Genomic DNA, 52290 nt, shown 5'->3' with positions numbered 1-52290 from the left:
ATATATTCAGTGACTTGGCTTCCACAGCCTTCTGTGGTGGAGAATTTCACTGAGTGAGTATGTCATCTCACCTCAGTCCTAAATAACCTACCCTGTATCCTGAGATTGTGACCCCTTGTCCTAGAGACCCCCAGCCAGAGGAAACATCATCTCTGCATCCAGTCTGTCCAGCCCTGTCAGAACTTTATAAGTTTCAGTGAGATCCCCTCTCATTCTTCTAAACTCCAGTGAATACAGGCCTAGTTGACCCAATCTCTCCTCATACAACAATTCTGCCATCCAGGAATCAGTCTGGTGAACCTTCACCAGAACCCTCTATGGCAAGTATATCCTTTCTTAGGTAAGGAGACCAAAACTGCACACAATACTTCAGGTGTGATCTCACCAAGGCCCTGTATAGTGGCAGTAAGACATTCTTGCTCCTGTACTCAAGTCCTCTTGCAATGAAGGCCAACATACCATTTGCCTTCTTAACTGCTTGCTGCACCTGCATACTTGCTTTCAGCGATTGGTGTGCAAGGACGCCCATATCCCTTTGTACATCAACATTTCCCAATCTATCACCATTTAAATAATATTCTGCATTCTGTTTTTCCTACCAAAGTGAATAACTTCACACTTATCCACGTTATACTGCATCTGCCATGTATTTGCCCACTCACTCAGCTTATCTAAATCACCTTGAAGCCTTTTAACATCCTCCTCACCACTCACATTCCCATCTAGTTTTGCGTCATCAGCAAATTTGGAAATATTACATTTGATTCTCTCATCCAAATCATTGATATATTTTGTGAATAACTGGAGCCCAAGCACTGATCCCTGCAGCACCCCACTAGTCACTGCCTGCCATTCTGATAAAGACCCATTTATTTCTACTCTGTTTCCTGGGTGCTAATCAATTCTCAATCCATGCCAATATATTGCCCCCAATCCCATGTGTCTTAATTTTGCACACTAACCTATTATGTGAGACTATCAAAAGCTTTCTGAAAATCCAAATACACCACATCCACTGGTTCTCCTTTATCTTTTCTGCTAGTTACATCCTCAAAAAACTCCAATAGGTTTGTCAAACATGATTTCCCTTTCATAAATCCATGTTGACTCTGTCTAATCCCGTTGATATTTTATAAGTGTCCTGTTATCACATCCTTTATAATAAATTCTAGCATTTTCCCTACCACTGATGTTAGGCTAACTGGTCTGTAATTCCCTATTTTTTTTTCCCTCCCTCTTTTTTTAAATAGGTGGGGTTACATTTGCCACCCTCCAATTTGACGGGACTATTCCAGAATCTACAGAATTTTGGAAGATGAAAACCAACGTGTCCACTATTTCCATGGCCACTTCCTTTAGTACCCTGGGATGTAGATTATCAGGCCCTGGGGATTTATCGGCTTTCAGTCCCATTAATTTCTCCAGCATTTTTGTTTAGTAATACTAATTCCTTCAGTTCCTCCTACTCATTATGGTTCCCTAGTATTTCTGGGAAGTTATTTGTGTCTTCCTCTGTGAAGACAGAACTAAAGTAGTTGTTTAACTGCTCTGCCATATCCTTGTTCTCTATAATAAATTCTCCTGTTTCGGACTTTACACTTCACTAATCTTTTTCTTCTTACATACTTTTAGAAGCTTTTACAGTCCTCTTTTATGTTCATTGCAAATTTACTCTCATACTCTATTTTTCCCCTCTTAATCAATCTCTTGGATCTCCTTTGCTGAATTCTAAACTGGCCCCAATTCTCAGGCTTGCTACCTTTTCTAGCAACTTTATATGACTCCTCTTTAGATCTAATACTATCCTCAATTTCTTTTGTTAGCCATGGTTGGGACACTTTTCCTGTTGTGTTTATGCGCCGGAAAGGAATATATAACTGTTGCAATGCATACATTAGTTCCTTAATTATTAGCCATTGTCTATCCACTATGATGCCTTTTAATGATGTTCCCCAATCTATCTTAGCCAACTCAGACCTTCGTTGTTTCCTTTGTTTAGATTTAGGACCATAGTTTCGGATTGGACTATTTCACTTTCCATCCTAATGAAGAATTTTATCATGTTGTGGTCACTGTTCCCTAAAGGACCCCACACAACAAGATTATTAATTAACCCTTTCTCATTGCACAAAACCAAATCTAGGATAGCCTGTCCTCTAGTTGGCTCCTTGATGTACTGGTCTAAAAAACCATCTCATACGCACTCTGGGAATTCATCCGCCACAAGAATTATTGTTAATTTGGTTTGGTATCTAATTCTGGAGTCCACAACCACAATCAGCTATTATCATGAACTTTTTAAAAAAAACTTTTATACAACTCACGTACACAAAGTCCCTTATCTATTCTTTCTCACTCTGTTTTGATTTGTCTGTATCTCTGTGGTTTGTTTCACAATTCTTCCACTGAATGTTCTGAATGGTGACAGAGGTGATTTTGAAGGACAAGTGGCCTTCTCCAGCTCTGTGTCACTACCAGCCATTGCCTTGGATAGTTTTCATGAGTCTCAGGCTTTGCCTGGTTATCTGTTGCTTCACCAGTGCATTCTGGTTTTTGAGCTACAGCTACACTTTCTGGTTCAGAACAGGGATGCGTTTCATTTGTTTTCCGTAAGAATTTCTGGTTTCTCCTGTACTGTTGTCCGTTTGGAGTCTGCACTATGTAAGACCTTGGTTCGCCTGTGATTCCGGTGACAACAGCAGGATTCCAGATCCCTTCATGCTGAATCCTCACTGTCTCTCCCATGTACAGGTCAGGCAGAGGTCGGGCACCTCGATCAAAGTACTATTTCTGCTTCTGCTGTCTCAGTTTGAGCAGGTCCTTCGTGCTGTAGCTCACTGGCTGTGGAAGTAACACTTGGAGTGCAGTTGGAAGTTTAGCCCCTAGTCTTCTGCCCATCAGGAGCTGTGCTGAGGATGATCCAATGCCCTCTAATGGAGTATTCCTGAAATCCAGCAGAGCCAGGTAGGTGTCTCTTCCATCCGCCTTTACCTTCTTCAGCATTCCACTATTCCATTGGATTGTGGATATTTGGGACTTAACGTAATGTGGCAAAACTCCCAGTTCTGTGCAAATTTGCAAAACTCAATGTCTGAGAATTGTGGACCGTTATCAGGTATACCATGGCAAGCAAAAATTTATTTTAAATAATTTATTACAGTGACGCACTGACTATCATTTCTCAGCAGCACAGACTCAAAAAACTTTGAGCAATAATTTACTGCTAGTAAATTATTACTGCTAGAAAACTCACTGTTGTCAAATGTGAAGTAGTCCACACCAGTTTTCTGCCAGGGCCTCTCTGGAACACTGTGTGGCTGAAGTGATTCTTTTTGTTGCGATTTACTGTACTTTTGGCACACTGCACACGCATTCACCATTTCCCCGATTTGTGCTCCCATTCTAGGCCAATACACTACATCTTGCGCTCTTCTCCTGCATGTTTCTATGCCGAGGTGACTTTCATGTATGCGCTGCAGCATTTCTTTCCTCTGTGTTGTAGGAATTATGATCTTTTCTCCCTTGAAAAGTATTCCTTGAAAACTTCTGTTCCATGAAGTTCCTCACAAAAGTTCCAGTACTCTTGTATAGCCGAAGAGGCTCCGCTCCAATGTGTGGGCCAGCCAGTTCACACAATCTGCTGCAGTTTTCTCAGGGTAGCGTCGTTCTTGGGCACCTCCCTGATATCATCCAGTTTTGTTACAGCCACAGTTAAGTTCTTTGTCAGCATGTAAACCTATGCTTCCGTTTTTCCTCTTCTCCCCATGATGGGTGGGTATGCACGTGACAGAGTGTCTGCGAAGTACATTTCCTTGCCCGGTTTGTATTTAACTCTGACCTGGTACTTCTGCAAACACATTAGTAATCTTTGGATTCTTGGTGGCACACAGTTCAGGGGCTTTTTAAGCGTAGCTTCCAAAGGCTTATGATCAGACTCTACCTCCACGTCTTTGCCATTGGCCTAGAACGCTTTCACCAGTTTGCCTAACACAATTTCCAGAATTTCCTTCTCAATTTGGGCATACCGCTGCTGTGCTTCAGTCATTGCCTTTGAAGCATATGCCACTGGTGCCTCATTTTGCAAGAGGACAGCTCCTAGACCAGTCTTTGAAGTGTCAACTGAGATCTTGACAGGCTGACTAACATCGTAATACTTTGACACTGGTGCCTGGGTCAATGTTCTCTTCAGAATGGTCAAAGCTTCCTGGTGACTTTGTTCCCAGTGCCAGTCCACATCATTTTGTACAAGTTTTCTGAGAGGTGCTGTGAGGTTTGACATGTTCTAATGAATTTCCCAAGATAGGTCACCATTCCCAAAAACCTGTCCAAGTCTTTCTTACATTCTGAGGGTGGCATGTTCATGACTGCTTTGATTTCACTCTGGTCCGGCATCAGTCCCTCACTTGTTAGCACATGTCCCAAGTACTTGATATCATGAAGACCTATTTTGCACTTTTCCTTTTTCAACTTGAGGTTCCTATCAGGAAGATATAATAATTTTCATAATGTTATTGGAATTTATTGTAGACTTATACTGGGGTCTGTGTCTGTGGGTCTGTGTGTGTGCATGTGTGTGGGAATTAATTGATTTAAGGCAGCTGGTCTGAAGGCTTTGAAGAATCAAGAGATAAGCTAAGTTTGAAATGTAAGGAGGTAAACATGGGGGAAGTTTTAGAATGAGGTGTAAAGGGAACATTTGCATTTTTAAATAAACCAGACTAGCTTGAATTCAAAAGAGGGAGTGAAATGTTTCACGTAGCCAGGAGAGGTTAAGAAACAGTGTGTTTATTTTTTCCAAAGATTACTTGTAAAATTGGTACTATGATAGATTTTTATTACTAGAAAGGTAAAGTACAAATACACAGTGAAAAATGGGAATTTGCATTCAAAGGAGAAATATATATGAAGGAGAGAAGGCTGTGTTCAAGGAAAGACATTCCAAGATCTAACAAGTGTGAAAAGCCTACAGATTCTAAGCCTCAAGCTGCTGTCTACAAGGAACTGAAGCTGAGAAAATCTCACCTTTGAATTCAACTGTCCAGGGCGTGTACTTTTTTTTAACTTACACATCCTCGTGAAGTGATTTAGTTTATAACATTCTTACACTGCTTTCTGTAGGTTGGACAACTGGTAAATGCTCTGTTCTGCATAGACTGCATTTAAATGTTTTAATAGCAGTTTTGTTCTTTTTACCTTCAGGCTGTCTATTAGTTCTTTCCCAGGGATGTTTCTGTCTAACTGCATCTAACTGCTTGACCATGTGTGGCTTATCATCTTTCATCTGTTTAATCTAGCATTTCATTGTCTCTGCAATATTTATTGCTTTCTCCAGCCTGAGATCAACCTCTCTCAAAAGCCGTTCTCTCAGAGAGTCATTTACGATCTTGCAAATGATTCAATCTAGGGTACAGCTTGAATTGCTGCCAGAACCTCCTCCAGTTTTTGGCGAGATTGCCCTCCAAACTGAGCTCTGTCGGTGATTTCAGTGCCTCCATTGTTGCATTTAGTTTACTTCTGAAACCATGTCTTGTTTCTTGTTTTTTTTTAATGATGCACTCAGGCTGTTGACATTGTAACTGAGCTAACTTTATTGATAACACATTTTCTTAACATGAACACATATCCACAGTGTCTGAACTCTGTCAAGACAGGCTCCAACATGTGCCACTGATCTCCAACCCCCTGGTCAGTATATATACAACAGAGTACCGTATAGTATCTAAGACTGGAGTCCACAAACACAATCAGCTATTATCATGACGTTATACACTAGAGCTGACCAGGAAATTCTCCTGTTCTTATTGCCTGTCATCAGGCATATTGGAAGGATCTACAGGATGATAATCAGCTTGTTTGGCCACATTATGAATGCACCTTCCATGGACATCAAGTTCTGAAGCGGGATTTGAACCTGACACTTCTGGCTCAGAAGTAGGAATGCTACTGTTGCACCACAAGACTTGCACATGTAGCTTATTATGACATTAATGCATAGCATGGTAGCTAATTTGTGTGCAGCAAGGCCCTGCAAATAGCAGTGTGACAGTGACCAGAAAATCTGTTTTTGTGATGGCTAACCAGCATAAAAGGCGTGCTGAAATGCTCAGCGCTGTCAGGGCGGGGGCAGGAGGAGGGTGGGTGCTGACATAAGCACAGGCATGGAGGAGCGCTGAATGAAAGCTGTCTGAAGACAGAGAGCTGTCTCAGGGACCTGAAGAATTTAAAAGCAATGAATGAAGATTTTAAAACCCAGAAAAAAATGTCCATGCATCAGAATCAGTCACCTGAACATATAGATGATGATCAATTCTGTCCAAACATTTTTGGTTTTTTTTTAAATTAACAATGAAAACCTCATCCTGCCCTTGGATGAGGTTTCATCAAAAATGCAAAGTCCGTCTGACCGAATTGCCCGTCCGCCAACTGTAAAGTTGGTCGCACCACGAAAAAATCGAAGTCAATTGGAGCTTTACTGGGCTTAATTTCCCTCTTAATTGTCAGGGGGCACGCTTCCAACTTTTGCGCGCGCCCGCCGACCGAAATATCACGCGCTATTTTACGCTCAAGCAGGTCGGGCGCGCGCCCACACCCCGAGCTAAAAATTCTGAGTTTAGTGTGACAAGGTTGAACCCCATCACAGTGAGTTTGTTGACATTGTTGTCTTATGGCACCCCAGGGAGTGGGCTGCACAAAGCAACCTGAACTGATCTGGGGGCATGGGAAGTCCCTGCAATCCCTGAAGATCAGATGCTCTTCTTGCTAAAACCAATAATTCAATACTGAAGATATGTTAACCGAAAGTAAAAAGTAAATTCTTTATATTTAAAGCAGGTCTGATGTTCTGCTGAGTAAGCACAAGTGAATCTAAAATCAATTTAGTGGCCAAACAATGTATCAGTTGGACATACAATTACAGCTGCAAACATTTTAATACTACTTAGCTGTGTGTACATTAAAAAAAGAGCAAAACACTTGCATTTATATAACATCTTTCACAACTTCAGGATGTACCAAAGCAGTCTTTTTTTTATTTATTCTCAGATGTGGGCAACACTGGCAAGGCATTTATTGTCCATCTCTAATTGCCTGAGAAGATGGTGGTGAACCACCTTCTGGCAATAGTATTGAACAATTGTGCTCCAGAACTTGCTGTGCCCCTAGTCAAGCTGTTCCAGTACAGCTACAACACTGGCATCTACTTGACAATGTGGAAAATTGCCCAGGTATGTCCTGTGCACAAAAAGCAGGACAAATCCAACCCAACCAATTACAGCCCCATCAGTCTACTCTCGATCATCAGTAAAGTGATGGAAGGAGTCATCAACAGTGCTACCAAGCGGCAACAACCCCCTCACTGACGCTTAGTTCAGGTTCCGCCAGGGTCACTCAGCTCCTGACCTCACTACAGCCTTGGTTCAAACGTGGACAAAAGAGCTCAACTCCAGAGGTGAGTTGAGTGTGACTGCCCTTGACATCAAGACAGAACTTGATAGAGTGTGGCATCAGGGAGCCCAAGGAAAACTGGAGTCAATGACAATCAGGGGGAAAACTCTCCGCTGGCTGGAGTCATACCAAGCACAAAGGAAGATGGCTGTGGTTATTGGGGGTCAATCATCTCAGTTCCAGGACATCACTGCAGGAGTTCCTCAGGGTAGTGTTCTCGGCCCAGCTGTCTTCAGCTGCTTCATCAATGAGTTTTTTCTGACATAAGGTTAGAAGTTGGGATGTTTGCTGATGATTGCACAATGTTCAGCACCATTCGTGACTCCTCAGATACTGAAGCAGTCCATGTCCAAATGTAGCCAGACCTGGACAATATCCAGGCCTGGGCTGACAAGTGGCAAGTAACATTTGCGTCATACAAGTGTCAGGAAATGTCTATCTCCAACAAGAGAGAATCTAACCATCGCCCCTTGACATTCAATGGCATTATCATCACTGAATCTCCCAAAATCAACATCCTGGGGGTCAGCATTGACCAGAAATTGAACTGGACTAGACCTATAAATACTGTGGCTACAAGAGCAGGTCAGAGGCTAGTAAACCTGCAGCAAGTAATTTACCTCCTGACTCCCCAAAGCCTGTCCACTATCTACAAGTCACAAGTCAGGAGTGTGATGGAATACTTGCTGCTTGCCTGGATAAGTGCAGCTCCAACAACACTCAAGAAGCTTGACACCATCCAGGACAAAGTAGCCGGCTTGATTGGCACCGCATCCACAAACATTCACTCCCTTCACCACCGAAGCATAGTGGCAGCAGTGTGTATCATCTACAAGATGCACTGCAGGAATTCACCAAGCCTCCTTAGGCAGTACCTTCCAAACCCATGACCGTTACCATCTAGAAGCACAAGGGAACAGCACCGCCTGGAAGTTCGCCTCCAAGCTACTCAACATCCTGGCTTGGAACTTTATCACCCTTCCTTCACTGTCGCTGGGTCAAAATCCTGGAATTCCCTACCTAACATCACTGTGGGTGTACCTACACCACATGGAATGCAGCGGCTCAAGAAGGCAGCTCACTGTCATCCTCTCAAGGGCAATTTGGGATGTGCTATAATTGCTGGCCTAGCCATGAGTGAATAAAAAAAAATGAAGGACATAATTCCTCTAGAGAGAGAGAAAGGAGGAGATTTACAAAAATATTGTCAGGGCTGGAAAATTGCAGCTATGAGGAAGGACTTGTTGGGCTAGGGTGGTTTTCCTTAGAACAGAGGAGCTGAGGGGTGACCTAATTGAGATGTATGAGGTGTGGAAATAGGGTAGACAGGAAAGACCTGTTTTCCCCTAGCTGAGGAGTCAATTACCTGGGGGCATAGATTTAAGATGTTTTGGTAGAAGTATCAGAGGGAACATGAGGAAAAACCTTTTTACCCAGATGGTGGCAGGCATAAGACCATAAGACAAAGGAGCAGAAATTAGGTCATTCGGCCCGAGTCTGCTCCGCCATTCAATCATGGCTGATAAGTTTCTCAACCCCATTCTCCCGCCTTCTCCCCGTAACCTTTGATCCCCTTACCAATCAAGAACCTATCTATCTCGGTCTTAAATACACTGATTGACCTGGACTCCACAGCCTTCTGTGGCAATGAATTCCATAGATTCACCACTCTGTCTAAAGAAGCTTCTCCTCATCTCTGTTCTAAAAGGTCTTCCCTTTACTCTGAGGCTGTGCCCTCAGGTCCTACTAATGGAAACATCTTCCCCACGTCCACTCTATCCAGGCCTTTCAGTATTCTGTAAGTTTCAATCAGATCCCCCCTCATCCTTCTAAACTCCATCGAGTGTAGACCCAGAGTCCTCAAATGTTCCTCATATGCTAAGCATTTCATTCCTGGGATCGTTCTCGTGAACCTCCTCTGAACCCTCTCCAGGGCCTGAACATCCTTCCTGAGATACGGGGCCCAAAATTGCTCACAATATTCTAAATGTGGTCTGACCAGAGCCTTATAAAGCCTCAGCAGCATATCCCTGCTTTTATATTCTAGTCCTCTCGAAATAAATGCCAACATTGCATTTGCCTTCCTAACTACCGACTCAACCTGCAAGTTAACCTTAAGAGAATCCTGGACTAGGACTCCCAAGTCCCTTTGCACTCCAGATTTCTGAATTCTCTCCCCATTTAGAAAATAGTCTATGCCTCTATTCTTCCTACCAAAGTGCATGACCTCACACTTCCCCACGTTGTATTCCATCTGCCACTTCTTTGCCCATTCTCCTAACCTGTCCAAATCCTTCTGCAGCCTCCCCGCCTCCTCAATACTACCTGTCCCTCCACCTATCTTTGGATCATCTGCAAACTTAGCCAGGATGCCCTCAGTTCCTTCATCTAGATCATTAATGTATAAAGTGAAAAGTTGTGGTCCCAACACTGACCCCTGCGGAATTCCACTAGTCACCGGCCGCCATCCTGAGAAGGACCCCCTTATCCCCACTCTCTGCCTCCTGCCAGACAGCCAATCTTCTATCCATGCTAGTACTTTGCCTCTAACACCATGGGCTCTTATTTTACTGAGCAGCCTCCTGTGCGGCACCTTGTCAAAGGCCTTCTGGAAGTCCAAGTAGATAACATCCATTGGCTCTCCTTTGTCTAACCTACTCGTTACCTCCTCAATGAATTCTAACAGATTTGTCAGGCATGACCTCCCCTTGATGAAACCATGCTGACTTTGCCCTATTTTACCATGCACTTCCAAGTATTCTGAAATCTCATCCTTAATAATGGACTCTAAAATCTTACCAACGACCGAGGTCAGGCTAATCGGCCTGTAATTTCCTGTCTTTTGCCTCACTCCCTTCTTAAACAGGGGGGTTACATTAGCAATTTTCCAGTCCTCTGGGACCCTCCCTGACTTGAGTGATTCTTGAAAGATCACCACTAACGCCTCCACTATCTCTTCAGCTATCTCCATCAGAACTCTGGGGTGTAATCCATCTGGTCCAGGTGATTTATCCACCTTCAGACCTTTCAGTTTTCCTAGCACCTTCTCCTTGGTAATGGCCACTATACTCACCTCTGCCCCCCCGACTCTCTTGAACTTTGGGGATGTTACTTGTGTCTTCCATCGTGAAGACTGATGCAAAGTACCTATTCAATTCCTCCGCCATTTCTTTGTTCCCCACTACTACTTTTCCAGCGTCATTTTCCAGCGGCCCAATGTCCACTTTTGCCTCTCTCTTACCCTTTATATATCTAAAAAAACTCTTGCAATCTTCTTTTAGATTACTGGCTAGTTTACCCTCATATTTAATCTTCTCCCTCCTTATTTCTTTTTTAGTTGTCCTCTGTTGGTCTTTTGTAGGCTTCCCAATCCCCTGGTTTCCCACTGCTCTTCGCCGCATTGTATGCTTTCTCTTAAGCTTTTATGATGTCCCTGAATTCCCTTGTCAGCCATGGTTGCCTCGTCCTCTCTTTAGTATGCTTCTTCTTCCTAGGGATGAATTTTTGCTGTGTCTCCCAAATTACTCCCAGAAACTCCTGCCATTGCTGTTCCACTGTCTTTCCTGCTAGGCTCATCTCCCAGTCAATTCTGTCCAGCTCCTCCCTCATGCTTCTGTAGTTGCCTTTATTCAACTGTAATACCATTACATCTGATTCCAGCTTTTTCCTCTCAAATTGCAGGGTAAATTCTATCATATTATGGTCACTTCCTCCTAAGGGTTCCTTCACCTTAAGCTCCCTTATCAAATCTGCCTCATTACACATCACTAAACCTAGAATTGCCTGTTCCCTTGTGGGCTCCACCACAAGCTGCTCCAAAAAGCCATCTCGTAGACATTCTACAAATTCCTTTTCTTGGGATCCACTACCAACCTGATTTTCCCAGTCTACCTGCATATTGAAATCCCCCATGATCACTGTAACCTTGCCTTTCTTACACCCCTTTTCTATCTCCTAGTGTATCTTGTGCCCCACATCCTGACTACTGTTCGGAGGCCTGTACATAACTCCCATTATGGTTTTTTCACCCTTGCGGTACCTCAACTCTACCCACACAGATTCTACATCATCTGACCCTATGTCATTTCTTGCTATTGATTTAATTTCATTTCTTACTAACAAAGCAACCCCACCCCCTCTACCAACCTGCCTATCTTCTCGATAGGATGTATATCCTTGGATATTTAGCTCCCAGTCTTGATCCCCTTGCAGCCATGTCTCCGTGATGCCCACCACATCATACCTGCCAATTTCAATCTGCGCCACAAGCTCATTTACCTTATTTCGTATACTGTGTGCATTCAGATACAACACCTTCAGTCCTGTATTTCCCGTCCCCTTTCTCATTGTCGTCCTTTTATCTGATGTGCTTGAAGTTAGATTCCTAGCCCTTTCCAAACACTCTGTCCTATTTTGCGTTCTGGGGACTTTAATAGCCTCTTCTGGGTTCTCCTTTCTTTTGTTTTTTCATAATTTTCCATGAAGTTGAATCCACCCCCCGACATGCTAACCTGCTGCTTTGTTTCCCATTAGTCATACTTGTTTCCCATTAGTCACTGCCAGAATTGGTGGTTGAGGCTGAAATGCCCAACTCATTTAAAAGGTACCTGGATCTGGACCTGAAGTGCTGTAACCTGCAAGACTATGGACCAGGTGCTGGAATTTGGGATTAAAATGAGCAGCTAGTTTCTTTCGTTTCCCTTTTTGGGCCAGCGCAGACATGATGGGCTGAATGGCCTCTTTCTGTGCCATCCCTTTTTTCTATGGTTTAACTAAATTGTTCATGCATGGAAGACTGAGCTCATTAGTTCCAACAACCTCATTAGTCTTCCTTTTGGGGCTTGTATCCAAACAGACTTGTTTCCAACAAAAGCCTTCCAATTGTTTCCAATTTCTAACTGAGAATCTTTTGTAACCTTGTAAACATTCAGAATCCCCTTTTTCCATATATTTGACCAATGACTGACCAAGCTGACCCATTTGGTCACAAGGATTCACTTTAAATGTCATTCACCCCTGGCCAGGTAGTTGTCAGGAATCTCATGGGGCCACAGTACAAATAGTTGGCAGAGGCTGTTGGGGACATAATCACTCCTTTTTTTATTTCTAGCTGAGTTACAGTCTGAACTTTCTCAGAAGTCTGGATGAACCCTTTCTGATTTTCCAGCATTTGGCTAAATGGTTCGAAAGATCGCTTTATAGGGCCATCTAAAAGATCACGTTTCAAGTGATTTTTCATGTAACATGGGAGTTTTGCCAGTGATATATTAAAAGAATGTGTCAACACATGTCAGACATCACACTGCAGACATATACCCCAGACGCCACACTCCAGACATCACACTTTGTTATGGTTGCATAACAAGTTTCGAGAAAGAAGAAAAAGCCCATTGTTTAGTGGTTGTCTGCCTGTGATCGAGAGATGAACTTGACAAGAATATACCAATTCCAAAACTCCTCACACCAAGCAATGACTAAAGCACTGAGTGACATCAGGTTATAGCCATTCAACTCTCTGGGCTTAAAGCGTCAGGTCAACTTAAATGTCTAAGGCAGCAGAATAATATTTGTGCAACATATATATAAAATACTATATAACAGAGAGAACTTGCATTTATTTATCATCTTTCATAATCTCAGCCTTTCCAAAATACTTAAAAGCTAACAAAACACTTTTGAAGTGCAGTTACTTGTTAGCTGGAGCAGCCAAATTGCACAAATCAAGGTCCCGCAAGCAACAAAGAGATAATGATCTGATCTTTTTTAGTGATGTTTACTGAAGGATAAATATTAGTCCAGGAAACTGAGGTGAACTTTACTGTTGTTCTTCAAACTAGTGCCATGAGATCTTTTATGTTCACCTGAGGGCAAACAGGGCCTCAGTTTAAAGTCAGTACATTGTTCCCACAGAACAGCACTGGGAGTGTCAGCCCAGATGACTCAAGACTCTTGAATGGAAGTTGAACCCACAATCTTCTGATTTAGAGCTGAGGGTGCTACCGAATAAACAATACTGAACTCCAATTTACAGTAAGCATCTAGACGAGTTAAAAAGCTAGCATCCATGTTGGTGACCATACTACCGAATTGTCTAAAAACTCATTGGTTCATTAGTGACTTCCAGAGAATAAAACTTGCCGTTCTTACTTGCCACAGCAATGTGTCTGACTCTTAAGTTGCCAGGCCTCTGGAATGGTCTGGCAAGACCTGCTGAGTTTTTCCAGGTAATTCTGTTTTTGTTTTGGATTTCCAGCATTCGCAGTAGTTTTTTGTTTTTAGGCAAGCCATTCAGTTGTGAGAAAGACAAATAGAATGTTGTTGTTTATCGCAAGAGGAATGTAAGAGTAGGGATGCTATACTACAGTTGTGCAGGGTATTGGTGAGACCACATCTAGAGTACTGTGTACAGTTTTGGTCTCCTTATTTAAGAAAGGATATAAATGCATCAGAAGCAGTTCAGAGAAGGTTCACTTAACTGAGACCTGGGATGGAGTGGAGGGGTGCGTTATCTTATGAGGAAAGCTTGGACAGGCTAGGCCTGTAACCATTGGATTTTAGAAGATTGAGAGGTGATCTTATTGAAACATATAAGATCCTGAGGGGACTTGACAGAATGGATACTGAAAGGATGTTTCCCCGTGTGGCAAAGACTAGAACTAGAGGACACAGTTTCAAAATAAGAGGTCTTCCATTTAAGATGGAGATGAGAAGAAATGTCTTCTCTCAGAAGGTTGTGAACCTTTGGAACTCTCTTCCCCACAGAGCAGTGGAGGCAGGGTCTATGATTACTTTTAAGGCAGAGGTAGATAGATTCTTGACTAAGGGAGTCAAAGGCCAACAGGGATGGACGGTATGCGGAGTTGAGGCCATAATCAGATCAGCCATGACCTTATTAATGGCTGAGCTAATGACCTAGTCCTGCTCCTAACTCGCATGTTTGTATATACATATGCTCACCACCTCCATCTCAAGGGCAATTAGGGATGGACAATAAATGCTGGCCTAGCCAACAAGGAAACCCTGCAAGGAAAGTGCCAACCTCATGGTTTTCTTCTTTTTCTGCCCATCATTAAATCCTTCAGTCCTTAAGTGTATGATACCAGTTTGGTTGAGAAATACCCCCACCCGCCCCCCAACATGCCACCAAGCATGACAATCAATTTCTACCCACATCTGATTACCGCCTGACTAAATAGTGTCATTTTCTTCTTTCTCTACTTCTTTTGTTTTGGTACTGAACTAGTTTGTGCTTTGGCATGTGAAGTTAGGGTATATGATTTATGAATGTGAAAGCTTTGAATTGATCCAGCATTTGGAGAAGAGTTTATACATCTGTTTATCAAACTCTATTCAATGCAGATGAAGTGGCAAATGAACATTTTATGCTAGGTCCTGGGGGTCGGTTAGCTCAGTTGGCTGGACAGCTGGTTTGTGATGCAGAGTGATACCCGCTGCGCGGTTTCAATTCCTGTACTGGCTGATGTCATCTATTCCTGCCTTCTCAACCTCACTCCTCACCTAAGGTGTGGTGATCCTCAGGTTAAATTTACCACCAGTTGTCCGTCTCTCTGATGAGAGAGCAGTCTATGGTCCTCTGGGGCTACAGTAACTTGATTTCATGTCATGTGGCTTTAGCATCCATGATGCATTATCTTCAATTACTGCAATGAATTTATATGCTGAATAAGTGTTTGAAAATTTTAATTTCTAAATTAAAAGGCTCAACTGCAACTGAGAATTCCTCATTTGACCTAGCTGTGATGTTCCCATGGTTGAATTTCACACCAAACTTGGCTAGCAGACCTCTACTTATACCACCAGTTCAGAGGGCACATACAGAATGGGCTAATGATTCCCATCATCTCACATTCTATTAAGAGAAATCTATGACTGACTTGGTGCTATTCTCATTTCTCAGTCATAAGTTTGAGTTTCAAAGATCCACTTGAGCACCTTGAACACAAAATATAGGCTTGCAGAGGGAGCACAGTGCTATCTTTACGTTCTGTCTTTTGGCTGAGATTTTAAACTATGTACAAAATCCCTCGGCATTGTTCTGAAGAACAGCAGAGCTCTTTCTCTGTTGTCATATGTATTCCGCAACCAATATCACTAAATTATCACATTGCTTTTTGTTTTTGTTTTTCTCAAGTTGTTTGCCAGGTTTCCCTTCAAAAGTACTTAATTGATTGCAAAGTGTATTGGGATGTCCCCATGTAAGGCACATATATTGTTTTGCTGGTTTGTCACTACTCCTGGTGTGTACTGCTTAGACACCATTAACCAGTCTTGTGGAACTCACCAAGAAATCTTTATTAACATTGCTGAATTACGTGCATATATACAGTAGTGGGTACAGGCATGGATAGGGCTCCATGGTATATCCTTATTTGTTGCTACCCAGCTATACACTGGTGACCTAAGCTCGAGATCAGTTTCTTCTTACATCAGTGGGCAGTACTATACTCAGTCCCAGGTTAACCCTTAATGTACCGGACCCTTCTGCTGCATACATAAGTGTAAGTTATTTGTTTTTACCTTTTCATTTGTCTTTTTCCGATTGGCAGGCAGTGACTAGTGGGGTACCGCAGGGATCGGTGCTGGGAACCCAGCTATTCACAATATATATTAATGATTTAGATGAGGGAATTAAATGTAATATCTCCAAATTTGCAGATGACACAAGGCTGAGTGGGAGGGTGAGCTGTGAGGAGGATGCAGAGATGCTTCATTGTGGTTTGGACAAGCTGAGTGGGCAAATGCATAGCAGATGCAGTATAATGTGGATAAATGTGAGGTTATCCATTTTGGTAGCAAAAACAGGAAGGCAGATTATTATCTGAAAGGCTATAAATTGAGAGAGGGGGAACGTACAACAAGACCTGGATGTCCTCGTACACCAGCCGCTGAAGGTAAGCATGCAGGTGCAGGAGGCAGTAAAGGAGGCAAATAGTATGTTGGCCTTCATTGCGAAAGGATTCAAGTACAGGAGCAGGGATGTCTTGCTGCAATTATACAGGGCCTTGGTGAGACCACACCTGGAATATTGTGTTCAGTTTTAGTCTCCTTATCTGAGGAAGGATGTACTTGCTATAGAGGGAGTGCAGCGAAGGTTTACCCAACTGATTCCTGGGATGGCAGGACTGACATATGAGGAGAGATTGAGTCGATTAGGATTATATTCGCTGGAGTTCAGAAGAATGAGGGGGGATTTCATGGAAACCTATAAAATTCTAACAGGACTAGACAGCGTAGATGCAGGAAGGATGTTCCCGATGGTGGGGGAGTCCAGAACCAGGGGTCACAGTCTGAGGATATGGGGTAAACCATTTAGGACTGAGATGACGAGAAATTTCTTCGCCCAGAGAGTGGTGGGCCTGTGGAATTCGCTACCACAGAAAGTAGTTGAGGCCAAAACATTGTATGTTTTCAAGGAGGAGTTAGATATAGCTCTTGGGGTGAAAGGGATCAAAGGATATGGGGAGAAAGCGGGAGCAGGCTATTGAGTTGGATGATCAGCCATGATCATGATGAATGGCGGAGCAGGCTCGAAGGGCCGAATGGCCTACTCCTCTTATTTTCTATGTTTCTATGTGAAGAGGATGTGCATTCCTCATCAGAAAATATCTCATTATATGAATTGACTTGGTTGAGAGGGACTCAGATTAATTCCCAACCATTTGGAGCATACACGTCTATCAGTGGTTTGTTTTACAATAAAACGTACTTTCATATGGAAAATACAGGCAATGTAATCACAACAAATAAAATACGTGTTTATTCATTTGCAGAGAGAGAGAGACATGAATTGCTTAACCTTGGAAACTGGGCACACAAGCAAAGCAATTATTGTGTTATTTGTCACTCTGTAAATTTGTCAATGTTTGAGATGTGGGTCACACCCATGGCCTGGGGCTTAGGCTTGTTTTCATTGCAGGCAGAGGTTAAGGTTAAGAAAATATCTCTTCTCTTCTCTTCAGTTTTTGTGGTTCCTCTGCTCCCTCTCACAACTCCATGTTCCTTTCTTTCATGTTTACAATTGAAAGTTTGCTCAATTGTTGAGTGTCAGATAGTGAGAGATGTGATTTTGAGATTAATCGAGTTAAAGAGGCTTCTGTTCACAGGAAGGGAACACTGAAAGCGCATGAACCCTGCTGAGTGGCTTTAAGCTAAGGTAAGAATCCGTTTGAACAGAGCGGAAACACTGACTGTAAAGCATGAGAATTTATTTTAATGATGTCTTTTATGAGGTCTATGGGCAGGTTACTTCAGGATGACCAGTCTTGAACTGAATTTGAGGACATATAGGTTAGCAGGTGCAGCAAAGTAGCCAGGATACAGACCCTAGATTGTGCTGAAAAGTGGGGCAAAAATTTTTAGCAGCGTATATTTTATCAATTCCACATATAGACGATAACTGTGAAACAAATGTACCTATAATTATTGCAAATGTGACATCACACCGCTGTCACACATTCGGTCACTATTTATAAGTAATACAATAATGTTCAGGCATTTTGTATTTTTCATCTACAGTCTGAACAGCTTAGTCAGTGTTGGCCTCACTTTGGAAAAAATATTGGTAACAGATCACACACCAGCATGTGCAGTAGTTTGTTTTGTAGTAGCTTTGTGTTCTTTTCTCAATGCCTTTATTTTCACTTGAAATGAAAAATACTGACTGGCATATTCAACTTAATACAGATGCGTTTCCTGGTTGGTTGTATGGTAACTCCTTTTGAAGCTGGTTGTTAGAGCAGCAATTACACTTTCTCTGACCATTTTAATTTTACAATGAATTTCAAATCGTACATGTGCTCTGCCTCATAATGCCATTCACTCCATTACGCCTTTATTGTTTATTGTGAGGGGAATTGAATACAATAGCAGGGAGGTTGTGCTCCACTTACACAGGGAGACCACATCTGGAGTATTGTGTACAGTATTTGTCTCCTTTATTTAAGGAAAAATGTAAATGCATTGGAAACAGTTCAGAGAAGGCTTACTACGTTAATACCTGGAATGGGTGGGTCGTCTTATGAGAAAAGGCTAGACAAGATGGGCTTGTATCCAAAACAAAAACAGAAATACCTGGAAAAACTCAGCAGGTCTGACAGCATCTGCGGAGAGGAATACAGTTAACGTTTCGAGTCCGTATGTCTCTTCAACAGAACTAAGGAAAAATAGAAAAGAGGTGAAATATAAACTGGTTTAGGGGGAGGGGGAGGGGGTGGGGGTGGACAGGTAGAGCTGGATAGAGGGCCAATGATAGGTGGAGATAACCAAAAGATGTCATAGACAAAAGGTCAAAGAGGTGTTGAAGCTGGTGATATTATCTAAGAAATGTGATAATAAAGGTACAGATAGCCCTAGTGGGGGTTGGTTGAGGGGAAGGCATCGAAATAGGCTAAAAGGCAGAGATAAAACAATGGATGGAAATACATTTAAAAATAATGGAAATAGGTGGGAAAAGAAAAATCTATATAAATATTTGGAAAAAAGGGGGATCGGAAAGGGGGTGGGGATGGAGGAGAGATTTCATGATCTAATGTTGTTGAACTCAATATTCAGTCTGGAAGGCTGTAAGGTGCCTAGTCGGAAGATGAGGTGCTGTTCCTCCAGTTTGCGTTGAGCTTCACTGGAACAATGCAGCAGGCCAAGGAAGGACATGTAGGCATGAGAGCAGGGTGGAGTGTTGAAATGGCAAGCGACAGGGAGGTCTGGGTCATGCTTGTGGACAGACCGAAGGTGTTCCGCAAAAGCGGTCATCCAGTCTGCGTTTGGTCTCTCCAATGTAGAGGAAACCGCATTGGGAGCAGCAAATGCAGTAGACTAAATTGAGGGAAGTGCAACTGAAATGCTGCTTCACTTGAAAGGAGTGTTTGGGCCCTTGGACAGTGAGGAGAGGGGAAGTAAAGGGGCAGGTGTTGCACCTTCTGCAGTTGCATGGGAAGGTGCCGTGGGAGGGGGTTGAGGTGTAGGGGGTGATGGAGGAGTGAACCAGGGTGTCCCGGTGGGAATGATCCCTGCGGAATGCCGCCAGTGGGGTGAAGGGAAGATGTGTTTGGTGGCGGCACCATGCTGGAGTTGGCGGAAATGGGGGAGGAAGATCCTTTGAATGCGGAGGCTGGTGGGGTGATAAGTGGGGACAAGGGGGAGCCTATCATGGTTCTGGGAGGGAGAGGAAGGTGTGAGGGCGGATGCATGGGAGATGGGCTGGACCCTGTCAACCACCGTGGGTGGAAAACCTCGGTCAAGGAAGAAGAAAGACATGTCAGAGGAACTGTTTTTGAAAGTGGCATCATCAGAACAGATACGACGGAGGCGAAGAAACTGAGAGAATGGGATGGACTCCTTACAGGAAGCGGGGTGTGAGGAGCTGTAGTCGAGGTAGCTGTGGGAGTCGGTAGGCTTGTAATGGATATTGGTGGACAGTCTGTCACCAGAAATTGAGACAGAGAGGTCAAGGAAGGGAAGGGAAGTGTCAGAGAAGGACCATGTAAAAATGATGGAGGGGTGGAAATTGGAAGCAAAATTAATAAATTTTTCCAGGTCCAGACGAGAGCATGAAGCAGCACCGAAGCAATCATCGATGTACCGGAGAAAGAGTTGTGGGAGGGGGCCGGAGTAGGACTAGAACAAGGAATGTTCCACATACCCCATAAAGAGACAGGCATAACTGGGGCCCATGCGGGTACCCATAGCCACACCTTTTATTTGGAGGAAGTGAGAGGAGTTTAAGGAGAAATTGTTCAGTGTGAAAACAAGTTCAGCCAGACGGAGGAGAGTAGTGGTGGATGGGGATTGATCGGGCCTCTGTTCGAGGAAGAAATGGAGAGCGATCAGACCATCCTGGTGGGGGATGGAGGTGTAGAGGGATTGGACATCCATGGTGAAGAGGGGACGGTTGGGGCCAGGGAACTGGAAATTGTTGATATGACAGGGCCCTCAACCGTGTCTGGCCCATCTCCCGCGCATCCGCCCTCACACCTTCCTCTCCCTCCCAGAACCATGATAGGGTCCCCCTTGTCCTCACTTATCACCCCACCAGCCTCCACATTCAAAGGATCATCCTCCGCCATTTCCGCCAACTCCAGCATGATGCCACCACCAAATACATCCTCCCTTCACCCCCCCGGCGGCATTCCACAGGGATCGTTCCTGCTGGGACACCCTGGTCCACTCCTCCATCACCCCCTACACCTCAACCCCCTCCCACGACACCTTCCCATACAACTGCAGAAGGTGCAACACCTGCCCCTTTACTTCCCCTCTCCTCACCGTCCAAGGGCCCAAACACTTCTTTCAAGTGAAGCAGCATTTCAGTTGCACTTCCCTCAATTTAGTCTACTGCATTTGCTGCTCCCAATGCGGTTTCCTCTACATTGGAGAGACCAAACGCAGACTGGGTGACTGCTTTGCGGAACACCTTCGGTCTGTCCACAAGCATGACCCAGACCTCCCTGTCGCTCGCCATTTCAACACTCCACCCTGCTCTCATGCCTACATGTCCGTCCTTAGTTTGCTGCATTGTTTCAGTGAAGCTCAACGCAAACTGGAGGAACAGCACCTCATCTTCCGACTAGGCACCTTACAGCCTTCCGGACTGAATATTGAGTTCAACAATTTTAGATCATGAACTCTCTCCTCCATCCCCACCCCCTTTCCGATCCCCCTTTTTTCCAAATATTTATATAGATTTTTCTTTTCCCACCTATTTCCATTATTTTTAAATGTATTTCCATCCATTGTTTTATCTCTACCTTTTAACCTATTTTGATCCCTTTCCCCTCACCCCCACTAGGGCTATCTGTACCTTTATTATCACATTCCTTAGATAATATCACCAGCTTTAACACCTCTTTGTTCTTTTGTCTATGACATCTTTTGGTTATCTCCACCTATCACTGGCTCTCTATCTAGCTCCACCTGTCCCACCCCTCCCTTAAACCAGTTTATATTTCTCCTTTTTTCTATTTTTCCTTAGTTCTGTTGAAGGGTCATACGGACTCGAAATGTTAACTGTGTTCCTCTCCGCAGATGCTGTCAGACGTGCTGAGTTTTTCCAGGTATTTTTGTTTTTATTTTGGATTTCCAGCACCCGCAGTTTTTTGCTTTTATCTTGGGCTTGTATCCACTCGAGTTTAGAAGAGTAAGAGGCAAATTAATTGAAACATATATGATCCAGAAGGGACTTTACATTAAGCTAATTGAAACATTTTATTAATTTACACAGGTTAAAATGTATTCACATGGCTGCAAATTACTACTATCATAACTTTTAACAAATTCCCAAACTAATTTCCATTAAGGCAACAGCAACTCAAACACCAGACAAAGCGTTTTCATCTTACGAATTCAAAATGAGGTTCTTTTCACTGTGGAGCCAGTTGGACCAGTTGGAGGCTTACAGCTGCCTTTTGATCTCACATTGCCTCTGTTCTGTACACCCAAAAACTGCAGAAGTTATACCCACCATCACCGATTGAATTCAAATTCTCATTGTCTCACCAGCCTCTTTGAATTTCACCTTTTAACAATGAAACCCCTTTCATAGTACCAATTTTGTTAGTAATATAAACATATGGCTTGGTATCTGCTAGATAGGCATCAAGTTTTCACCCCACTTCTTGAATACTCTATTCAAAAAATGCAAATGCACGCTATCTCTCTTCCATATCAAAACTAGTACCCATCAAAGCACCCAGACTTGCTGGCTTTAATCCAATTAAGACACACCCGCAGACTAAACCTCTATTTTAAAAGAAAAATATTTTCCAAAATATTACATACAGCATGTCATGAAGCTATTTAGGTGTGATCTATGTTATAACTGATTGTGATTATAACAATAATAAAAGCTGTTGATATTTCTCTCTAACTCATTTATATTTATATTTAGACATTGAGCAAATCCCTTTATCCACGGTTAATCATGCAACACACACTGTGCTGCACCTCTTTTATACATTAGATATATTCTAAAAGGAGAAATTAATAGAGTATTCAGGGTCGAGATTTGAGAACTGGGGACTCTTCTGGGGATATTGATTACCTGGGAACACAGTATCTCATCTGGGAACTGACCCTGGAAAACATGGACATATGGTCACCATAGGTTATTTCCAAAGAGAACAAATGACTTTTAAGTCTTCTCCTCTTCCTACAACCTATTATTGGGAAGCATTTGGAACCAAAAAGCGTTTGAGGTGATTTTTTTGAGTCAAAATCTTGGGAATTCTCTTCCTAACAGCATTGTGGGTGTACCTTTATCACATGGACTGCAGCAGTTCAAGAGGGCAGCTCACCACCACCTTCTCAAGGGCAATTAGGGATGAACAATAAATGCTGGCCTAGCCAGCAATGCCCACATCACATGAATGAATAAGTTAAACAAAACTTACAGGACTGTGAAGGACAAATTTTATCAGGGCAAATTATTGGCAAGAGATATGAAAAAAATCAACGTGTGTCGATTAACAAAGCAGCTGAAGTAGAAAGAATTTAGCACTGCAGAATACACATTGTAGAATCAGATACAGCATAGGAGATAATTCAGCCCCTTTGTTTGTGCCAGGAGAATTTTATCTTCCCCACTGGCACACCCACAACCTGTGGGAATTCAGCGGTAGGAGGCAGAGGACTTATGCACTGGCTCTCCGCATCCACCTAGCTGATTGCAATTCTAAATGTCAAGCAGCAAGGTCACTCGCCCAAACCCATTGTTGTTCTTTAAATATGCAGATTAGGCTTTGATGACATCATCAAATGCTGACTGCAATCTTAATTTGAGGCCTCAGTGTGAGGAGGGAGTCAGACCAATGGCTTCCCCTCCAAGTAAAAGCTCTCGGTGGGGACAGGGGAGGCCAAAAGAGGTAATAAGATCATCTGGGACCACCCACTGCAGCTCACAAGGCTGCATTCCTGCTCAGATCAAGAGAAGTAGAAGGAAGGTCAGGTGGAGGATAAATACTGTGAGCGCAATGTAACTTGATTCCATTCCCCAATCTCCCAGTCATCCGTTACCAATCTCAAATTAATCTCATTGCCCCACCCCCTTTCCACAGCCCTGTACAAACCAAAAATAATCCCTCCACCCGATTGTCCTCATAGCACTGTATCAATCACAAATCAATTTCGCTGCCCTGCTCTCTCCCCATAGCCCTGTATCAATCCCATACTAATCCCACTGCCCTGCTCTCTCCGCATAGCCCTGTATCAATCCCATACTAATCCCACTGCCCTGCTCTCTCCGCATAGCCCTGTATCAATCCCATACTAATCCCACTGCCCTGCTCTTTCCGCATAGCCCTGTATCAATCCCATACTAATCCCACTGCCCTGCTCTCTCCGCATAGCCCTGTATCAATCCCATACTAATCCCACTGCCCTGCTCCCTCTTCATCGCTCTGTATCAATTGTTAGGAACAATGGCCAGAATTTTTCCATCATCTGGCGGGGTCGGCAGGAGCAGGCAGAGGCAGTCGGGAAGCCAATCACCGCCCGCGATTGGCTCCACACCGCGATTTCACGTGGGCGGGCCAATTAAGGCCCACCCTGAGTGGATCGTGAGCAGCAGCGCTCAGCTCTACCTGTGCGGGCGAGGGGAGGAGGGAGAGCGGGCCTGGCTCGCCGTTAGCGCATGCGCGCGAAAGAGCGCTTCAATCTCCCTGAGGCAGCTCCGTGCCTCAGGGAGATTGAAGCGCTTTTTTAAAAAATTAATAAAGACAGTAAAAATTTTCTAAAACATGTCCCCTCATGTAACCCTGTCACATGAGATGGGACATGTTTTTAATTCCAAAATAAAGTTTTTTATTTAATGTTTATTTGCTTTAGGAAACCTCATCCCGCTCATGGACAAGGCTTCCTCAAAAATGTAAAGGCCTCTTGGCCTTTTTGCCTGCCTGCCAAGCATAAGGCTGGACGGGTAGCATAGCTTTGATTTTAATTAGCTTGTTCATGGCCTTCGTAGGCCTTTCAATTATCGGCAAGCACGTGCCGGAGTCGGCTGCACACCTGCCCAACGAAATGTCGCGCAAGTGCGCGATGACGTTGGGATGCACGCCCGACATCATCGCACATCATTTCCCGCTTGGGCATGTTGGGCGCGCACCTGCATGTCCAGCGTCATATTCTGGCCAATGTAGAATTTTTAATTTGAAATATTTGTATTTGTTAAGTAAGATAAAAAGGGTTCCAGTTTCATTTAGGTTTTGTTTTGTTTGTGAACCTTAGTGCCGGGCAGTCTGGATAAACTCCTGATTAAAGCTCAGTTCGTTTGGGTTTGTTTGTGTATATACATTTTTAATTAGGTTTTACAACTCCTGAAGTTAGAGATGGGTTAAAAGTTTAGAAATGCTAGGGAAAATAAAAACACTAAGTAGAAAAAACTTTACTGTTACCTAGCAACAGTGGTCAAGTGACACAGGCACAGAGAAAAGACAGAAGATAGAGTTCAGTGTGTGCCAGAGAGTGAAGACAAGGATTTTCAGCTTTCTGAACAAGGCTATTGGGACAGTAGTTGACTGAATTAACAGTTATAGAACTCAGTAAAGTGATCAGTTTAGCAGAGGTGCCACTAGAAGACTGAGTTTAGAGTGCGGTTTTTAGGTGTCTCAGGAAGAGATATGAGCTGGGTAAAAAACATCGAATGAATGCTCAGGAATTCACCAGAAGAAAACCATTTGCAACTGTTCCAGTCCCTAGCGAGAAGCTTTTATGTGTCAAGCTAGTGGTAACTCTTCACTGGTTTATGTGTCTGTAAAGATATTGCTGGGGTAAAGGAATAGTGTGAATTTGAAGTGTCTTCTTGTGCTTGTATTGAGATCTTTCCAGCCTTTCTGTTGGTGTAATATAGTTTAATTTTTCTTGTTTAATAAATATTTTATTCTTTGTGTTAAGAGTTCATCGGCAGACTCTTGTGAATTTGTTCAGTAACTTTCCTTCACGGTTTCCAAAAAAAAGTTAGGATCTATCAAGCCAGGTTTCACTCTAGGATCTGACTTGTCCAGTATTATCATCAGTTGGGATTGTAACATGTTTCCAAACTAATCCCACGGACCTGCTCTTTCCCCATGGCCCTGGCTCAATCCCAAACTAATCTCACTACCCCAGCCTCCCCATAGCCCTGTAACTTGCTCTGCTTCAAATATTTAGCTTTCAGGGAGCACTGTCAGAGGTGCCAACTTTTGAGCGAAATATTAAACCCAGGCACCGTCTGCCCTCTCGGGTAGATGGAAAAGGTCCCCCTAGCCGCTATTCGAAGAAGAGTTCTCCCAGGCAGCCTGACCAATAATTATCCCGCAACCAACATATAATAACAGAATCTGTTACAGAGTAATGCCCGGTACCATTTACAAGCCAAGAGCAGCACAGTGCAACACTGTACAAAGGATCAGATATGAAAGGATTTAGCCATCTTCTGTGATATTTGTGTCAGATGGAACAGAGGCTGGTTTGGGGGGAGGGCGAGGGAATATTTTTGCCATGATACAGCCTGGCAGGTCAATAACTTTCCATTTTAAGTGAAGGATTAGGATGTAAGGTTGCCACCCCTCCAAAATTGCCACAGAGTCTTCAGAAATACTACAACAGCAACAATTTATATTTATATAGTGCCTTTAACTAATAAAGCATCCCGCGGCACTTCACAGAAGTGTTAACAAACAGATGGGACCACATAAGGAGATATTAGGATTGATAACTAAAAGCTTGGTCAAAGAAGTAGGTTTTAAAGAGTGTCTTAGAGGAGGAGAGAGAAGTCGAGAGGTTTAGGGAGGGAATTCCAGAGCTTATGAGTTTTAAGCAGTTGAAGGCACAGCCGCCAATGGTGGAGCAATTTATAACAGTTCTGCTCAAGAGACCACATTTGGGGGACCACAGCCACAGATATCTGGGAAGGGTTGTAGGACTGGTTGAGATGATACAGAGAGGCATGGAGGGATTTGAAAACAAAGGTAAGAATTTTAAAATTGGGGCATTGCTTAACTGGGAGCCAGCGACATTTTACTATGTTAAAGGCATTATATAAATGTAAGTTGTTGTTGTTGTTGCTGAACTTGCTGGGATTATGGGGTATGTGGAACATTCCTTGTTCCAGTCCTACTCCGGCCCCCTCCCGCAACTCTTTCTCCACTATATCGATGATTACTTCGGTGCTGCTTCATGCTCTCGTCGGGACCTGGAAAAATTTATTAATTTTGCTTCCAATCTCCACCCCCTCATCATTTTCACATGGTCCATCTCTGACACTTCTCTTCCCTTCCTTGACCTCTCTGTCTCAATTTCTGATGATAGACTGTCCACCAATATCCATTACAAGCCTACCGACTCCCACAGCTACCTCGACTACAGCACCTCACACCCCGCTTCCTGTAAAGACTCCATCCCATTCTCTCAGTTCCTTCGCCTCCGTTGCATCTGTTCTGATGACACTACCTTCAAAAACAGCTCCTCTGACATGTCCTCCTTCTTCCTTAACCGAGGTTTTCCATCCACGGTCGTTGACAGGGCCCTCAACCGTGTCCGGCCCATATCCCGCGCATCCTCCCTCACGCCTTCTCCTCCTGCCCAGAAACATGATAGGGTCCCCCTTGTCCTCACTTATCACCCCACCAGTCTCCGCATTCAAAGGATCATCCTCCGCCATTTCCGCCAACTCCAGCATGATGCCACCACCAAACACATCTTCCCTTCACCCCCCCCGACGGCATTCCGTAGGGATCGTTCCCTCTGGGACACCCCGGTCCACTCCTCCATCACCCCCTACTCCTCAACCCCCACCTATGGCACCTCCCCATGCCCACGCAGAAGATGCAACACCTGCCCCTTCACTTCCTCTCTCCTCACCGTCCAAGGGCCCAAACATACCTTTCAAGTGAAGCAGCATTTCACTTGCATTTCCCTTAACTTAGTCTACTGCATTCGTTGCTCCCAATGCGGTCTCCTCTACATTGGAGAGACCAAATGCAAACTGGGCGACCGCTTTGCAGAACACCTGCGGTCTGTCCGCAAGAAAGACCCAAACCTCCCTGTCGCTTGCCATTTTAACACTCCACCCTGTTCTCTTGCCCACATGTCTGTCCTTGGCTTGCTGCATTGTTCCAGTGAAGCCCAACGCAAACTGGAGGAATAGCACCTCATCTTCCGACTAGGCACTTTACAGCCTTCCGGGCTGAATATTGAATTCAACAACTTTAGATCTTAAACTCCCTCCCCCCATCCCCACCCCGTTTCTCCCCCCCCCCGACTTTTTTTCAATAATTTATATAGATTCTTCTTTCCCCACCTATTTCCATTATTTTTAAATCTAAAACTAAAACCTTGTTAGTCTTTTCCACCCCACCCCCACTAGAGCTGTACTTTGAGTGTCCTGTCTTCCATTCTTAATTAGCACTTTTCTTAGACAAATATCACCACCTTCAACACCTCTTTGATCCTTTTGTCTGTGACACCTTTTGATTATCTGCTCCTATCATGGCTTGCTTATCTCCACAATCACCACACCCTCAACTTCTCTCTTCCCCCCCCGCCCCCCCCCACCTTAAACCAGCTTATATTTCTCCCCTCTCCTAACTATGCTTCAGTTCTGCCGAAGGGCCGTGAAGGCTCGAAACGTTAACTGATTTCTTCTCCACCGATGCTGCCGGACCTGCTGAGTTTTTCCAGGTAATTCTGTTTTTGCTGGGATACTGGTTGACCTGTCATGTGATTATGAGTTGTGCACCTTGAACAGGGTGTGGGCCTTGATTCATGCCAGAAGTTGGAAACTGTTTACTACAGAAGCAGCAGTTGGCATTGCAAATATTAATTATGGAAACCTATTAACATTAGAATTGTGTGAGTGACTTTTTCTATTATCCCATTTTAGAATGATTGTTCCATCATACAAATCTGGAGCTGGTTGCTGTGGTGATTATGTGGGTCTGGTTTCTGTTGAGTCATCCTTTGAACTACATCACTGCAATGTCTGAGACAGTCTGAGACTTAGGATCTAGGCTACTGCTTTAGTTTGAACAAATACAAGTTCATTTTTGCATTTCTTGGGATTTGAAAGGTTTTTATTTCGCTGGTATTTTAATTTCACAGTTGTTCTGTTTGTTAAGTGTGTCACCGGACGTGTTATGCTGTCTGAATAAGTCACATTTCATTTTTATTAGGCTTGTGGTGGAATCGGGCCCAGATTTGCACCAAGTGTGGGAGCAGGTGTGTAAAACGACATTTTACCCACGTTTTGCAATGGCGGCTTCTCATGCCGTATCTTCCCAAGCCCGCCGCATTAATCATGCATTCCTGGGAGACGCACCATTTCCACAGCGGGCAGACTCTCATGTGTCCGTCACGCCATCACCTCGCCGCTTCATCACGCTGGTCACCATATTTAAAGTGCAGCCACGCGCACACCTCTCAGTGCTTCCAGCCCACGACTGCTGCACATGGCCCCAAAACGCAAGATGACTGAAGGCCCCAGGTTTAATGACGTGTCCCTCGAGCGCCTTTTGAAAGCAACGGAGGCCCGCCGTGATGTCCTCTACCCCCACTCTGGCCACAGGATGGGCAGCAACATCACTAATCCGGCTTGGGGGGTGGTGACAGCTGTGGTCAGTGCCAATGCCTTGCAAAAGAGGACAGCCACCCAATACCACAAGAGGATGAATGATCTCCTCCGTTCCAGCAGGGTAAGTCACTCTTCTCATCACTCTCAACTCACACACTCACAAATCCATCACGCATCCACAGGGATCTTACTCAGTGCCAGTTCAAGGGACATCACCATTTACTCTCTCACACACACCTTTTATTGTCCTCATCCCGTCCATGGAACCACTCACCATCCACACATGTCAGGCATACTTATCATCTGGCCTGGCAGGCATCTTGCATACACTCTCTCCATCTCTATTCATGCAGGACAAGCTGGCACACAACAACAGGGAGAGGTCGCAGACTGGTGGAGGAATGCCTGAAATCAAGGTCCTCACAGACTTTGAAAACAGAGCCATCTAGCTGGCCGGCGAGGATCTGGACCAGTCCTGTGCTGATGGTGAGGTCGACAGTGCTTTAATAAGCGAGGGTCCAGCAGTGCAACATCCATCAGATAACCATGATGTGAGTGTTGTGTCCTGTTTCACAGGCCACTGCCATGCATTAATCATCTCTCCCTGCTTTCAGAGGCACATCTGGGAAACTGCCAAGAGAGTCCATGACCTAAGGCCTCCAATCAAGCCCCAAGGGAAGCTCAGAAGAGGAATCTGCTGAAACCCTCCCTGAAGTCCCGTCACAGCGTCACCCACACCCTCCACCAGCGCAGAGACACGTACCTTGGTGGGAACTAGCTTTAGAGTAGCCTCGGGAACACAATCTGGTGAGAACATCGCACTGTCTGATCCACAGCAGGTGCAGTAGGGACTTCCCAGGACTGCTGGAAGCCAGTAATTTACTGAGTCCAAGTCCGATGACAAGATCTGGACTCGTCATGTCACAGTTGCTGGAGCTGCAATGGCAAGCTCAGAAATATCAGGAAGGGAGATTACTGCACTCCTCAGATTGCAAGGTATGATGGAGGAGTCCATCCGCCTTCAGGCTGAGGTGATAGCACCGGCATGCCAACATAACAAGGTCAACATTGGTAGGATGGCGGCCGCCATGGAGACCTTGGTCCAGGACATCGCTCCTGCACAGCTGCTAGGGTGGAACTCCATCGCCGACGCCATAGTTGGCCTCCAACAGTGTACGCGAGAGGTATGTAGGGCAGCCCGGAGGATCAGCAGGTGTACACCCCGAGGCCATCCATCCAGATGACTCCGGGAGTGTCCGGCCCATCTGAATCCCCTCTTCCTGTGACCTCAGCAGCTCCAGTTCCACAGGCCGAGGAGAGGGTCACTGCCATGTAGCAGGACCCCGAAAGCAGGCTGGGGTCCTCCAGGTCTCAGCCCTCCAGAGGACGCCCACCAAGGTCATCAGAGGCAGGGTGTGGTAGTCAGCAGGCTGCGTCCAACTTCGCTGTGGATGTCTGGGGAGCACTAAGACGTAGCGGCAAGGTTAGGATGGTAAAGAAAATCTAACTCTTGAGTTTGCCAAGTAAACTAAATTAACAAAATTAGGGACAAAGTAAAAGGCAGCCCCTTAAAGGGAAACTGCAAAAACAAAGACAAAACTTAAAGAAACTTGCAAACATTAAATCAAAATGTGATTAACAGGGTCCTGAGGTGCCCACCGAGCACAGAAGGCCTCGACTGTGCTGGTGGACACCGCGTGCTCCCTCTTGAGGACACATGGCCGTGAACATAGCCACGGAAGAGGGGCAGACAGTCAGGTCGGATGACCCACTTGATTGCCTGCTGCCTGGACCTGCTAATGGCCAACTTGGCCAGGTCCAGGAGCAGCTTCACAAGGAAGTGGTCCTCCCTCCTGGCCCCCCTCCGCAACGGGTGCCCATAGATCAGGAGCATGGGACTGAATTGCAAACAAAACAACAGTAAAAGATTTTTAAAATAACTGAAAAGGGAGTGCAGTCCACAACACCCTATATATACATGGTCCACGGACTCCACAAGGCCGCAAAAGACGCAGATATCTTGGGAGTCTGTGAACCGACACAACCTATGATTGTATGGGACTGCTGCATGCTACACCCTCCATCCCAGGTCCGCAATGGAAAGTCGAAGGACACCTCCATAGAGGGCCCCCCCACTGGGGACCTCCGCCATCGGATGGCAACAAGGCACGCTAGTGCGTATCCGGGAGCTGGTTGAGGGCAAGGAAGCGAAAGGTGTGCAGCAGCATCCCATACAAGAAAACCCTCTGTGCTGTGCTGACGGGCATGGAGGGCATTTCCATGAGGCGACTCAGGTTGCGGGGCACCGGCTCCCGAGGGAGGGTTCGGGGCTTGGGGCCAATGTGAAATTCCATCCGAACAGGGGAACGCTCAGACGGAAGACCACCGCGCACCTGTGCTACCTCGAGTCCCAGTATGATGTCGGGGCCGAACACGACTGTCCTAAGGTCTTGGATGGCCTTGGCTGTGAGCTGGACATCCACAGACGCGCAATGTGCCAGCTGCTGTGGTAGCATCCAGCCCATTCCTCCGCCACCCAGCCCGTCCCCGATCCTGGTCATCCCGGCAGCCACAGCCCTCCTCTCCGCCAGCCACTGAAACGGACGGAGGGGCAGATTCCTGAGCAGCAGCTCTCTGATGATAGCAGCTACTCCTGATAGGGGAGAGCTGCGTCGCGAGGCGACCATGTTCCAGACTTTGATCAGGTCCTGGTAAAAGACAGGCCACAAGGAGCCGCAAAGGCCTCTCCAGTCTACAAACAGGAGCTGCATATCATAATTCAGGCCATGCAACTGGCAGAAAAAATCCATCGCCAGAACACACCATCTCGGAGGGGGCTCAACGTAAAGGTATCGCTGCAGGGCCTGAAGGCGAAAAGTCGCCACCTGGGTGCGTAGGCACACCAGCGCCTGACCGCCCTCCCTAAGCAGGAGACTCAGAACCTCAGCAGTGACCCAGTGCAGCCTTTTGTCCCAGAAGAAGTCGATGAGCATTCTCTGGATTTTTGTGACAAAGTCTGGGGGAGGGGTCAAAGTGACCAGCCGGTACCACAACATGGCGGCAATCAGCTGGTTTATGGCCAGAACTCGACCCTGGTAAAGCAGCACTCGGAGCAGTCCTGTCCAGCGCTGCAGGCGCGTGGTGACTTTGGCCTCCAGCTCCTGCCTGTTCGCCGGCCAGGATTCCTCAGCAGGGCAGAGGAGGACCCCCAGGTAGAGGAGGCTGGTCCTGCTCCAGGTGAAAGGCCTGAGCTCCTCAGGTAGGGGATCCATTTGCCACTGACCCACCAGGAGTCCAGAACACTTGCCCCAGTTGATCCTGGCAGAGGACGCGGCAGAGTAGACCTCCTGGCACACACACATCCTCTGCAGGTCAGCTGGGTCGGTGAACATGAGGAGCACATCATTGGCGTAAGTCGAGAGGACCATCCCGATGCCCAGCCCGCACAGAGCCAATCCTGACAACCTCCTCTGCAAGAGGTGCAGGAAAGGATCCACACAGATAAAATACAACACAGGGGGCAGCCCTGACGCACTCCTCTCCCAAAGCGAAGGGACGGTGCCAAGGCGAGAAGACATTGCCCTGACAAAGATCTTGTAATCTGTGCTGCGGAGGGAGACCGGGCACCGGTTCTTAAGTTGGTGGAGATTCCCCTTCTTAGGCAGCAGGGCAATGACCACCCTGCGCCACGAAAGGGGCATCTCCCCAGTTACAATACTCTCCCCCCAGGACCCCCACGTAGTCGTTTCCCAGAACGCCCTGAAGAACTCCACGGTCAGCCCGTCCAGCCTCTGGGACTTGCCCCTGTAGAGGCCGTCGAGGGTGCCGGTCAGCTCACCCAGACTTATAGGGGAGTCAAGATTTCTGGCACCCTCCAGGCCGACCTGAGGCAGGTCCTCCCACAAAACTCTGTGAGCATCCTCACTGGGTGGATCCAGAGAGAACAGGGCAGGGTAATAGTCTCGGGTAATAGCCCTGATGCTCTCCGGGTCCAAGATAAGGTTTGTCGGCGAGCAGCGTAAGGAGATGCTGACAGACCCAGTGCTTTTTTTTCCAGTGAGTAGAAGAGGGAGCCGCGGCCCAGGTCCCGGAGGAACTGGATTCGCGACCTCACGTACACAGCGCGGGATCCAACAAGTTGCAGGTCCCGCAGCGCGCCCTTCTTCTCATCGTACACCAGCCGCAGGGCCGGGTCCGCGTCGGGCTGACGGAGACGTGCCTCCAGGTTGAGCACCTCCTTCTCCAAATCCTCGACTCTGGATTTCCGTCTCTTCGTCGACCCCCTCACATACACCTGACAGAAGACGCAGACATGAGCCTTGCCCATGTCCCACCATAGCCTCAAGAAGGGGAAGCCTCCCCGCTTCCTTCTCCAGCCGGCCCAGAAACGATGGAACGAGTCCAGGAACCACTCATCCTCCAGCAGCAGGTTGTTAAAGTGCCAGTACGCGGACCCCATCCCAGCACAGAATGGAGTGAGCTCCACCCACACCAGATGGTGATCCGTGCATGGCACCTGCTGCACAGAAGCTGATGGAACACAGGACAAGAATACCTTGGAAATGTAAATTCGGTCAAATCTGTACGTTCAGACTCCAGGTGACACAAAAGTGAAAACCCTGGAATCAGGATGGAGATGTCGCCAGACGTCCACCAAGTCGAAAGACCCAACCAGGTCCCGCAACTTACTCTCACCTAGCGAGCGGTGCTGGGCACCGTGACAGTCCCGGGCCTCAAGGGTACAGTCGAAATCCCCCCCCCGAGGACGATGCACTCGCCCGTGTCGATGGAGCCAAGATGAGTGGACACTTCCACAAAGAAGCTTGCTTGCTGCTGCGCACCCAGAGGAGCGTACACATTCACAAAGTGAAGCGCCGTGTCCCCTAAGCGCACAATAAAGTGCAGCAACTGGCCTGGCACTGGCTCCTTGACCCCCAAGATGTCAAAACCTCAACAAACAGCTTATCATGATCTCATCTATGACTGCATTGTTGCAAAGACAATTAGTAGCAGCACAGGAAATGATGGGATAAAGACAAAAAGTGTTGGAAATACTCAGCAAGTCTGGCAGCATCTGCGGAAAAACTAGAGTTAGGCCCAGAGAGGTTCTCTGTCATGGCGAAATCCGGGAAATGGCCAAAAATTCTAAGTCCCACTCCCCAACACAGCATGTGCTATTTTCTTACGGGTGAGAGTGAAGATGGACCAGGGTTCGGCATGTGCAGGCTATAGAGGCAGCTGGGCATTTAAATCATCAGTTGCCTCCACTGAAATGGGATTTTGGTAGGCCAGGAGTGTGAAACCCGGAGTGTGCTGAATAGACCAGGTAAGAGGAGGCCTGAACTTGATGGATTCGTTGGAATATGATCCCCTTTTGGATATGATCCCGAGACACCTTTAGGAGAGCTAAGGAACCCTTTGGGATTGTTAAAAGTGAACATGATTATGCACTTTTAATGTACAAACTCATTGGAACTGTCAAGCTATCAAAGAACTGTCTAGCTGTCAAGGAACTATCAAAGCTTTTATGGAACAGTGAAAGGATACTAAATGAGTTGGCATTAAGGGGGTAAGGGCAAAGGGTGGTGGGTGGCAGACGGGTTGGCATGAGTTGGCACTGTTGGCATAGGGGCTATAAAGGGCCATGGGGATGTAGGGGGTATAGGGAATATGAAGGGCTATGGGAGTCAGTAGAGTAGCATGATTTGGCATAGGGGAAATGAGGGGCCAGGGAGGCGAGTAGAGAGAGGGGCATGGGTCGGCATGGGGGTATGAGGGGCCATATGGGGGAAATGAGGTGGCATAGGTTGGCAATAATGGGGCATGGGGAGTGTGTGGGGGGGGTGGGTGAGGGGTGAGAGCTGGAGGATTGTTTTTTTGTTTTATTCAGCTTTCTTAAATTTATTTCAACATGGTGCAAGAGCACAGAGACAGGCCTCCTGCCCAGCCCGCCTCCGCACCCGGCAGCCTCCACACTTGTTATGGGGGCAATGAGCCTGACTTCCAATGCAGCGCTGCCCCCACCGGAATGAAAATCGGACTTGCGGGCAGCCATTTTCAAAGCTCGGCTTCGTAGGCCCAGGAAATTTCTCATCTCCGCACACCAGACTCGGGACCAAAAGCCTGGGCCTTAATGCTTTGAGCCGGATCTAATTTATTTGGAACAGATTGATCTGTTCTAATGAAGAATCATAGGGCAGGATTTTCAGCTTGGCATGCAGGCGAGCATCCCAACGTCATTGCGCACACGCACGTTATTTCGATTGGTGGGCCCGCACGATAGTCAGCAGCATGCCCGCCAAAAATTAAGAGGGCTATTAAGCCCATTAATCAATGAATTAATTTGAATTTTTCGCTGCCCGTGCAACCTTACAGTTGGCGGGAAGGCGAATAGGCCGGGAAGGCGAATAGGCCAGGCAGCCTCTGCATTTTTTGCGAAACCTCACCCACGGGCACGATAAGCCTCCCAACAGTGAATTAAAAAAAGTAAAAATTTTTTAAACTTGTTTTTTTAACATGCCCCTCTTCATGTTGCCTTCATGTTTCCCTTACTTTTCAAATCTTAGTTTTTAATTTTTAAATCCTTCAGCTCCCTGAGGCAGCTCTGTGTCTCCAGGGAGCTTTCAATCAGCGCACCCCTGCGCATGCGCAAACTTCAGCTCCTGCAGTCCCCCCCGCCCCTCACCCCAGCAGTGCTGAGGCTCTCAGGGCGCTTTTCAATCTGACTGGCCGTTAGTTGGCCAGCCAACGTAAAATCATGGTCTGGGCCTGATCGCGGGCAGCAGTTTGTTGCGCGGCCGCTCCCAGGCCTGCCCGACAAGGGAACAATCCTCCCCATAGACTCAAAACATTAACTCTGTTCCTCTCTCCACAGGTGCTGCCAGACCTGCTGAGTATTTCCACACGTTCTGTGTTTATCTCAGATTTCCAGCATCTGCAGTATTTTGCTTTTATCACAGGAAATGCTGGGTTGAGTGTTGAACATAAAGAATAGGCTTACATTTATATCGTGTCTTTCACAATAACTGCACATCCCAAGTGCTTTACAGCCAATTAGGTAATTTTTGAAGGGTAGCCGCGGTTGTAATGTAGGAACAGTGCACACAGCAAGAGCTCTCAAACAACAATGAGATAATGACAAGATTGCCTATTTAGGTATTTGTTGAGGCATCAATATTGGCCCAGGACATTGGGGACAACTCCCCTGCTCCTCTTTGAATAGTGACATGGAATCTTGTACGTCTACCTGAGAGGGCAGGAAGAGGCATCGGTTTAGTGTCTTGTAGTAATTGTAGCTTCAAGGGATGTAGTGACTGTAGCTTTAAGACTTATTGTGTTGTATAGTATCACCTGACAGTGTGAACGAATCAGCTCTAAGCACGGGAAACCTTAGAGAGGGATTCCTTCTTATAGTTGTGCAGCTTGATGGAAGCGTATAAGTGCTGCTGCAGTCTGTAAATAAAGTTCAATGTTTCTAATGTCTGAAAAATCAAGCCCATAACAAACTGGTGACAACGCTAAATCGGGTTAGGCATTGTCCCTCGCCCAGTGACTGTGAGCATCTTGTTTTAAACAGAAGAAAAGGAAGATATACTCACCAGCTATGCTGCAGAGTTCAAACAGAAGAAACAGAAGCGCTGTCACTTTAATCTTAAAAAAAAAAGGACCCTGATCCAAATGGCTGAGAAATCTCTTGGAGCACTGCCAACATTTAAAAAAAACAGGACCTGCAGAGGCAAAAATAAAAGGGGGGGTGAAAAAAGCTGTACTTACATTATAAAATAGGCAGCAGCCCTGCAGGCTCAGTAGGTTAGAGAAGCTGGAACACAGCTGCAAGTAAAGTAAGGTTTAAAAACAACCAGCAGTACACAGTAAGGAAATAAAGACTGCAGAGTTAAAAAAGAAAAATGTTTGCTGTAGAGTTGACAGTTTAAAAAAAAAGAGCAATCCGAGCAGAAAGCAGTGTCGAAGCTTTAAGTTTAAAAAAAAAACCCGATGATTTAAATTTAAAAATGAGGCTGCTGGGTCTCCCAAAGTCTGGGACGTCCAACATCAAAAGGACTTGCAGAGGTGGCAAAAGAAAGAAAATACCCGGCAGAATCGCCCAGAAAAAGGAGAACAATTCGCGGCTCTGTTTTATCAAACAGGACTGAAGTTTTATAAAGTTAAATGAAAGCTGGTGAGCCCGCCAAAACACAAAAAGCACGGGAAACTCAAAAACACAGCACAGAAAAGCTGGTAGCTGCAAAGACAGCCCAAGTTTAAACAAAAAAAGGTGGCTGCTCTTAAAGTGGGAATACATTTAAAGTGGTAAATACAAGAAAAAATGGCTATGGATAGAAAGTTAAAAGAAATCCCCAGAGAGAGGGCAACACTCAATACAGGCCCATTGACAACAAGAGACCCCCAGAGCGGGGGAAACGCTGCAGAAGGCAACGAGAGACCCCAGAGAGCAGGCAGCTCCACCACAGGCAATAGGAGATTTCAGAGGGAGAGCAACAAGAAAATAAACAGTTGAAAGAACAGTTGATTGTCCTTCAAGATCAAATGCAAAAGGAATATGTCACCATTCAGCAACATTTTTTTATTCATTCATGGGATGTGGGCTTCCCTGGCTGGGCCAGCATTTATTGCCCATCCTTAGTTGCCCTTGAGAAGGTGGTGGTGGGCTGCCTTCTTGAACCGCTGCAGTCCATGTGGTGTAGGTATACCCACAGTGCTGTTAGGAAGGGAGTTCCAGGATTTTGACCCAACGACAGTGAAGGAACGGCGATATATTTCCAAATCAGGATGGTGAGTGACTTGGAGGGGACCTTCCAGGTGGCGGTGTTCCCATCTATCTGCTGCCCTTGTCCTTCTAGATGGGATTGGTCGTGGGTTTGGAAGGTGCTGTCGAAGAGGCCTTGGTGAATTCCTGCAGTGCATCTTGTAGATGGTACACACTGCTGCTACTGTGCGTCAGTGGTGGGGGGGAGTGTATATTTGTGGATGTGATGCCATTCAAGAGGGCTGCTTAGTCCTGGATGACGTCAAGCTTCTTGAGTGTTGTGGGAACTGCATTCATCCAGTCAAGTGGAGAGTATTTCATCACATTCCTGACTTGTGCCTTGTAGATGGTGGACAGGCTTTGGGGAGTCAGGAGGTGAGTTACTCGTCACATGATTCCTAGCCTCTGACCTGCTCTTGTAGCCACAGTATTTATATGGCTAATCCAGTTCAGTTTCCGGTTAATGCTAACCCCCAGGATGTTGATAGTGGGGGATTCAGTGATGGTGATACCATTGAACATCAAGGGGTGATGGTTGGATTCTCTCTTGTTGGAGATGGTCATTGCCTGACACTTGTGTGGCGTGAATGTTACTTGCCACTTGTTAGCACAAGCCTGGATATTGTCCAGGTCTGGCTGCATTTGGACATGGACTGCTTCAATATCTGAGGAGTCGCGAATGGTGCTGAACATTGTGCAATGATCAGCGAACATCCCCACTTCTGGCCTTATGATGGAAGGAAGGTCATTGACGAAGCAGCTGAAGATGGTTGGGCTGAGGACACTACCCTGAGGAACTCCTGCAGTGATGTCCTGGAGCTGAGATGACTGATCTCCAACAACCACAACCATCTTCCTTTGTGCTAGGTATGACTCTAGGCAGCGGAGAGTTTCCCCCCTGATTCCCATTGACTGCAGTTTTGCTAGGGCTCCTTGGTGGCACACTATGTCAAATGCTGCCTTGATGTCAAGGGCAGTCACTCTCATCTCACCTCTGGAGTGCAGCTCTTTTGTCCATGTTTGCACCAAGTTTGTAATGAGGTCAGGAGTTGAGTGGCCCTAGCAGAAATCAAACTGGATGTCAGTGAACAGGCTATTTCTAAGCAAGTGCCGCTTGATAGCACTGTTGCTGACCCCTTCCATTACTTTACTGATAATGGAGAGTAGACGACGGGGCGGTAATTGGCCGGGTTGGATTTGTCCTGCCTTTTGTGTACAGGACATACCTGGGCAATTTTCCACATAGCTGGGTAGATGCCAGTATTGTAGCTGTACTGGAATTGGTCTTTTTTGAATAGTGACATGGAATCTTGTACGTTTACCTGAGAGGGCAGGTGGAGGTTTCGGTTTAGTGTCTTGTAGTGATTGTAGCTTCAAGGAATGTAGTGACTGTAGCTTTAAGATTGAGTTGTATAGTATCACGTGACAGTGTGAACGAATCAGCTCTAAGCACGGGGAACCTTAGAGTGGGAGCTCCTCTAGTTGTGGAGCTTGATGGAAGCATGTAACTGCTGCTGCAGCCTGTAAATAAAGTTCAATGTTTCTAATGAGAAACTTGTCTGGAAAATCAAGTCCATAACACATCTCATGCAAAAGACACACCTCTGACAGTGCAGCAGCACTCCATCAGTACTGCACCAGAAGCATCAACCTAGATTTTGTGTTCAAGTCTCTCGACTGGAACTTATGTGACCTTCTTGATGTGTTCCAAGAGAGTGAAGATTTCATATTAATTCCTTTCATCAATGAATTATTAACCACTGGTTGTGATATTGCTTTATTTAACTAAAGAAGGAGCAACTCTGAACTATCAAGACACTACAATGCACAGGAATATATAAATTTAAAATCTTCTTTTGTACTTGCAGCTCTCCACACAGGAGAGTCTGATTTCAACTGTAATAGTTTTTACCAGAATACACATGAGTTTTATTTGTACTCTGATTGCAGGTACATCTGTTGCTAGGGGGTGCTGGAACCTTGCTTAATTACAGACAAGAAAGCTTTGCTTTCATTGGTTAATAGATGAAAATTTGCTGTTAACCAACCAATGATATGAGTGCTAAGAAGCTGAAGGGAGGAGATTCTGTGCTTTCCTATAAACAACATCCGAATGTAGGGAAGACAATGTGGAAGGTCAGTACAAATTGTTTACAACAAATAAGACACCATCCTAGCTCTATTTACCTTTTCTGAGTGATTTATTTCAAGCATGTGAATTTTACAAAGGTTTCAGCATGGGCGAATGAGCACAGCAAATAACTGGTGTCAGGTGTTTAGCTTCTGTTAGGACAGATGTTTACCAGATACAAATCTTGTGTTTGTGTGTTCACCGGAAACCAAGAACTGTGAATGTACTCGAAAGAGTTGAAAAAGACCCTTGAGGTGTCAGCTGTGGCTCAGTTCATAGCACCCTCGCCTTTGAATCAGAAGGTTGTGGGTTCATGTCCCACTCCCGGAAACCAAGAACTGTGAATGTACTCGAAAGAGTTGAAGGAAGTAAAATCTTAGTGATCCAGTGGATGACAATTCATGTTTTGCCCAGAGTTTCTGACTGGACTGATTAAAATCAATTTCATTTTACTAAAGGAATCTGCTGATCTGAGCAGAGATGAAATTATAATAAAACAGTTTTTGAGAAGTCTGAGTTAATGTTAGTTCTAAAATTTTGCCTTCATTTTAAAATGGCTTAAAATGCTCCTCCTTGATTTCAAATCCCTGTGGCCTCACCTCTCCCTACCTCTGCAACACCCTCCACCCTATAATCCTCTGAGTTCTTTGCACTGTTCCAATTCTGGCCTCTTGTGCATCCCCAATTTTAATCCCTCCATCATTAGCTGCCATGCCCTCAGCTGCCAAGGCATTAACCTCTGGAATCTGCTCCCTAAACCTATCCTGCTCCCTACTCCTCTCTTTTCCTTTTAAGTCACTTCCTGAAGCACTTGGTGCAGCTGCTTGTGAAATTTTACGACATTAAAAGGCCCTATATAAATTCAAGTTGTTATTTTTTGTGGTTTTCTCTTGTAATTTAAATATCCCAAGATTGTTAAATTAATCTTGTACAAAGACTGTCACCAATATAAGATGTGGCAAGTTCAAGAGGCCAAAGATTTGATTTAATTTAATTAGGATTATGATCTTGCAATCCACAATATTTTAACCTGCTTTTCAGATTGGGGATAGGTTGAGAGTAGAGATGGGGATTGATGATGGTTGCAGGAAGCGAAGCAGGTTAGCTCGGGGATTGGGAGTGAGAAGCACTCTTACTTTTGGCCCACAAGCAGTGCTAAAAAAGGCACCTATCTTTTCCAAACAGCAGTCCTCATCTCCTTTTAACTGCCAGATTTCCCGAGATCTGGGAAACCTCGCTAGCCAATCAGCATTAAAGCTGCAGGGGCAATAAAACTTGGGCCAGACAGCCTCATTAAAATATTTAAATGAACAAACCGCCTCCTGGGAGCGGATTGGTTGCCCCGCCCCCCCTCCATCTCTTCACTGTTAAAACCCAAAGTAGGCAGCTGGAGGCTGATTATCCTCCACACTGACATTCCTCTCATGCTCCTGTAGCCCATATGCTTGCCTTATATCTCTTTGTAACACCTTTACTTTCAGACTCTTAACCAGATATAAGGAGTTTATCAGCACAGCATTGACAATCCTCCAATTATGGTTAATTGTACAGAAAGTTGCTGCTTTAATTCGTGGAATAATACAGCATTGAAGGAAGCCATCTGACCCATTGTGCCTGTGCCAGCTGTTTGACAGAGCTACCAAAATAGTCCCACTCCTGCTGCTCTTTCCTCATAGCCCCGTAAAATTTTCCCCTTCAAGTATTTATCCAGTCTCTTTTGAAAGTCACCCTTGAATCTGTTTCTACCACCCTATCTGGTAGCACATTCCAGATCTCAATAACATGTTGTATTAAAAAAATCCTCACGTAGCCTCTGGCAAATCAGATTAATTGTTTTTGAAAACACAAAAATGTACCTTTTAATGTATTTCAGAGTTGATGAGCCATGAGAAAATTTCCTCCTCTGAATGTTTGACCCTCCATTGTTGAATCACATTGTAAGATTTTGAGACACATCTGATGTCATAAATCAGAGGTCAAATCTCAGGTGAGTTTTTTGATTATTTTGAGTGGGGGGGGGACGTTTTACAAAAGCTTAGTTTTTTTTTATGTATTTATTCGGACCTTCAAATCGCTGGTTCTGATCCACTTTGAATGCAATACAGCAAATATTTACACGTGTGATGGGCTCTAAAAGAACAATCGACAATCTCCATGGAAACCACCAAGTCAACCCAGTTTGAATGAGTCTTTTGTTTGCTGTCTGGCACATTTCTCATTAGACAGAGGGCAGTATACCTGGAGCTGCTACTGATGTGCACCTGTAGCTGGTGAGGGGTAGCTACTGGGTCTCATTTCTCTGTCACCACATTTTGACAGTCTTACCTCCCTGTTCTGAAAGTCAGGAAAAGTAGTTTACTCTAAGGCTTGCCAGTTTTCCCATTCTATTGGGTGAGGGCTTAATCCAAGACCGCAGGCTTGCCTGTCAGGTGGACCTAAAAGATCGCACAGCTATGAACAAGGGAGATTCCACCAACGAGCCGCTCCCGCCTCAGCCCTGCCCCGCAACTCCCCGTTCCCTCTCCCGCCTGCCCTGACGAATATCCATCCCTCAAACAACTTCACTTTTTTGAAAAGAAACAGGTAATCTGGTCATTATCCCATTTCTATTTGTGCGATCTGCCGTGCGCAAACTGGCTGCCACATTGCCTACATCACAAAAGTGACCAGTTCACTTCAAGAAGTGCTGCATTGGCTGTAAAGTGCTTTGGGAAGTTGTGAAAGGTGTTATATAGATTGGAGGCTTTCTCCTTCCTATGTAAGAGCTGTTATTTTAATCTGGAATTTAGCTGTTTAACTATCGCCACACACAGGCATGTAATTGCAGAGAGCCGTGCAGCCTCTATTGTCAGAGATTTATCCTCTGGTACTATATTTTTAGTGTTTTAGCAATTCTCTGCAGGTCAGGTTCTACGGCAACCTTGTACCTTGTACGGCACTGAAGCCTGCTGTGTCTAATTTTATTGATTAAAAAAATAGAATGAGATGAGGTGTGATCCAAATTTTTCAAATGGTCAGATGGTCTTACATAGATGCAAACAAGAGCACTAGAATTGTGTAGGGGAAAGGGGAGAGGGAAGAGTCGCTCAGTCTCCCACAGATAATGGCTGGAAGAAGCCACTTGTGTTATTTCCCACCAAAGTTATGCAGGAACACCAGCAGAACCTTGCAAAATTTCAGGATATTAAACAGGACCACAGGACATGAGTTTCGAAGGGTTAATAGGGAGAAACTACTTCCACTGACAGGAAGGTCACTAACCAGAGGACACAGATTCAAGATAATTGCCAAATTACCAGATGGAGTTTTTTTTTATTCTTTCATGGGATGTGGGTGTCACTGGCTAGGCCAGCATTTATTGCTCTTGAGATGGTGGTGGTGGTGAGCTGCTTTCTTGAACCGCTGCAGTCTATGTGGTGTAGGTACACCCACAGTGCTGTTAGGGAGGGAGTTCCAGGGCTTTGACTCAGTGACAGTGAAGGAGCAGAGATATAGGGTGGAATTCTCTGGCCCCGTTGGCATTGGGCATCAGGGCAGGCGGGGGGAGGAACAATATGGTGAGGAGGCAAAAAATCCGTTTCACGCCGTTGTGAAACCAGTTTGCGATCATCCACTCCAGCCGTCAATGGCGGGCCCTGTTTCCCACCAGTGCACGTCGGGAACCTAATTTCAATACTTTAGCATCTCATTATAAATCCTGCTCACCGGAATCACCCCTCCCCCCCCCGCCACGCTGGATCATCCCAGCATTACGCAGACGTGTTTCACAGTTGTACATAAGCGACCTGCACCTGGTGAGCTGCACTTCACTCAGGACTTTGAGGTTTGTTTGCCTACCTTGCTTCGGGCAGCACTCATGGTCATCAACGCCAGGCTTCACAGGCAACACCACATCACTTTTAGGGGGGCTCGTGGGCAGGTCTCTACCTACCAGAGCAGCCGTAAGGTGGGGGTTGCTTATCAACAGCTGAAAGGATAGGGCTTGCTTGGGGAAGGGGGAGAAGTGGCCTCAAGCAAGGGAAGAGGCTGCAGGGCAAGTGCTGTAATGGAGAAGGGGGGTATCCCAGGGTGTATGTTGGGGGCACATGTTGATCTATAAGACCATAAGACATAGGAGCAGAAATTAGGCCATTCGGCCCATCAAGTCTGCTCCGCCATTCAATCATGGCTGATAATGATAAGTTTTTCAACCCCATTCTCCCGCCTTCTCCCCGTAACCTTTGATCCCCTTACCAATCAAGAACCTATCTAACTCGGTCTTAAATACACTCATTGACCTGGCCTCCACAGCCTTCTGTGGCAATGAATTCCATAGATTCACCACTCTCTGGCTAAGGAAATTTCTCCTCATCTCTGTTCTAAAAGGTCTTCCCTTTACTCTAAGGCTGTGCCCTCGGGTCCTAGTCTCCTACTAATGGAAACATCTTCCCCATGTCCACTCTATCCAGGCCTTTCAGTATTCTGTAAGTTTCAGCAAATCCCCCCTCATCCTTCTAACTCCATCGAGTATAGACCCAGAGTGCTCAAACATTCCTCATATGTTAAGCCTTTTATTCCTGGGATCGTTCTCGTGAACCTCCTCTGGACCTTCTCCAGGGCCAGCACATCCTTCCTGAGATATGGGGCCCAAAATTGCTCACAATATTCTAAATGTGGTCTGACCAGAGCCTTATAAAGCCTCTGCAGCATATCCCTGCTTTTATATTCTAGTCCTCTCGAAATAAATGCCAACATTGCATTTGCCTTCCTAACTACTGACTCAACCTGCAAGTTAACCTTAAGAATCCTGGACTAGGACTCCCAAGTCCCTCTGCACTCCAGATTTCTGAATTCTCTCTCCATTTAGAAAATAGTCCAAACCTCAATTCTTCCTACCAAAGTGTGTGATCTCACACTTCCCAACGTTGTATTCCATCTGCCACTTCTTTGCCCATTCTCCTAACCTGTCCAAATCCTTCTGCAGCCTGCCCACCTCCTCAATACTACCTGTCCCTCCACCTATCTTTGGATCATCTGCAAACTTAGCCAGGATGCCCTCAGTTCCTTCATCTAGATCATTAATGTATAAAGTGAAAAGTTGAGGTCCCAACACTGACCCCTGCGGAACTCCACTAGTCACCGGCCGCCATCCTGAGAAGGACCCCCTTATCCCCACTCTCTGCCTCCTGCCAGACAGCCAATCTTCTATCCATGCTAGTACCTTGCCTCTAACACCATGGGCTCTTATCTTACTGAGCAGCCTCCTCTGCGGCACCTTGTCAAAGGCCTTCTGGAAGTCCAAGTAGATGACATCCATTGGCTCACCTTTGTCTAACCTACTCGTTACCTCCTCAATGAATTCTAACAGATTTGTCAGGCATGACCTCCCTTGATGAAACCATGCACGACTGCCCTATTTTACCATGCACTTCCAAGTATTCTGAAATCTCATCCTTAACAATGGACTCTAAAATTTTACCAACGACCGAGGTCAGGCTAATCGGCCTGTAATTTCCCGTCTTTTGCCTCACTCCCTTCTTAAACAGGGGGGTTACATTAGCGATTTTCCAGTCCTCTGGGACCCTCCCTGACTCCAGTGATTCCTGAAAGATCACCACTAATGCCTCCACTATCTCTTCAGCTATCTCCTTCAGAACTCTGGGGTGTAATCCATCTGGTCCAGGTGATTTATCCACCTTCAGACCTTTGTTTTCCTAGCACCTTCTCCTTGGTAATGGCCACCATACTCACCTCTGCCCCCCGACTCTCTTGAACTTTGGGGATGTCACTCGTGTCTTCCACTGTGAAGACTGACGCAATGAACCTATTCAGTTCCTCCGCCATTTCTTTGTTCCCCACTACTACTTCTCCAGTGGCCCAATGTCCACTTTTTCCTCTCTCTTACGCTTTATATATCTAAAAAAAACTCTTGCAATCTTCTTTTATATTACTGGCCAGTTTACCCTCATATTTAATCTTCTCCCTCCTTATTTCATTTTTAGTTGTCCTCTGTTGGTCTTTTGTAGGCTTCCCAATCCCCTGGTTTCCCACTGCTCTTCGCCACATTGTATGCTTTCTCTTTAGCTTTTATGCTGTCCCTGACTTCCTTGGTCAGCCATGGTTGCCTCGTCCTCCCTTTAGTATGCTTCTTCTTCCTAGGGATGAATTTTTGCTGTGCCTCCCAAATTACTCCCAGAAACTCCTGCCATTGCTGTTCCACTGTCTTTCCTGCTAGGCTCATCTCCCAATCAATTCTGGCCAGCTCCTCCCTCATGCCTGTAATACCGTTACATCTGATTCCAGCTTTTTCCTCTCAAATTGCAGGGTAAATTCTATCATATTATGGTCACTTCCTCCTAAGGTTCCTTTCACCTTAAGCTCCCTTATCAAATCTGCCTCATTACACATCACTAAATCTAGAATTGCCTGTTCCCTAGTGGGCTCCACCACAAGCTGCTCCAAAAAGCCATCTCGTAGACATTCCACAAATTCCTTTTCTTGGGATCCACCACCAACCTGATTTTCCCAGTCTACCTGCATATTGAAATCCCCCATGATCACTGTAACCTTGCCTTTCTTACACACCTTTTCTATTTCCTGGTGTATCTTGTGCCCCACATCCTGACTACTGTTCGGAGGCCTGTACCTAACTCCCATTATGGTTTTTTAACCTTTGCGGTTCCTCAACTCTACCCACACAGATTCTACATCATCTGACCCTACATCATTTCTTGCTATCGATTTAATTTCTTACTAACAAAGCAACCCCACTCCCTCTGCAAACCTGCCTATCTTTTCGATAGGATGTATATCCTTGGATATTTAGCTCCCAGTCCTGATCCCCTTGCAGCCATGTCTCCGTAATGCCCACCACATCATACCTGCCAATTTCAATCTGCGCCACAAGCTCATTTACCTTATTTCGTATACTGCGTGCATTCAGATACACCTTCAGTCCTGTATTTCCCATCCCCTTTCTCATTGTCATCCCTTTATCTGATGTGCTTCAAGTTAGATTCCTCGCCCTTTCCAAACACACTGTCCTATTTTGTGTTCTGGAGACTTTAATAGCCTCTCCTGGGCTCTCCTTTCTTTTCAGTTTTTTCATAATTTTCCATGAAGTTGAATCCACCCCCCCACACGCTAATTTGCTGCTGTGTTTCCCATTAGTCATACTTCTTGGAGTTTTACCCTTCCCTCCCCCACCCACTTTCTAGTTTAAAGTCCTGTTGACCACCCTATTTACCCTTTTCGCTAGAACATTGGTCCCAGATCGGTTCAGGTGGAGACCGTCCCAACGGTACAGATCCCTCCTGTTCCAATACTGATGCCAGTGCCCCACGAAATGGAACCCCTCTTTCCCGCACCACTCCTTTAGCCACGTGTTTACTTCCCTTATTCTCGCGTCCCTATGCTAATTTGCACGTGGCTCGGGTAATAATCCGGAGATTATAACCCTTGAGGACCTGTTCTTTAATTTAGTTCCTAGTTCCTGATAATCCCCAAACAGGTCCTCTTTCCTAGTCTTACCTATGTTATTTGTCCCGATGTGGACCACAACAACTGGATCCTCTCCCCCTCCCTCTCCAATATTCTTTCAAGCCGGTCAGAGATGTCCCTCACCCTGGCACCGGGCAGGCAACATACCATGCGGGACTCTCGATCCTGCTTACAAAGGAAGCTCTCAATTCCCCTAATTATAGAATCCCCTACAACTACCGCTTGTCTTTTTGCTACCCCCTCTTGAATGGTCTCCTGTGCCACGGTCAGCTGGCTCATCCTCCCTCCAGCCTTCTTCCTCATCCACACAGGGAGCAAGTACCTCGTACCTGTTGGACGAGGTCAAGAGCTGAGGCCCCTCTTTTCCTGAACACAAGATCCCTCTACCTGCCTCACTTGCAGTCACACCCTGCTGACCCTGACCACTGACCGAACTTGAGGTACTTAATCTACCAGGTGTGACCGCCTCCTGATACAAAGCGTCCAGGTAACTCTCCCCCTCCCGGATGTGCTGCAGCATCTGGAGCTCGGACTCCAGCTCATCAATTCTGAGTCGGAGTTCCCCCAGCAACCAACACTTGCTGCAGATGTGGTCACTGCGGCTCGCAATGGGATCTGCCAGCTCCCACATCATACAGCTACAGCACATCACCTGCCCAGCCGTCTCTTCTTAGATAATTAATTTATTAATTAGCTTTGCAGTGTTTTTTTTTCAAATTTGGTGCAGATTTCCTACCAACCAATCAGGTCACAGCTTTCCTGTGACATCACTTTTCCAGTTTTGGCTTCAGTTATTCTGTGCCCTGGGGTCACCGCTCCGGTGCTCCTCCCTCCGAGTCTGCTCCCTAGAGACAAGGCCGCGAATCCCCGAGGTAAGCTAGATTTATACTCATCGATACTTAAAGGAGCAAGCAGAGATGGCATAATTGGATAACTCTTTTAAAGAGCCTGCACAGATCTGAAGGGCCGAAAAACTTCCTATGATTATCTGAGTTCAAAAGTAATTAACCTCAACTTTCTTCCCATTAGATACAGAATAGTGAATATGGAGACTAAATTCCCAGTTGGAACAGTGCGATTTTACTTTATTTTTGTGAAGTGCTAATGAATTTGGAACAGGTTTGAAGTTATAAATACATATGGGTAATATAATTCTAGGGAAGGTCAGTGGCTAATGATGAATAACTTATAAGGTTAGAATATTTTGCATGATCTAGCTGTGGAGATGAGAGGTCAATGCTGCTAAATAAAAGGAAGCTAGATAAGCACATGAGGGAAGAAGGAATAGAAAGTTTTACTAATAGATTGAGATGAAGAGGGATGGAAGTTGGTCTGAATGGCCTGCCGTTCCTGCCTGTTAGGTCTGTGTAAATCTTTCCTGAACAGGTGAAATGGCTAAGGTGGGGTTGGTGATAGGGATTGACTCTGTGCCATGAAGGAATTAACTATCCATCATCAAAAATGGTGTCAATACCTTCCAATCATTGGAACAGCAGCCACTAAGAGAGAACAGAGACAGAGAGAGAGAGAGAGAGAGGGAGATGGAAAAAAAGGACAGTTGCTCGAGCTAACAATCCACCAACACCTCTATTTGCTGACAACCAATATCTTCACTGTGGGAGAGCCTGCAAGGCTAAAATAGGGCTCATAATCTGCATGCCCACAGCCAACACCGACATCTCACTTCCACCTAGCCAACACAGGCAAGAACCATCCTCGGCACGAGGGATTGCAAATGATGTGAGCCTAATGGGTCAAAATGTCCATTTGTTTATACTGCATTTGTTTGTTTTAATTAGCCAATGTCTGTTTCTCTCCTTCACCTCAAAAATGACCACACCAATTAAAAATACCTTGCATTTTTGACAAGAAACTTTTAAAGATTTTAATTATTATGATAGATCATATTGACACACACAACTGAATGTTACACTCCCCCACCAGCGGGTTTGTAAGCAGGGGATGAGTTTAAAATTCCTCAGATTTGCTTCCTGCTGAGTTCCCACCTGCCCTGACCTCTCTGCAATTTTATGCTGTGGAGGGCGAGGCTTCAGACGGGCTGTCCGCTCTTGCCCCAATTGAGGCCTTTAAGTGGGCAATTCTTGACCAATTAAGAGCCGTTTCTGCTCAGCCTCAATTTTTAGGTTGGCACGAGGAGTTCCAGAGTATGGAGGATACCTAAAAACAATCGGGTTCAGGCCTCAGGCGGGAATGGGGAGGGGGCTTACGCCTCCATCAGTAGCCCCTTTTAACTTTGGGCGGCCCCACCTTAAGGTCCAGTAACCAACCGCAGGACCTCCCTCCCCGGCCTCTCCCCTGAAAACCCAATCCCCCACCATCCACACCCCCCGGCCTCCCTGCCCTGAGACCTCCAAAACTTACTTTTTCCTGGAATCCTGGGACTTAGGTTCCTGGAACTGCATGCAGCACCAGCCCTGTCCACTGCAGCTTCTGGCACTTCAGGGACTAGAGAGCTCCGGAGTGAGGGGCGGAAGTCCTGTCTGCGGCCAACTGACGCCTGTTGGAGCGTGAAATTGCGTGGGGCAGATAGGGATGGAAAGCCCTGCCATCCTGGCCACAGTGTAGAGCGAATACTTGAACAATTTGCGTTTATGTCGCATGTCGCATAGTAAAACGTCCTAAGACACTTCACAGGGATCCAATAAAATTTGACACAAAGCAACATAAAGAGATTCTTGGACAGGTGACCAAAAACCTACAGGGCTCGGAAGATGCCAAAATTGGAGGGGCACTGATATCTTTAAGGGTTGTAGGGCTGGAGGAGGTTTCAGAGATAGGGAGGGGGAAGGCCATAAAGGGGTTTGAGCATGAGGATGAGAATTATAAAAATGAGGCATTTCTGGACTGTGATTCAATGTAGGCCAGTGGGGTGATGGGTGAATGGGATTTTCTCCAAGATTGGAGATGGGCAGCAAACTTTGGATGAACTGCAGTCCGTCCTCACACTTAAAATAAAGTTTGCCAAATATTATGAGAACATTGTTCCATTTAGAGAGTTGCTTCATGCTTCTAGATATTTCACTGTTTCATGTTGGTGTAAAGAACTAATTTTGTTTGTGTTTTAATCTTGCAGAAATCCTGACAACATTGAGATATAGATCAATTTCTCACTTTACATAACCTGGAAGATGAGCAGTGGTTTGTGATTAGGCAAACATGGAAGCTGTTTCCTGTGAAAACTGCATAAAGACTGACAGCAACCTGTATATCTCCAAGGTCATTGATGGCAGAAATTTATTGCTAGTTGTCCTGTTTGCAAAGGTGGTCCTCAACTTGCTCATCTTGAGTGCAAAACGAAGCATACTCAAGAGTTTAATTGGCTATTTCTGCATCTCCGTGTCACTGATGGACCTTGCATTATTCGTGAACGTGCTAATGGTTTTGTGTTTTAAGACCTGTGTGATTCTGGGAACTCAAGTTGGCAACCATCATATCTGCCTACTTCTACAGATCTTCTCAAGCATTTACAGTGTCCTGCATTTGCCCATCTTCCTCCTGTCTGGACTTGATTTTTACCTAAACTTACCTGATCTCCCCAACCCTGCAAGCACCTTCCGCAAAATCCTATACATTTTCACCATTATGCTGTTGTGGATTGGAGCCATTGCCTATGTTTTTGGTATCCACAGCCCCCACCCACCATTTAAAGCAATATTCTACTATAACTTGTTCCAATGTGATATTCTCATCAGCCTCCAGAGCCACTTTTTGTCCATCGTGATACTCCTGATTGTGGTTTTTGTGACTATTTATTGTTGGTCTGGTTTGAGCTCCCTTGTCAGATCTCTGAAAGTGATATCCTATTTGGAAGAAATTGTAGTGTCATGTTCACACTCCAATGCATGGCTTCAGTCCCATTCAGTCAAGGAACAACTCCTGACCAACGTTACCATGTGCTTTCTCTTGACCTGGAGCCCATTTATTCTGCTTCAGCTGACTGTTGTTTTGGTCTGGGCTCCGCTGCCCGCTTACATGGATTTGAATGTTCCTTGGCTTTGTTTCATTAACAGCTTCCTCATTGGAACCGTCTACTGGCTGAAGTGTGGTGACATCTCTCAGGATGCTATTTCTTTGTTTCCTGACGGTTTCTGCCATTGGAAGTTTTGCCATCTTCAACAAGATTGCACTACATATAATGAGGGATGGATCCCAGAAAAAGAGGACAATGATTCAAAGATTCTAATTGCCTAAATGAATTTATCAATCTAGATATTGATTAGGCTTGTTTCCTAGTCTTTGGCAAGAACATTAGCAGTCAATAATTTTGGTGATTTGTGCAAGAGCAGAATGATTAAATGGGATCTTTAAAAACTTGCTACATTTTAAAACTTATGAGCAATGATCCAACCACCTGTGCCCCTCCAGCCTTATTTCAGCATAAATTTTGGCTTCATATTTATGAAGCACTTTCTACAGGAAAAAAGGTCATAATTTTTTTTAAAGTTTATTAATTTTCAAAAACCATTAGGATTATTTTCTCGGGGGCATTTGGCTACCAGTCTGATCTCAATTCTTTATTCGTGGCAATACTTAACTTTGTTTACAACTGAAGAAATTACAAGAACATGTAACTATTAAACATGCAGCACAGGCAAATAAGTCAAGCATTTCTATGAATGGTGTTTAATGGAGGGTGAAAATAAAATAAAGTGATTTGCGCTATGTATGAATTCATTGCTGCCAGTGCCTAACAGCACTGCAGCGGTTCAAGAAAGCCGCTCACCACCATCTTCTCAAGGGCAATTAGGGATGGGCAATAAATGCTGGCCTAGCCAGCGACGCCCACATCCCATGGATGAATTAAAGAAAAGTTGCACTCTATACTTGGATAGTCCCGCTGCATGCAGGGGTGGTGCATCATCATCTGGATATTCTATTCCCCTTCACCTCATC

At 45.4% G+C, this 52290-nt stretch overlaps 1 protein-coding gene across 2 annotated transcripts; it reads left to right on the top strand.

Moving 5' to 3' along the window:
* The first annotated feature begins 17385 nt into the window (after nucleotides 1–17385).
* gpr160 (G protein-coupled receptor 160) lies at nucleotides 17386–52054 on the top strand. Of its 2 annotated transcripts, XM_078564348.1 has the most exons (3): nucleotides 17386–17617; nucleotides 41771–41884; nucleotides 50471–52054. In XM_078564348.1, exon 3 carries the CDS (start codon nucleotides 50554–50556, stop codon nucleotides 51586–51588), a length of 1035 nt encoding a protein of 344 aa, XP_078420474.1. In that variant the 5' UTR covers nucleotides 17386–17617; nucleotides 41771–41884; nucleotides 50471–50553; the 3' UTR covers nucleotides 51589–52054. The 2 variants fall into 2 exon arrangements, with proteins under 2 accessions (XP_078420474.1, XP_078420475.1); XM_078564349.1 differs by lacking the exon at nucleotides 41771–41884.
* The last annotated feature ends 236 nt before the right edge of the window (nucleotides 52055–52290 follow it).

This window comes from Cetorhinus maximus, chromosome 19, assembly GCF_964194155.1.
Source record: "Cetorhinus maximus chromosome 19, sCetMax3.hap1.1, whole genome shotgun sequence".
NCBI classification, from domain to species: domain Eukaryota; kingdom Metazoa; phylum Chordata; class Chondrichthyes; order Lamniformes; family Cetorhinidae; genus Cetorhinus; species Cetorhinus maximus.
The sequence above is the reverse complement of the archived record's forward strand: the minus strand, read 5'-3'. Positions and strand labels throughout refer to the sequence as shown.

Coding starts and splice junctions, on each gene's coding strand:
- gpr160 (XM_078564349.1), top strand. CDS start 50,554: ATGGAAGCTGTTTCCTGTGAAAACTGCATAAAGACTGACAGCAACCTG.